The following is a 51606-nucleotide window of genomic DNA, read 5'->3' as shown; positions in this document are numbered from 1 at the left end:
TTAAATCAAGTTTGAAGGTTGAAATCAGCTCAGAATAAGGAATGGGACACTCAAAACAAAAATTTAAAATCTGTACAAGCACTAAATAGAATTGGTTAGATGAAGGAATACAAATGAGGCATTATCAATTATAATACAAACATATTTGAAACGCATACAATTTTCAGGTCCAATGTTTCCAGAAGCAAGATGAGTACCGTGTATCACTCTGACACAGCTAACTTTGCACGTAATGCTTACGGTTAGATTCATGCTTACACTTACATTTCAAGGGTCCCATAATGGACCTCCATTAGAACAATTAAAAATAGAATTAAAGGAAATAACTAACTGCTGTACATGAGTTTGTATTTATACAATAGAAACAAAAGTCCCAGAACCAGATGCAGACACACCCGGAGCCTACAAACTACGTCCCCCGAGCAAGGAGTAACAGTCACATGAGGAAATCAAATAACGGCAGGATTTGAATCGGTTCTGTTTTGGTTGTCCACCATTAGAAAAATTTTGTTTGTATAAATAACATATATCATAATCAGCAACAGTTTGTAAAGTTTTCCACGAATAAGGTTAAAAGAATATATAAGGTATGGATATGTTATTGACAGAGCAAGGAGGGGTGTATGCGATGATAGGCACAATATGAACATGTTGTACTTTTATCCCCAATAACACAGCTCCGGATGGGTTGGTGACCAGGGCGCTGGCATGATTACAATCCCTCAGGTTCGAATTGGCAGAGAACTCCGGCATTAATGACCTTTTCACAGGATGGATGGAGAATATGTTTGGGAGGTGGAAAGGCATGATCCAGTAAGTGCCCGTCGCGGGAATAATGGCAGAGACCGTGTTAATTGTCACCGGCTGCCGTTGAATTCCCTGCGCACGAGGGCTACTGCATCTGCTGATCACCACAGCAGTGAGCGCTACAGAAGCGCCAAGTGCCATTCAGGCTTACATGGGGATCAGATATGATTCGATGAAAGTGAACGATACATCACCTGAGGGGCCCGACCCTATCCAGCTGTAATATGTAGAATAGTCAACACCTATACTATTCTAGTAGAAGCACCTGTGTCTAAAATAATCAATATCCTGGATTTACTTGAATAACTAATTATTGAACCACCAAGACGGGTTGTGTTTGTTATTATATAGTATTGTTTGGTTGCGAGTGCAACCCGTTATTTCTGTATCGCTGCATTGATAATGGTACTGTTGATCTTCTTTGAGACGGTTGTTTACAGGCCACCTGTTGCTGACATGACGACAATGGAGAACCTGTTTGGAGGCTCCCATGATGTAAAAGTAACCTCTCTGTGAGCTTGACAAGGAGGGACAAGTCTTGGGTTCATGAATTACAGGCCCCGGCGGCGACAGAAGATACAATGGCTACGATAATAACAACGTCCGAAACCACCCACATGCAACAGCGCACCAATACACGAAGATCACCTGAACCACCCAAATCCATGCTAGCCTATCAATAATCTTGAATTTTTTAAATTTTATTATGACTACAAATTTTACTTTACTTTTGCACATGTTGAAAATGTTATGACCTTGTTGCACATAACCAAAAAGTATTAGCTTAGGATTTCTATGGATACTTTTGTTTGTGTGCTGTTTGACCATATGATTGTATGATAACCAGGATATATGTTCATTGTTGTATTGTTAATATGACTTGTATTACCTATGAGACCCATCAGGGCGAATGCCATTACAGTGTTATGGTAATCCGTGGTGGTTTTTACTCGGTAAAAACCGAGTTTTCCCACTCGGTTGGTGGTGTTGATGATTTATCCTACTTTGACTATGTTTCGGTGTTGTAAATGGTGTTTATGATTTAAAATGTTATTGTATGGTCATCTGAGATGACCAAGGAGGGATTGTTAAGTATTTTAAGAAGCTGCATTACCCTCACATAGCCACAAGGGGAGCAAGACCTTATTGAAGGCTGCTCCCTCCACAGAAGGCAGCACCTTTAGATAGCTGAAGAAGCCGAAGCCATTACGTCACCCAAGCCACGCCCACTACATAGGACACGCCCACTTGACGTCCCCTAGAAGTAGATCACGGTATTTTCCTCTCCACGCATTAGATACAATTCCCTCCCTTAAGCTTCATCAGTTTTACCATACCGAAAATACTTTATAACAAATAAAGTGAGTTAAAAGCAACCCGGGATTGGACAATCTTCAAGAATGCTGCAATATTGCGAATAAAACATTGCTAGATTCTAGTAGGCCTAAAAATTTATGTAACCATGGGCGGTCATAGCATAGCCTACACCAGGGGTTGTCGGCAACCCTAGGCACGCGTGCCACCACTGACACGGGGCAGCATAATCATTGGCACACTTAAAAAAAAAAAAATGGGATCAATTAATAGTTTTTAAACCTAAGAAAAATATTTAAAATATAGTTGCAAGTGGCCTGTATGCATCGCCTTCACATGGTTTTTCATAGCTGTACATGTCTTAAAGATATTGATGTGGATGGTTTCAACATTCTCATATATTCTTGTTTTTTACATTTCTCACGGTGCAAATATGTTTTTGAATGAGTTTCTGAAAATGGTGTTTTAAGATGGGACATATGTACCAGTAATTATAATTTGTAAGCCCATGTTGCAAATATAACAACCAAAAAAACATTTAAAATGTTGATGCATGATTGTTGGCTATATGGAAATAGTACAATCCCATGTCTTCTGGAAATGTTTTTGGTCGCTGTGTCATATTTCAGCTTAATTTCTTATATATTGTTGCTTAAGGCACACTCATTAACGCGAAAATGTCAAACTGGCCCTGCATGTTGAGAAGGTTGCTGACCCCTGGCCTACACTGATTTAAAAAAAGATATAGAAAAAAGAGGCAGGTGCGCTGTCACCCTCAGCAGCAGCAGCAGCATCAATGGCAGGTCCTACAGCTCCAGCCACAGCCCCAGCAGCGGACAGTGGACCTGTGGTTAGGAGCCAGTGGCGTGTGCAGCCCCCAGAAGAGGGCAGGGGTAGAAAGAGACGTAGGCCTGAGATGTCCTCTTTTGAGGCAGGGCATGCTGGCACTCATGGAGCTGTCATGCCAAATTTGTACCGGCTGCCAAATTTGTACCGGGCGCGTCATCCATACGTAATCCATTCCAAACCTGCCTGGCAACAGATGATCGCGTCGTCCGTTGCCTGGCAACGGACGATCGCGTCGAACGACGTGAAAGGTTCACGGACATTCGCGAACCTTCTATCTAGCGATCCGTTATCTGTATTGTGCTATTTCGTCCTTGACCTGCTTTAAACACTCAGTTTACTTGCTAAATTTGATTAAACAATTAAATACAATACAAATATAAAGTAAAAACAAGTGTTATCTAGCGATCCGTTTTCTGTATTATGTTATTTCGTCTTTGGCAACATGAGCGCGATTGTTTTTTGAAACCCACTTTAAACACTCAGTTTACTAGCTAAATTTGATTAAACAATTAAATATAATACAAATATAAAGTAAAAACAAGTCTTTTTACTTTATATTTGGACGACGCGATCATCTGTTGCCAGGCACGTTTGGAATGGATACGTATGGATGACGCGCCCGGTACAAATTTGGCAGCCGGTACAAATTTGTTTTTGTTTTTTTATAATACATTTATAGTACATTACAATTTGGAACTGGAATTATGTTATATTAATATTGGCATATTAATAACTATACAGTAAACTTGCAGAAAGACAATAGGGATTCTTGAAAGCTGGCTCGGGTCATCTGGCTGTGAAAAAACAAAAACAAATCATTATCAATCATTATTACATTTACTTTGAGCAAATGTACAATGTATACGCAGGTATAAGAAGGTGCAGGTGTAGTTGGAATATGCTTCTTTTCTGAAGAAAAATATGGGTAGCTCTTAAAAGAGCTGTTTGGTTTGAGGAGCCTTTGTGTTGCTAGGCTCTTGGCTGCCATGCCACTGCACCCTCCTCATTGAAGAACGCACAGTAGGCCTCCCGCATCTGGATGGTCAGTCTGGTGGCGTTGTTGGAGCCCATCCTGGGGGCATCACGCAGGGCTTCAGGATCAGTCGATGGCTCGATGTTCGGTTACACCCCGCGTCTTCTTCCCTGCAGCTTCTTCCTCTCGAGAAAGTTGTGCAGCACACAGGTGGCCCTCACACACACCTCAGCTACCTCAGGACTGGTGCCAATCACGCGCCGTTACATGCGCCACCTAGATGCCAAGATCCCGAAGGCACATTCCACTACCAGACGAGCTTGGCTGAGGCAGTAGTTAAACACTCGCTTCTCCAGAGTGTGATGTTGTCCAGGGAATGGTCGCAGCAGGTGGGTCATTAGTGGAAAAGCCTCATCCCCCACAAACACGTGAGGAAGTGGCCCCCGCTGCTCTGCGCCGGAGATGACACAGTCGAGAGGGAGGTCAAGGGTGCCATCACAAAAAGCTTCCCCAAACGCGGAGTTAGGGAGGGATCCGCTGTCACTCGTCCTGCCGTAGCCTCCAACATCCACAACCCGGACAGGTAGTCGCCGTCCACTACGGCGAGGAGGACCAGGGAGAAGGTGCCCTTGTAGTTGTGATACAAGGAGCCAGAGTTGCCTGGAGCTTGTATCACTCCATGCTTCCCATCAATCGCTCCGATGCAGTTGGGGAAGTTCCAGCGGCACTCAAACTGCTCGGCCATGGTGCTCCAGTCCGCCCTCGTGGGAACAGACATCTCCTCCTCCACCAAAGCTGTCCAGATGGCACTGGCTACATCCCGCACTATCCTACGCACTGACGAAGTGCCCACACGATAGCTGAAGCCAATCATATGAAATGAATCCCCAGTGGCCAGATACCTAACAAAGAAAGCAGTAAAGAATATACTTCAAATATACTTTAAAATATACAGGGCATGACAGCATATTTATATGTATTATTCATACACGGTTGCATGCATACCTTGTTCATGGAAAGGCTTTATGATGGAACACATTTATCTGAAACACTCTTCATTGATACATAAATAATCCCATGTGACATCCACAACTAATATGACTATAGATTGTTTACAGATAGCTCTACCACAAAACCTGACATTTAACAGGAACACTCTTCACACTACTATGGCTATAGATGGGTAGATGTCTTCCCTAATTAGGAAATTTTATGCAAACAACACCGTGGATGGAAATGCGCACCTTTTCTATAGCCTAGCAGTATGTGCACACCAATGAGCTGTATGGAAACGCTAGTTGTGTGATCATTAAAAAAAGTATCCTTACCGTAGGCAAATGGCGAGTCGCTCGGCAGGGCCAATTGCAGAACGAGACCTCGTGTCTGCCATGGTGATGAGAGGACCCACCTTGCCAACAGTGGTGGGTAGTAACGCATTACAAGTAACGCAAATGAGTAAAAAAGTAAATTTTTCGGGTGACGAGTACTTTTCACGTTCCTTTTTTAAGTCTGTAATTTTACTCTTACTCGAGTAAATATTTGATTTAGAATTCTACTCTTTACTCAATTACATTTTCCATTGTGCTTTCATTAAAATGAGTATTTTGATAAAAACATTATCTTCGTTGACTGTAATACAAGCGTACACGTTAGCGACGCGCTTTCCCTAGGTTGCAACGTGAGTCGACCGTTACGTTGGGACTGAGGACTAAAAACGCATGGATGTAGACGCGCAGGAAGATATTTTTGCCAGGGGGTGCGGAGTTACGGTCCACGTAGGCTATAGTTTATATAATTCTAAAGAAACTATGTTACACTGTATTCTGCAGACCACTCACAAACTTGTTCGTCATTGTCGTGTCTGGCTCTGTGAGTGTGCGTGCATGCTATGTGCGTAGGCTGGATAAATCTGACTGCCCAATCAGCCAACCAAGTCAGTCTCGTTTGTGTTTAATTGGTTGTGTTCCTACAAAGCTCTTGCCTTTTGTCACATGCACAGAGCTTAATGCAAATTTGTTTGAAATTAAATTACATTTTTTGTTGTACAACTTGTGAAGAAATGTTTTAGGAGTGCATCTCTTTCTCTCCCTCACTCACTCACGCATTCTAACCAGCCGCGTGCCGTCCATATAGGCAGGTGGGGCGGCGAACTCCCTGCAAAAGCATTCTCCCAAAAAAAATAGTTCCTCAGTAAATCATTGCTCCAAGTTTATTTTTAATAATGTGATTGTCACATTAACTATCTATAGTTTCTGTAGACTTTCCGACTATTTTTGGTCTGTTGATATCAAATTGATGGTGGCGATTCTAGTTGAGTTTAACGTGTCATGCAATGTGGGGCGGCGGAGCTCAACGACCGCGTCCCTCCTATGTTTCTCGCATAACCCTGCAGGCTGCAATAAGAATTGCAATCAGCGCTATAAGACGCCCATATGGTCGTAAAGTAGTCTGCCCCATGGTAATATTCTAGGACTGTTGTTGTTTAAAATCGAATTACTCCGCCTGTATCTTTCGGCATTGAAGACTATTTATTTATTTATTTATTTCAGCAGGTATTCAAATTGCATACCTGATTTCATACCTGATTTAAACAGCTGTTATTGAGAAATATCTGATTTCAAAAGTGTTGTTATTAAGAGATTTGCACACATTGTCGGGCCAAGTTCCAAATCGAAGGTCTGCTTGATTGATGACTTGTGTTTCTACTTTTCATGTATTTGCAATGCACTCGCTAAGCCTGTTGTTAAAATAAAATATGGAAGAAATAAACATCCCTCAAAAGCGTGCAGTAACATTAGGCTATTAGTTATTTTTAATTCTTACTCACAATTAGTTTAGTTAACATGTTTTAATGTAGCTCAAAATATATATGTAAAAAATATATATAAATTGAGGGTGTGGTCATACGCCAGTAGTTTCTGCCACACCGAAATGAAGGGGCACCGCACGCTACTGATTCTAACACGTTATGTATTTTTCACTGATCCAAGCACTCCAATACAAAAATGTAAAGTAACTTGTAATTTGAGTAACTTTAAAACAAAGTACTTTTTTACTCTTACTCAAGTAGGTTTTCAAATTGGAATATTTAGTTTTACTAAAGTAGATTTTGAAGGAGGTAATTTTGCTTTTACTTGAGTATAGATTTTCAGTACTCTACCCACCACTGCTTGCCAAGCAACCCGTCGAAGTGGTCCGGAGGCATCCGAAAATACTGCTGTAATAGGATAGCAGCCAGACGCAACTCCTGCACAGGTGCGTGATACTCCCCTCTCTGTTTGCGTGTCCGGAGAATGGGGTGAACCCACCAGCGCTGATGCACATGCTTTCCACGTCTGTGGACAAAAGCATCAGCAACTTGAAATAAAACCCTCCTTGCTACAACGGGATCCATCTTGCAATGATTGGCTGAGGGATGCCTCTGCAACGACTACTCCCCCATCCGTCAGCCACGCCTTCCAACGTCCTTTGACTGACGGTGCAGTGGGCACGAGGCGTAACTGTTGCTGGGCCCAGCACAGTGCCAGAATTAACAGAGATGGAGGAGAAGGCGCTCGCGATAATAGGTGAGATCTCCTGTGATGGGATCTCGAGGGGCATCGACCTAAGAAGAGGTGATGCTGGACGCTCTGAGGCTAGGCGATCCCCATCCCCAGCTGCGAGGACATCCCCAGCTTTGAGGATCTCACAGGACAGGCCGGCAGCTACCTCCTCCCCCGCCAGCAGCACCTCACAAGGCACACCGCCGCGTTCGAGACGGAGTCTGACATCCAGCGAGAAGCTGATCGCACTTGAGAAGGAGAAGTTGGTGGTGCTGAAGGACATAGAGGAAAAGAGGCGAATGATATTGCACGCCAGACGCACCAGGTGAAGAGAGCCAAGCTCGATTTGGCGATCCAGCAGCATGCGCTCGCTGACGCCAAGTTTCAGGGTCCCGCCATCTCTGTCCAAGTCTAGCTGGCACCTGAAGGTAAGCCTATTGTTGGTTTATACAATCTGATGTGTTGGATTTCTTCCCAGTGGGCAAACAGTCCCGTTGTCAGGATTCCCGCTTGGACTGTTGTTTTTGTTTCCCCCTCCCTGTTGGAGTTGGCTGAAACAAACAAAGTTTGTTTCAGCCATGTGGTTTTAGTTTTAGTCATGTGCCCGTGGTCACGCCCATGTCTTTTTGTGGGCTACTTTGGGCCTTTGTTATTTTCCCTCCATTTTCCCTGCAGAAGGGTCTGAAGAAAAGCAATACAGAGCCAATCACCAAGCTGGCAATACAGAGCCAATCACCAAGTGACGGCAAGCAGCCAATTGCGTACAGAGTCAGTTGAACTAGGCCCGATGATCCCGCCTCTTGTGCTGAAGAAAATGACAGCAGCCTCCCCAGACCAACATGCAATTGAGATAGAGCTTGGTCTGGCAATAGCCAGGCTACTGTTCACCGGTCTCTCATTTCGGGTCTGAAATTAGTTTGAGTAGGCTATTTAAACCCTTCTTTTTCAGTTAACTTTGTCAGATGGTCGCAGCGTGTAGGACGTTACCTGACTGCCAATTTTTTTTTTCCGGTTCTGAACCCTGCCTGTCTACGGACTCTGCCTGTACCTGTCTGCCTGCCTGCCTGTCTACGGACTCTGCCGGTACCTGTCTGCCTGCCTGCCTGTCTGGACTCTGCCTGTACCTGTCTGCCTGCCTGTCTATGGACTCTGCCTGTACCAACCTGTCTGCCTGCCTGCCTGTCCGGACTCTGCCTGTACCCGTCTGCCTGCCTGCCTGTCTACAAACTCTGCCTGTACCTTGACTCTGTTTTGCCTGCCGCACTGTTCTGTGAATTCATTTCAATCACTCTGTAAATTATTCTGATCTGCGCTTGATTCCCGTTCTGAGTCGTGACACCCGTCAGTGTTTGTGGGAGTGGAGGATGTAATCAAAAAACCTGCATATCAATTACGTTGTTTGTCATGTTTGGTCAGATCAGCTGATTGTTTTTCGGGAAAACCACTGTATTATATTTGTATAATTATAATGTATTGCAAATAAAATCTTCACACAGTGTTTCTATTTACAATTCGTAGTGTTGATCAGCAGAGAAATAGTCCGCCAAAGACGTTGACGTCATTTAGCAACCGGACACCCACCCCAAACCAATCAGAGTAATTGTAGGACCTACAGGCCTACATTTCGATTATAGTGGACTACACCACCTCTTCTATTCCACATAGAATTATATTCCGATCAGTAGGGATGGGAATTGATTGAAGTATTTCATGATTCCGATTCCGATTCTGCTTATCGATCCGATTCCTTATCGATTCTCTTATCGATTCTCATTGGGTGAAAAAATAAGTACAAATGTGTTTGTTTGTATTAAATCTCATGAATATCTGATCAGAAGTGCGTCAAGTATCAGGAAATTGTGTGTTTTCAAATCAATTGGTCTAGACAAAAAAATATACTTTTGGCTTTTTAAGCCCAAATGCCATCATTATGTGCCATAAAACTAAAAACACAGACTGAAAAGAGTCAAGTAAGAGCTTTTGCCTTTTGGAATGTTAACAGTGATAATTTGCATTCAACTTGTAACAAAATTCAACTGACATAAACAAAATGAAGTATTGATTAGACAGAGATTTATTAGATGGGCCTAACTAATAAACAGTTGGAACACACAAGACCGGAAACCATAGTAACGCCGGTAAACAAACCCCGAGAAGCCCATTCCCTATGAGAGCTCCCCACGCTACGGCCATCCGGAGGCGCACAGAGCTGTTGGCCGTGATATTATATATACAATTATATTATATTATATACTATTATATATAGAGCTCCGGGAGTCGCAAACTGCAACAATCACTTTCTCCTCCATGCTGCAGTTCACCCCGGACTGCACTGCACGGAGTTTGACGGTTGAACTGATTGGCTGTTACGTTACACATGTCACTCAGTTGTCACGCTGTTGAACGCTGATTGGCTGTCATCACGACAAAAACTCGTCGCCGGTTTTCTCTCGCGAAAAATTTGCCCGATACGCGTCTCTACGTTCACTTTGTATGGGATCTTGTCGCCCCGTCGCGTTTGGTGTGAACGCAAAATGCGCTTCTTCCTCGGCGGCGCCGTGTTTGCTGCGTTCTGAACCAAAACAAAAGCAGCGTGTGTGTGACGTCATGACGCATTTGCCGCGACCGGAACCGATAAGCGGAATCGTTAAGCAGGCTTGCTAATGATTCCAAGGAATCGGTTGACTCGACACCGGTTCTGAACAAGAACCGGTTCTCGATTCCCATCCCTACCGATCAGACAATTGTATTCCGATTGAAGCGTATATATGATCCTTTTCTATTCCGATTGAGCTATTCTTCCACTACTAATAGGATCAGATGTGTCCATGTAAACGCGGCTAGTGTTGTGTTTCACCAATGGTTTTAAGTCATTCATGAAGAAAATAATTGCTGGAAACACCCAAGCACAAAATGAAATGTGCATGCATTTGAAGTTAGTTCAAGTTGAATAGGGTAAGCTTTAGCCTATTCAAAAGTAGCCTAGGTATATTAGAATGTCATTTAATCAGCCCATTCAGGCCTAGTCAATGTCAAGGCATGCACAATTCTGCAAGCAATTTGTGAAATTTGCAAATTGATAAACAATTGTCAATTTGCAAATTTTGTCTCTTTGCTCTGAGTGGCAAAGATTTCATAAATGGATGCCAGAGACGGTTGTGAACTGTGGCAAAACTGGCAGCAATATATGGCAAGCCATCCCCGCCAGAAAACGGCATCATTTAGACGCGTATCACCTTCATTTCGCCGTAAAAAACGCCATAAAATGTAGAAAAACGGCGCATTTTACGCCATCATGCGCAAAAAAGCGCCGCTTTTTACAACGCAATTAAGCCTTTCAAGAGCGCACGTAAAAAGCGCCGTTTTGAACATCAAACCGCGTGTAAAATACGCCTTGCTTGTGCACATCACAACGGCGTAAAATACGGCGTCTCTCTAGTATTCTAATAATCTCCGCCCTTCTTTTCTCTCAGCCAATGCATTTGAAGTGTTTGCGCCCAATCTCTGAACAAGACAAGCAGACCAAATCAGTTCAGCACAGATCTCCTCTCATTTGGCGTTAGTTGTACATTACGTTTTGATACGTTTTTAAGGTTCGGCTGGGCTCGCATCTGGACAACGGCATCATGTGCGTCTTCCTTTCTCGTTGCTCCAGTCGAGCAGCGAGTTTCTGTTCACAGCGGTGTAGCCAGGTACAGGTGGGGTGTCAGGGATTCTTCTCAAGTATTCCCCTAGAGCCACCTTGAAAGCCTCCAGCGAAGTGACGGTGTTGATGGACTTTGGGAGCAAGTTCCACAAACGGGAAGCATTCATTTTGAACGAGTTTTCATAGTCCGTTCTGACCGAGATCTGGGCCTTGTTGTTTAATGGGGGCGGAGTTGTTCTGATCCCCAGTCGGCTGTGCTTGTGAAACACCATTTTGATGTTGTTTGGTGCTAACCCATTCAACATTTTCCAGACGTGGATGATACAATATCGTTCCCGTCTTCGCTGCAGGGATAGGAGCTTGAGCTTCCTTAGGCGGTCCCAATAGTCGAGGTCTTGGCAACCTGCGATCTTCCTTGTGAAGTTTCTCTGGATGTTCTCCAACGCTTTGATGTCTTGTACTTTGGAGGGGCTCCAAACTGGGCAGCAGTACTCTAGCTTACTCCGTACCATTGCTTTATACAGAGTCATCATGATGAAGGGTGAGCGATCTCTGAATACACTGAGTACCCACGAAGCCATCTTCCTTCCACTCTGGACAGTTTGTTCAATGTGGGGAGACCACGAGCGATCACTTGACAGGAGAACGCCGAGGTCCCGGACTGATTTAGCTGGCTCTATGATGTGCCCTTCAGTTGTGGTATACTCCTTACAGCCTGATGTAAAGGGCAGTTGCCGTAGAAGCGATGAGGTGTTCAGGACATAGTTGAGAACCTCAAACTTCTTTTCATGGAGCAGCATGTTGTTGGCTTGCGACCATTGTATAACTAGCTACAGATCTTCTTGAAGCTGTGACACGCTCTGCATACCACTGATTGCTTTTACTAGCTTTGTGTCATCTACAAAGCTGAGCCCTTTGCTGTGTTTTAGCACTTCGATGAGATTGTTTATGTAAAGAATAAAGAGGATCGGTCCAATCACTGTTCCCTGCGGAACTCCACTGATGACGATGCAGAACGTAGACTTCTTCCCCTCTACCACGACGATCTGTATGCGAAGTCTGAGGAATTCCTTTATCCAGTTGTATACTTTCCCCTTGATGCCGTATTTACGTAGTTTGGCTAGTGAGATGTTGTGATCTACTTTATCAAACGCTTTGGCATAGTCGAGGTAGATGGTATCGACTTCTTGTCCGTTGTTGAGACACTCTAAGACGTTGTCGACGTGGCTGATAAGCTGGGTGAGGCAGCTCCTCTGTTTCCTGAAGCCGTGCTGACTCTCGCTGAGGAGTTTGCTGCCTTCCAGGTGAGACACCATGTGGTTTCGAATAACTCTCTCAAGCGTCTTGATAAGATGTGAGGTTATCGAGACTGGACGGTAGTTGGCGGGGTCCGTCTTGTTACCCTTCTTGAAGATAGGAGTGATGTATTGGGTCTTCAGTGAGGGTGGTATGGTTGCACTTTGCAGTGATTCCGTCCACATCAGCTTGAGGGGGGTTGCCAACTGCTCCTTGCAGCTAACTAGAATCCTTGCAGGGATGTCACCATCGGGAGTCGCGGAGTAAGGATCAAGCTCCTCGAGGGCGCTGATGAGATCTTCTTCAGTGAATTTGAAGTCATCCAGTTCCACGTCTTCCTCAAGCTCAGGTTGGACGTTAGCCAAGCATTCAGTAATGTTCACTGCATCCGGATTACTGAACACTTTGACGTACTGGTCTTGCAGCAGCTCTGCCTTCTGCTGTGGGTCATTGGTGATGGCTCCGTCTGCACTGCGTAGGGGTGCGACTGTTGACTTGGTTTTTCGAAAACCGCTTAGCGTAGCTGTAGAAGTAGCGTGGGTTTGACTTCACAGTTCCAACAGCTTTTGCTTCTTGTGCATCCAGGTCGCTAATGATGGCTTCACTGATGTCGAAGGCAAAGAGGTTCACTTCTTCGATGAGCTTGGGCAGTCTCTGTGAGGTGGGGTTTTCCTGCCTCAAGGTACTGATCTGGGCGTTTAGTTTCCTCCGTCTGCACTTCAGGGTGTACTTCTCTCTGGTTGACTTGCTGCGGCGTGTGCCAGGAGGTCTCACTTTTGAAGGGGCGTGGTGAAGTGTAACTTGAAGGACTGTCAGTCTAAACAGTTCAAGAAAGAGGCTGCCTTCCGTGTCATTCTCACACAGCTGGTAGAGTTCTTCCCAGTCGATGGATGATAACTCTTCGTTCATGCCGTTGAAGTCCGTTTCGTGACAATTAACAGCACGGAAAGAGAACTTGTCCGTTTCATGGTGGATGTTGGACGGCTGCGTGTCTTCTGCCAGGAGGTTGCATCCCAGGACTACCTCCACTAACATGTGGTCTGATAGGGGGGTCGTGGTGATGTTTATTTCTACCACATAGTCCGGCTTGTTTGTGATGACAAGGTCGAGGATGTTGGGTGACCTTGTCGGTTCTCTGACGATCTGGCTAAGAAAGTTTGAGTCGATGAATCTCATTAACATTTCTTCTGATTCGTCCAATGTTGTAGAGCCATGCTCCCAGTCGATCTTAGGGAAATTAAAATCGCCGGTGATGTACATATCAGGAACTCTGCTGTTGTGGCTAAGTTCGTCGATCTTCTCTTGCATTGCAGCGATGAGTTCTTTGAATTTAGTTGCAGGGGAGTCAGGTGGGCGATATACTGCAGCGATTATGGTGTGCTTTGACTCAATATAGCACATTATGAGGTTGTTGTATTTATCCTCATAGTTGTGGGTATCGGTCACAACTAGCCTGGTGTGTACGTAGAGGAGGCATCCTCCACCAGTCCTGTTTGGTCTATCAGACCTGTAGGCATGATAGTCATCGATGGAAACTTGTACAATGTAGCTCTGCAATGTAGCTCTTTAACCATGACTCGGTGATTGCTACAAAGGGAGGAGGGCAGCCACTTCCACTCATGACGTTGTGTTCGATGAATGGTATCTTCCATCGGTTGGCGCTGGTGGCTGCCGGCGAGACACTCTGCCCGTTTAATAGGAAGAGGCTTGATACAGCCGGTGGGGCATCATGTGTGACATCATGTGGTGGGGCATCATCGGAGGGAGTTGTTGGGTGTTGAAGGGGTGCATCGGGGCTGGTGGTTGCTGGGGCAGCTGGTTGTTGTGTACCAGGTCTCGAACCATCTGGGGGAGATTGGCTCGCAGCTCTGACATCTGGTCTTCCATGCGGGTGAATATCCCGTCTTTCAGGTTCTCTATCATTCGCAATAAAAAAGACTCTGAGTCTTTTGCTGCGTTGTTGTTTTTTGGGGTTTGACGGGCGTCGACTGTTGGTGGGTATGGGGTGTAGTTGGATGTGAGGCTGTTGATGTGAGGCTGGATGTGAGGCTGTTGTAGCGTCATATAGATATATATATTAGTAAATGCAGTTCCAACGTTGTGATCACCGTGGCCCAATCGATAGAGACGCTTGTTCTGTAGGCAAGAGGTTGTCGGATCGATTCCATTTATTGTCAGATTTGTGCTTTTGTCAGATGGTCACGCTTTTATGATCGCAATGCTTTTTAGTCCGCAAGCCAGACCTCCTGTGTTATAAGTTCCAAATTCAGTGCCTTTTTAGATCATCCAGCAGCAAGATCATCTCGGTGTCTTGTTAATTATATTTAAATTATTAGTTATCGTTACATCCTCTCTTGTTCAATCGATACACAGTGGAAAGGAGTGAGAGGGAGCCATAGAGAGAGACACTGATGAACTGGGGAGCCAAGTAGCCTGATAGGCTTAAGAGGCCCATCAGCCCATCATTCTTTCGAACCTTCGTAAAAAATGTCAGTTTTTCCCAAAACTCCTCTTTACATGAACGCGTGTGCACTACTCTAACAACGTTCAGAGGCTACTGACACGGTGCTTAAATGGGCTCTGTAGGAGGGGTAGACACAGGAATGTTGTTGGATTCAACTATTTGTGCATGGCAGCAAAAAAATATCTCATCAAGGCCAACAGCAGAGTAGCCTACGAAAATAATAGACTAATATGAATGCTACAAATATTAAAACCCGATTAATTAGGCCTACGCACCGTGCGTACATTTTTCACGGCATTTTCCCCCAGACAGACAGACAGACACTTTATTTACCCCAAACTAACTTTCATAATCCAGCAGGTTACACAATACAATTAACTCTTACACAAATACAGACAGCCTATACAGTTGGCTAATACAGCGCCCACCTCAGCAAAAGGTAAAATGTAAAAAGAAGATGTAAGCTACATTTAAAATACAGATGCTGTAGCCTACATACAAATACAGATTGCACATGAAATATGAAAAAATAGGATACTATGTATAAATATGCAAAACTAGGATATAACTAAAGGCTATAATGAGAATACTTTGTTACAGCTGTGCTATCCTCCTAAATTAAATTAGTTATATGGGAAGATTTTTGTCTATAGAATGATCCTGTCACTTTACTGCCACACATTGTGTGTGTCAGTAAAGTGATGAAGTAGGAGAATCCGTGCATGGTTCGTTCTTTGAATATTCAGATTTAAAACAAGATCAGAAAAAACAATTAAGAGGATTGTTTATTGTTTTTTCTGATTTGGTTTTGAAACTGAAAAAGGGCAAAAGGAATAAACAAATAAACGGCATTTGATTTTTTGTTTGTGTGTTTTGTGTGTTGGTTTTTAAAACCCGAAACAGAAAAACAAATAGGGCCTACAAAAATAGATACATTTATAGTTATAGGCTACACCAGAAGGCAGAACGCAGCGAAGAAAAAAGAGCCAACCACCTAAACCAGTAATAGACTGTCTAGTTATATTTAGCCTTAGTTATGGCCGCACTTGAACCTTATGGTGATTTTATTCGTGAACTATTTGACACTGGAAAGACACACGACGCGATCAGTACCGCTCTAAAGCAATCTGGTGGCCCGAAGTGCTCCGTTATGAAGGTGAGGAGGTTCTGTGTGGAGCACAACCTTCGAAGAAGAAATCTAGTTTCCGATTTAGTTTCAGATCGTCCACTCGCAGACTAATGCCGCTTTTCCACCGCACATGTAGCTCGACTCGACTCGACTCGACTCGACACGACTCAACACGGCAGCAGCACGGGTCGTTTTCCACCGCAAATAGTACCTCCTGGACGTGGGCGGGGTCGGCTGCGCGAAAGGGCCGTGACGTATTTTTGTACGCGACGCAAACAACACCTACGCAACCCACACATGGAGAGAACCCACATAACAACAATGGAGGACATCGATAACATTACTATTATTATCTGGCCTGTTGAAGAAGTGGAATATGTTGGCTGCGGCGCTGCTATGGCTGTTACCAGCATGGTTGCCATGTCGCTCTCGTGACTTCGTCACACTCTCTGGCCAATCAGTGGCCGGCCGTCTGCCGACGTCACCTTTTAGCATCGGCTCAGCCGCTTGGAACCTAGAGCGAGGCGGTACTAGAAAAAGCAGCCACTTCAGGTACCAGATACCATGTTTTTGCGATGGAAACGCAAAAAATGCGAGCTGAGTCGAGTCGAGTCGAGTCGTGTCGAGCTGGTACCATGCAGTGGAAAAGCGGCATAAGTCGCATGCTCCCATGGGAAACAATAAAGCTGGCCATTGTAGAATGCGAGAGACTCTATGGAATGTTTGAAACGTCTTTATATGTATATATTTTTTTTTAAACAACCTCTTGCCTACAGAGCAAGCGTCTATCGATTGGGCCACGGCCACGGTGACCACACTGTTGGAACTGGATTTACTAATATATATCTATATGACGCTACAACAAACAACAAGTGAGAGGAGAACTCCTCAAAGCAGATCTGTGCTAAACTGATTTGGTCTGCTTGTCTTGTTCAGCGATTGGGCGCAAGCATTTCAAATGCATTGGCTGAGACAAAAGAAGGGCGGAGATTATTAGCATACTAGAGGGACGCCGTGTTTTACGCCGTTGTGATGTGCACAAATGCGGCGTATTTTACGCGCGGTTTGATGTACAAAACGGCGCTTTTTACGCGCGCTCTTGAAAGGCTTAATTGCGGCGTAAAAAGCGGCGCTTTTTTGCGCATGACGGCGTAAAATGCGCAGTTTTTCTACATTTTACAGCGTTTTTTACGGCGTAATGAAGGTGATACGCGTCTAAATGATGCCGTTTTCTGGCGGGGTTGGCTTGCCATAGCAATACAACGCATCCTCGTGCTGAATCAACGACGTTGCCGGCCTTGAAGCCGGCGAATAATTTCATCAGGCAAAACTTTAGTCCCATGTCTTGACAGACACGGCAATATTGCAACAATTTCGCCTACCATGGCAACAAATACGGCAAGTGCTTGATCTGATTGGGCCTACGCTGGCAAGACCAACGCATCAGAACTTCTCACTGACACCTGAAGTCCAGCTGCTGGCAGCGCTGCGTTCTTCCGCAGCAGGGAGCTTCATAGACGTTGTCGGGGATGGCCTTGGACTAAGTAAGGCTTCTGAGTGGAGATCTGTCCATACGGTCACAAAAGGCCTTTTGCCCCACGCCAGAGATTTTATCAGAAAACCTGCCCCTCGCCAGGAGGTCCAGGGGAGCACCAGGGCTTCCATGAGATCGCCGGAATTCCGATCTGGATCCTAGGCCTGGTGGACGGGACACTGGTCCCGATATCCAATCCATCCGTGCTCGACCAGGCCTTCATCGCCAGGAAAGGTTACGCGGCCATCGATGCGCAGGTGGTGGTGGACCTCAGGGGGCTCGACCTGGTGGCGTAGTGGCCTTGCAGCGCCTGTGATAGCTTTGTCTGGGCCCATTCCGCGGTGGGTGAGGAGGTGGACAGGTGGATTTGGGCCGAGTGTGTTCCTAGGGGACAGTGGCTACCCCCTTTGAACCTAGGAGGGGGTATTAAATCAATATCCACTCCTAGGGGAGTGGATTTTAAACCGGGAAACGTTTGGACGCCTGTTATTAAAACGATTCAAAGTGACGAAAGGTGATAGGGGGCCGTATCTCAAACGCCGTTTGAAAGAAATATATGCTATTGATTTCCAAGCGTGGATTTTATTTTTGATGTGTTTTTTTTTGTTGATATTTTGAAGTGGGGATGGTGTTACCAGCCCAACCTGACGGACGTAAAACAGGCTGAAAATGAATTTAAGATAGTGTGATATTCATTCACACATTCATACTAGCAGGCCAAATGTGTCCTTGATGACTAGGGAGGCGTCCGACTCTTTCAATCATGTATGAATTCTGGAGATAACAGCCGGCCAGGTGTAAGGGTAACCCAGAAGGCCACAAAACCACAAAAAAAGTGTAAATCCCACACATAGCCACAAGAGGTCAGCACCGAGCCACAAACCAGGTTGTGGTGCCCTAACATAGCCGCAAGGGACCTGCACCGAGTACATATCCAGGTATCCAAGAGGCGGGAGCGCAGCACCATGCTTAGCCAATCAGAGCATGGTGGTGCCCCCCCCCCTCCCATGTGGGCAGAGCCGTGCTCTACTGTGCTGAAGATGACCCCTCGTTGTACTGCCCCCGTAAAACATCATCACAGAGTAACTCCCTAACCTCCTACCTCCTTAACCCCTCACTGAGTGGACATTATGAACCCTAACCCTCTTACCGACCTCTTACCGACCTCTTATCGACCTCTTACCGACCCCTTACCGACCTCTTACCGACCTCTTTATTGTAACCGACAATTATTGCAAATTGTAAGTTACACCTTAGTGTATGTGGGAGATTGATTGCAAGAGACTGGACAAGATTTACATTTATACTTTGACTGTTTGTTCTGTAATTTGTTGACAGACCATGTCATTGCTAGAAATGTGAACATAGGACAATCTCCTTAGGGTAAACTGTGCATGCATTGCGGTAGGAATTACAGTGCAGTCCTCATACACCTCCTGACGCTCCTGTCTGTTGGGTCACAAATTCTCATTCTCACGCAGCCTCACGCCTCTTCCTCTTCTTCTTCTCTCTGGCTGTTCACCCTGTCAAATTCCTTGTCCTTCCATTGTCAGACAATGTAACATTGTGTTGTGCTCCAGCTTTATATATACTTGCCAGTTTATGGTTCATGAGATGCACCTTTGAGCTATTTCCGTAAACTGGTTGATCGTTGGTTGATCTAACACTGCAGACATTTAACTTCTTTAGAGAAAGTCAAGATTCACCTGGTAGTAATTTACCAATTCAAGACAGATTTAGAAAAAAAAAGTCCAACAGAAATGTATAGAAATTTGCTTGACATATTATGACAACTTGTTCAACAATTTTGCATGTAAAGACTTAAGCAATGAACTAATAGGCCTACCTAAATGTTGCAGAGGTGAGACTATACAATAGAAACCCATTACAATACATTTTGATCAACATGACATTGATAATGTAGGAAAGAGCAGAGAATTGTACATAAACATTTGCATGAATGTACCAAAGCATTTGCAACTTGTTCAAAGAAATGAGAAACTGCTTTTTTGAGGTGCACAAGTGACACAATGAGGTGAAGATTGAACAGGTAGTTTAGAGAATTTCAATTCTGATCTGAGAAATGTACCAAAGCGACTGAGAAAAACTGTAATAATGTAGAATAGAACAAACAGTAATGACCGAACGAGACTAGGGTACAGTTCTCTCTATCAGCCACAGCGGGGCACTCCTCGCCCTCACAATATACAGACCTGAGCGTAACGTGGCTCATATTAGGTGGAGCTTCAAACGCTCGGTTAAATTTTTTATTTTTTTTTTCAATTTGGAACCTGCGCACCCTAAAACAAAGAAAAGATTAATAAATTAACAAATAGTGTGTGTGTGTGTGTGTGTGTGTGTGTGTGTGTGTGTGTGTGTGTGTGTGTGTGTGTGTGTGTGTGTGTGTGTGTGTGTGTCTCTATTATCTGGATGTGGAATTTACCCTTACTAGTTCCTTGATTTTGGATGACCTGGATAGAAAAGTAAGCCCCACACACACACACACACACACACACACACACACACACACACACACACACACACACACACACACACACACACACACACACACACACTGGTCTGGATCTAGACCACATCCAGACCAGACTCCAGGGGTCCACGTCCCTTTAGCGGTACTCTGGACTAGGACTGCAGACGGGACTCTTTCATTGTTTTTTTCCCCCTGATTAAGTTCGGAAAGCCATAGGATAGAAACCAAAAGGAAGAGAAACACTGTTGAGAACGAGTGCGTGTGCGTGTGTCCAGACTCCTCTCCGCTGTTCTGTCCGCGCGCCTCTTATCTCTACCGATGGTACCGATGGTACCGATGGCGAACTGCGTCTTCCGCGCGCCGGCACGTTTCCGTTCCGATCGTTTCTCCGCAACCGGCTTCGTCTCGTGCGCTAAGTCGCGCCATGGCGACGCGAACGGACACACGGACCACGGGAAGACGCGCGCGGTGACATTTGAGGCGCGCGGGGCGGACAGGTAACACGCGTCATGTAACGGCGACACGTCATCACAGCGCGAGGAGGAGCGGCAGTCTGAGCCGTGGTAACGGTGGACTGTTTTTGGCGCGTGGACCCAGACCACGGACTCTAATTGAAGGGGTCTCTCTGGGTGGGGGCGGCGGGTGGTGCCGGCGGAGGTGGAGGTGGTGGAGTTGAGACATGGCGGCGGCGATCGCCAGCGGGCTGATCCGACAGAAGCGGCAGGCGCGCGAGCAGAACGCGCACCGCCCTGCGCCCAACCGGCGGCGGAAGAGTCCGGCCGCCAGGAAGAGCGGCGCGCTGTGCGGCGGGAGCGGCGGGGGCGGCGGCAGCGGCAGCCTGGCGGAAATCTTCTCCAAGGTGCGCATCTTCGGGCGGAAGAAGCGGCGGCTGCGGAGACAAGGTGTGTGTTGGGCGCGCGGCGCCGCGGCGGGCGAAAGGCGCGCGTTATCGCGTAGACAAGCGCATGCACGCGCACACACGCACACACAAAGGCGAACGCAGGTAGGCACACACTTTTTGGTGTTGGACGTGCACACGCGTCAACAACACATAATTGTGTGTGTGTGTGCGTCTGTTAATGTATGTGTGTGTGTGTCTGTTTATGTATGTGTGTGTGTGTGTGTCTGTTTATGTATGTGTGTGCGTGCGTGTGTAATTGTGTGTGTGTCTACTCTATCTTCTTCTCCCCATCTCGCCTCCTCCCTCCCCTCAATATGCCTCTCAACACCTCCTCTCCTACCTGATCCTCATCCTGCTCTCTCTCTCTCTCTCTCTCTCTCTCTCTCTCTCTCTCTCTCTCTCTCTCTCTCTCTCTCTCTCTCTCTCTCTGTCTCTGTCTCTGTCTCTGTCTGATTCTCTCTCTCTCTCTCTCATATCCACTCTCACCTCTCGTTCCATCTCCTCTCTTCTGGCCCGCCAAGGTCTGGAGGAACAACAGACACGCACACACACATACACACACACACACACACACACACACACACACACCACACAGACAGACAGAGAGACACACACATACACACAGTGCGTCTTGTCTATCTGTGTGTGTGTGTGGGGGGGGGGGGAGGGGGGGAACACCCTTCCCAGCCACATGACTTCCTAACACCCGTTAGGAAGTCATGTGGCTGTCGCCATGGCAACGATGGGAAAGGGGGATTCTCCCTGGTAACAGATGGGAGACTACCGGGAATGCCACTGGATAATCCGGGACAAACCGGGTCCACCGGGTAGACCACCGGTGATCAGAGACGATGAATGGATCATTATGGGACGGAGGGTGACCTCTGACGCAGGCTGACCTATGAGGCTTCGCCCAGGAGGTCTCGCGGGTCGGCTGGTAACCTGCGGGCGCCGGTTCGATCCCCGGCTCCTCCTAGCCGAGTGTGGAGGTGTCCCTGAGCGAGACGCCTCACCCTGACTGCTCCTGACGAGCTGTCTGTCGCCCTGAGGGGGCGACTCCGCCGTCGGTGTGTGAATGGGTGAATGGGTGAATTAACTGTTTTGAGTCGCTTAAGATAAATGTGTCTGCTAAAAGCCCTGAAAGAGGTCAAGGTAGGGTGAGGCTGACCCTGACAAGTTAGGGTCAGGGTCACAAAGATTCAAGTTAGGGTTAGGGTCACAAAGATTCTATGAGGTAGAAGTGGGGTGACCTATCTGAAATCTTATGACACACACAACCAGGCATTGATACACACAACCAGGCATTGATACACACAACCAGGCATTGATACACACAACCAGGCATCGATACACACAACCAGGCATTGATACACACAACCAGGCATTGAGCTGAAGCCTAATTAGTTAAGTTTCGTTCGTCTCGTTCTAACTGTCGCCGCAGGAGGATCCGTGTGTGTGTGTGCGTGTGTGTCTTTGTGGTATACCGTGGGGGGACAGCTCTGTCTGGACATGTTTCAGCTCAGGTCAGACGTCACCTCGGTTCATCGCGGTCCGCTGGGACGAGATCTGGAGGAGAACGGCAGAACGCATGTCCCAGCTCAGAGGAGGAGGAGGAGGAGGAGAGAGAGGAGAGGGAGGAGGAGGAGAGAGGAGGAGGAGGAGGAGGGGAGAGGAGGAGGAGAGAGGAGGAGGAGGAGGAGGGGAGAGGAGGAGGAGAGAGGAGGGGAGAGGAGGAGGAGAGAGGAGGGGGAGGAGGAGGAGAGAGAGGAGGAGGAGGAGGAGGAGGAGGAGGAGAGACACTAAGGAGGAGGAGGAGAATAACTATGCAACTTTTTTTGCTTAATTGACCTTAATATAACAGGTTAAGAGTCATTGTGATGGTTCTTTTACACTTTATGGGTCGATTGGTCGCTGTTTCGACTCCTCCTAGCGCATCTTGGTGGAAAAAGGGATCATGCAAGTTCCTGCCGGCGACCCGCCGCCCACTCTCGCGGGAGTCTCTGCACCGAATTGCTTTACGGCACTACAGACCCACAAACACGGAACCGTTACATTCATCATGGATCAGCCGACTAAAAAGAGACAGAGAAACCCAATGTCGGAGAAACAGAAGAAGAGAAAAGGGAGACTGACCGACAGAGAGGCCAGACACGAGTAAACGTTGGGCGACCTTCTCAGGAATAGCGTGAACTGAAAGAAAGAAAAGACTGCAAATCGGATGCCGACCTGCCATGGCCGTGTTGCTCTTGAAACTGTAAGTACCCTTGGGTGAACTTTGTCCCCTTAGTATTGTTGCTTGTTGATGTTGATAGTCTCTGTAAAAATGTCTTTGCTCAACCGTTTTGTTGGGAGCCCTGTATGTTTCTAGCTTGCTTGCTTGCTGGGGTGTTCGCGTACTCGCTACCAAACACGTTTGTTTTCTATGGAGCCAGTTTCCTGCCATAATTCAAACCTGAAAAAAAAAGTTTCAAAGGCTTGTAAGTCTGGGTTTGAAAACTCAACACCTTGTAAAAAAGGTTTTGCAACACTGAAAAAAGAGATTATAACCTGAAAAAAATTCAAACAAAAATTCTAACATCTGCAAACATGATTTTGTGTTCTATTTTATCTTCTTCATCATTTTCACCAACACATTTTCAAAGTTCAAACAATATCACCAGCGCATTTGCAGTTTCAAATCTGGCACTGTTTTAACAGTGTATTTCATTTTTTCCCGGTTTTGAAACCTTGTAAATGGGATTCTGCAAACAGGTGTTCATACATTGAGAAATACGTTTTGAAAGGTTGTATATTTAGTTTTAAAAACATGTAAAGGTGTACGTTTACGCCATTGCAACGTATTTTTTCAGAACTGACTTTTCAGCATTGACTTTTCAGAGATTTGACCACACAGGCGCAAGCTTTGAGTCACGTGAATATTGGCAGTGTTCTGTCGCGCATATGTTTTGAAACTTCTGACAGTCAAGTCTGAAGAAAAAAAAAACTTTCCTGGGGGCGGGACCATTTAGCTTTAAACCTATTGGTTGCTCTCGGCTGACGTACATTCCAATCACATTCTTGTCATCGGCAGAGCACTGTCAATCACGCACAGCCCGGTGAACGGCACGTGTACATCCTTCGTCCCTCCCTTATCCCCATGCGGGTGTTGGCGGATGGGGGAGTCTGGGCGGTGGACTGCGACGGCATGATAGTTGTCTGACCCCTTGGAATGTACTGACGTACATTCCAATCACATTCTTTTCATCGGCAGAGCACTGTCAATCACGCACAGCCCGGTGAACCGCACATGTGATTGGAATGTACGTCAGCCGAGAGCAACCAATAGGTTTAGAGCTAAATGGTCCCGCCCCCAGGAACGTTTTTTTTTCTCTTCAGATTTGACTGTCAGGAGTTTCAAAACGAGTGCGCGACCGAAAACTGCCAATATTCACGTGACTCAAAGCTTGCGCCTGTGTGGTCAAATCTCTGAAAAGTCAGTGCTGAAGTCAGTTCTGAAAAAATACGTATATTCAACCTTTCAAAACTTATTTCTCAATGTATGAACACCTGTTTGCAGAATCCCATTTACAAGGTTTCAAAACCGGGAAAAAATGAAATACACTGTTAAAACAGTGCCAGATTTGAAACTGCAAATGCGCTGGTGATATTGTTTGAACTTTGAAAATGTGTTGGTGAAAATGATGAAGAAGATAAAATAGAACACAAAATCATGTTTGCAGATGTTAGAATTTTTGTTTGAATTTTTTTCAGGTTATAATCTCTTTTTTCAGTGTTGCAAAACCTTTTTTACAAGGTGTTGAGTTTTCAAACCCAGACTTACAAGCCTTTGAAACTTTTTTTTGGTTGTTTTGCTGTTCGTCTGTCTCGTCCCCCAGATACAGGCTAAATCCCCGAATCCAGGTTCTTGTTTATTTAGATCACTAGACTGCTATTTAAATGCCTCTGATTATTCTAAGAGTGTATATCCTACATCATGTGATATGTCCGGCTGGCCATATAATGCCGTACCCTGCACGAGAGCTGCTAGTTAGAACATATTCGTCGGTAGCAGAACTGTTAAGGCCTAAGCACACCGGCTTCGGCGCGTCAAAAAGTCTGCCCCCATTATTCTGGATGTACTAGCCCACACCGGCGCCGAATAAACGCGCGGCAGTGTTCCGTGCTGCGCCGCCCAACTAGTCTTCGAGCCAATGTTCTATTCCCTAGCGTCGCCGCCCCTGAAAAAGCGCTTTTTAAAAGCTGGTTTGTACATCCCGGGTCCCGTAGGCACCTCCATATCTACTCCTCACCACTGGATGTTGCCCTCTTTCGTTTGTGAGAAACAATTACGAAAATGGACGATGAGAGACTAGTCGTCGAGGTGGAAAAATATGTCGAATTGTATTACCAAAGTTCCCGTCATTACAAAGACAACTCCAAAAAGGACATTGCCTGGCGAGCCAAAGCTCTGGAGATTGGCTCTTCAGGTGGAAATCAACAATGGTGGACTAAGTACCCAAACCATTAACCATAATGGGAAATAGACGAAATCAAGTCACATATAATCACACCATGTAGAAACCAGATTACTTGTAATATATATTTTTTTATTTAAGGCAAGGCAACTTCATTTATATAGCATTTTTCATGCATGAAGCAGACTCAAAGTGCTTCACATAGAAACGTTCTCATACAATAAAATCAATAAGTAAAAGAAAACACAGGCAAAGCTCAAAAATGCATTGTCATGTATTAACTGTCTCTCTGGTATCAGATCATGCATTAACTGTCTCTCTGGATTTAAGGAAAAATAACATTAAGTGTCTCGAGCCCTCAAATAAAATACACTGGCTACTGAATCCAGCACAGCAATAACATCACTGTATTTATCCAGAGGGATAAAAAAAAAGTATATATATATATATATATATATATATATATATATATATATATATATGCAAAAAAGTATACCAGAGAGGGATAATAACTAGATTATAGGTCATCATGACTAGGCTACTCCATACGGTTCTGCCATTGTACACTTCCTAGTGGCAAATTGAAATATTGGCCAGGATCTGCACGGAGCTCCTGGACCAGATTGTGGCATACCCCCTGTTCTTGTCTCCGTTCATTGATGGGGTGCACCCAAACCCTTAGTCTTCTCCTTACCCGCCTACGGCGCAGCAGAAGAAGGGCAACCACCCTCTGTCTGGCAACAATTGTTCTGTTGAAATAAAAATAACTCAATAAAATGTAAAATAGCTTGTGTTCAATTAAAATGGATAACTACTGGCTGCATACATGTAAATGTCTGGCTATGTTAAGGCTATTGTTACGGGCCCACATCAAACGTGTGAGCAGTTAACATAATAACGAAAAATGACAGATTTTTGGGAAAGAATAGTGTTCTGTTTATTTCCCAAAAGAGCCAAAACTTGCTTAACAGAAAAAATGCGAGACGGTTGCCACTAAAACAGAAGAAAAAACGCAACCACTCCTAGATCAAAGATCAACAAAGATCACAATTAATACAGACCAGTTTAACAAACGACTTCTAATTCAACCAAAACAAAAGCGTGCGACCGGCCAGCGTCTGCCATGTCGAGGCTGAGAGAGAGAGCGAGCCATCTTGAAGTAGGCAGGCTTTTATACTTGGGAGGGCCGGCCTTTCATCAATCAGTGCTTCCGAAGGTAACGCCCAGTCTCCTCCTACTATGGGACATGGAGGCAGAGCAGCACAACCAAGCATAATACACAATATTATGTTCACCCGTAACAGCTATATAGATGGATAGATAGAAAGCTACTTTATTGGTCCCAATGGGGACCAATAAAGCCATCCAGTAGCTCAATACAATAAATACACACAATAACAATTGGGAAAACAAAAGGTGACTGCACTATATACTAAAAAGGCTTAATAGAAGGTCCTGCAGTTATTGAGATTGTTGACGCAGTAGATGAATAATTGCAAAATATAAAATAAATAACAAATTACAGTAAATAAAACGATAAAGTGCCCTACAAACTAAGTTGGTAGATCTGCTGCTTGAAAACATACTTTCATTGCGCAGATTATACATTTTTCAAATTATTCAGCCAAAAAGATGGAAAATAAATGAACTAGAATACAATAGGCTACTCACCCATTGCGTTTCGTCTCTTTGTTGCGGTTGATTGACAGGTGACTTCCTGATTTTATACTGCAGCGCGACCGTCGCGCCGCTTCCAGTTGGTGCTAGGGGCGGCTTTTGACGTGCATGAAATGCGCGCCGCTGCGCTTCGGCGCCGGTGTGTTTAGGCCTTCACGATACGTGAACCTCCATTATAGCTTTAGCCATGTTATACCTTTGGTGTAGTTCCCCGCTTGTAAACATGTTTGTATCGTAACAGTTCTGCTTTGTAATTTGTCTTAGTTACTAGTGTTGGCAAACAGCATTGTTATGAGGCATGAGGCTTGATGACCCAAGACGGCTCGGCCTGTCTGCGCCGGTGCAGCCACCACCCACACCCGAACTTGTGCGGGTACAAGTGTCACGAGGAAATCCAGAGAACCCTCAAGAAGATGTTACACAATAGCTATAAGGCAAAAAACAAACCATGAAGAACTGTCACTTGCATTTCTTTCAATATCCAAAATAAATATTTTTCTTACCAAAGTGTGTATTATTGAACAAATGAAAGAAAGGTGGTGCAAACATCTGATATTTAAAAAAAATGGAAACATTTTAAAACAATATACAATAATATTCATTTACAATGTTTATTTGCAAGCATTTACACGTAAACATAAATGTGTCCCTAATCTTCCAGACAAAGCATCTGCCTAGGACTACTCTCCTGCTGGGACTGGAGACAGCATACCGTCTCGATCTCCGAATCCATTTCCCTGTAATTCCGTACACAAGTGACATACTTGAGCAGGGCCCCGTTTCCCGATAACGATGGATCCACGCTCGTACGATCATTCTCACGATGGATCTTGCGATCCATCGTCAATTTCTTTGGAGCGTTTCCCGAAACTCCTCTTAACGTGAACGCGCATTCGCTGCACTCACGACGTCGTAGGATTGTAACTGTCTACTGACACGGTGCTGAAATGGGCTCCGTAGGAGGGGGAGACGCAGGAATGTCGCAGGAAAATTGTGTTAAAAAGGGTTAAAATATATCCCCATCAAGGACAACAGCAGAGTAGCCTACGAAAAAAATAGACTGCAATTATATGAATGCTAAAGACATTAAAACACAATTGATTAGGCTTAAACCGACATATATCAGTCCTAATCTTGAATGCACTGTGCGTTTCACGGCATTTTCCCCCCTTAAATAATTCCTCTTCACACCTGTGAATAACCCGGGAGACGTCCATGATGAGGAATGCAACGAAGCCCACCGTCTGGCCCGGTGCATCGTTGAGCGCACGATCGGGATCGCTTTAGATGCAAGTCAGTCACAAGTCAGGCGGAGGGCTCCAGTTTTCTCCGGCCAAGTCATGCGCCGTGATATGTGTGACGGCTATGTTGCACAACATTGCAGCTAAGGCTGGGGTGGCATTGCTTGAACCGGAGGACGTTGAGGACGATGACGATGAGGAAGATCGGTGTGAGGACGGCCTCCCTGATAACTACGCGGCTGGTTTTCATGCGCGTCGGATAGTGATTGAGACTTTTTTTTAACCCCCTCCACCCTCCCTCATGTCACTAAACATTCCCGTCAACGTGACCAATCCCCACCATTTCCCAGCCTTTTGCCTGCTCCGTTGCTTGTTTTCTTATTTTTTTTAATTTCTTTAATTTCGTTATTTTTATTTTTTTTAATTTGTTTAATTTTAATTTATTTGTTACATTATTTTATGCTACGTTTTATGAGTAGCCTATGTCAGTCTGCACAAATCCCCCCACTTTCTCTCACACATTTTGAGTGCCCTGCCTGCGCAAACATTTTCTGGACTGTCCCGTTTTATTTTGGCCATTTGAACATCTTTATTAATAAATTAATTAATAATCTTTATTAATTACCAAACTAAGAACATAAAGGCGCAATGCGTTTTAATAAAACGCATCCAATAGACGGAATGTCCGATGGTGTCGCCACTGAGGCTATAGCTGACGATGCTCTTAGCGTCCTACGAGTACCTACGAGCACCCCTGGAGTACTCGTTAGCTACGAGCGTTTTCAAGACGTTCGTTCCCCACGATGCTTTCGGGAAACGCGGTGAAAACTCTACGATGCCCTTTCGACGCACTTCACGATCCACTTAGGCTAACGACGCTTTCGGGAAACGGGGCCCAGATACATAAATGTATGATTGCTGCGCAAATTGTTCATGCTATCGTTATGTATTATGTTGGCCAACACTCTTACACTGATCGTTCTGTTCAACAACCAAAGATAAAACAATTCTAATCTAAGATATAACATCTCCCCGTCAACAATAAAAAAGGATGGGTTTATTGTAACACATACGCCCTTTCAAAATGTATAACCTTGTCTACTCTTTATGAACATCTACCTCCACGCTCCACGCATTCGCCGGCTTCTTTGAAAATAAATGCACATGGCTAGCGTAGAAGTGGATGGGGAAGGTTCGTCAACGAGTTTTCACGACAGTGTTGTAAAATATCTCCCCGAAGCTGTAGCTCAATGCGAGCGCAAACCAAGCATAGTTCCCCTTTAATGGCTCCGCAATAAGAAGTGAAAAGTCACAATGTCATTTCTGACTTGTGGTTTTCTGGGAGGACGCATCGACAAAACATAAGAATAAATGTCCTTACTCAAAAGAAAGAAAGAAAAATATTTTCTATATATTAAGGCAATGAAAAGTTTGAAGGCAACATTTCTGTGTTTAACGTTGTGGCATTAAATTACATAGTTAATAAATACACAATTATGTTCAAACCAATGCAGCGAATACCCATAATTAAGATAAGATATATTTATTTGTCATTGCACAGAAGTACAACGAAATTCAGTGCACTCACGTACTGGTCTCATTTAAAAAAAATAAAGGTAACTATACCGTTAACTTAGTGCCATTGTATCCCTAGAAATAGTATGCCTTAAAATAGTAGTGCAAATATGTAAAGTGCTGAGCATTGCATTAGGTGTGGATGTCACTGGTTAATACTGTCAGAACTAGTGGATTTATTTTCAGGTCAGTGTTGAGTATGGTGACTGCTTTGGGTTAGAAACTGTTCATGAATCTTGTGGTGCATGTTCTGATGGACCTGTAACGTTTCCCTGAGGGCAGCAGTTCAAACAGATAATTGGCAAGGTGGTATGAGTCTTTCAGAATGTTATATGTCTTCTGCAAGCATCTGGAAAAAGAGATATTACACACACTGTGCATGGATAAAATGTCACTCCCTCCTCTCTCCCCCCCCCCCCCCCCCCCCCCCCCCCCAAAAGAGCCCCATCTGAAGGGCATCGTGACCCGTCTGTTCTGCAGAACCGGGTTCTACCTCCAGGTCGGACCGGACGGAACGCTGGACGGAACCACGGACGACAGCAGCAATGCCTGTAGGACACAGACACACACACACAGACAGACAGACAGACAGACAGACAGACAGACAGACAGACAGACAGACAGACAGACAGACAGACAGACATGCACACAGACAGACAGACACACACTTTAGAGGAAATACGTGTGTGTCCATGTGGGTTTGTGTGTGCGTATTTGTAAGTAAGTAATATGTTTGGTCATTAGGAATAACGCCTTGAGATGCACGCATCAATAACAACATATTAAGAACATATTTCTTCACACACAAACACAAGCACACATATTTCCATAATGAATGCTTAACATTAATCTTGCATACAATTTTTATAGGGAAGAGGTCAATACATGAGTACGTGTGTGTGTAGCTCTGTTTGACCTGGTCTCTGTGTCTGTCTGTGTGTGTCTCTTTTCGTGTAACTCTGTTTAACATGGTCCCTGAGTGGGTCTGTTTCTGTCTTTGTGTGTATTTCTTTGTTTAGCTCTGTTTAACCTGTTCTCTGTGAGAGTGTGTGTGTGTGTGTATGTGAGTGTGTGTGTAGCTCTGTTTAACCTGGTCTGTGTGTGTGTGTGTGTGTGTGTGTGTGTGTGTGTGTGTGTGTGTGTGTGTGTGTGTGTGTGTGTGTGTGTGTGTGTGTCTCTTTGTGTTGCTCTGTTTAACCCAGTCCCTGTGTGTTGGAGCCATAACTGACATATGGCAATAATGGAATGGAAATAATAATAATTTATATAACTTGTATATATCCAAGCTATATATATATAGCTTGGACCCAGCGTCATGTTAGCCAATCGAATATCGGTCTCCAATCTCAAGGACCTTCTCCTTACGCAGTATAACCACGACTTCTGCGGAAAAAGGAGTATGACGAAAAGGAAGAAACATTGGATGAGGATAAAAGGTTCATCACGATGGCATGTAATTCTTTTGTTCTCAAGAATAGACACTACCAGCTGCCTTTACCTTTTCACAACAAAGGTGCAGTGGCCCAACAACGCACTCTAAATCTCCTCAGGAAATTTAAGAGCGATGCAGGATATGCCATTGAGGATAAAAGGTTCATGACTGATGTGCTGGAAAAGGGTTATGCAGAAAAGGTCCCAATGGAACAGTTTCATCGTAAGGATGGACAGGTATGGCACATACCTCACCATGATGGTTACCATCAACAGAAGGGAAAACTAAGAATTGTGTTAGATTGTGCTGCATCTTTTAAAGACACCTCTCTAAACCAGGAACTCCTCCAAGGACCCCAGAGAAGTAACTCAGACAATCAGGAACAACTTCTATGTCGACGACTGCCTCATGTCTACAGCCACAGTGGAAGAAGCTATCAAGCTTATCAGTGACCTCAGAGAGGCATGTGCCCAAGGGGGCTTCTCATTGACCAAATGGGTCAGTAATAGCCGTGAAGTGCTGGCGAGTATTCCAGAACATCACAGAGCCAAGCAATTTAAGGAACTAGACTTAGACAAGGAGAAATTGCCCATCGAAAGGGCACTTGACTCTTGATTTACAGTTGCCCTATAAGGACTGCAGAGCTCCATCACTTCAGTGATGCAAGTGAAATAGGTTACGGCACTGTCAGCTATCTCAGGGCCACCAACACAGCAGGAAGGTTCTACGTTGTATTTGTTCTGGGAAAATCAAGAGTGAGTCCTCTCAGACAGATCACAATACCCAGGCTGGAGCTTACTGCAGCAACACTTGCCGTGAAAGTGGATTGGATGCTGAAAAGGGAGCTACAACAGGAACTCAAGGACTCTGTTTTCTGGACAGTTAGCACATTGGTATTGGGATATATCCACAACAAAACAAGAAGATACCAGGCCTTTGTTGCCTCCAGAGTTTCATTGATCTGTGAACCATCCTAAGACAAACAATGGAGATATGTTAACTCTAAGGACAACCCAGCCGACGACGCTTCACGTGGGTTAAACATAGAGTCATTCTTGAAGTCGGTAAGATGGCTGAAGGGTCCTCAGTTTCTAGAGAAGGAGGAAACAGAATGGCCTGAAATCCCAGAGAGACTAGGACAAATCCCTCTAGATGATCCTGAGGTCAAAAGGGAGGTCTCTGCAAACATTGTTAGTGTGGACACTAATCCAACCAGCATGTTGATTGAGTGTTACTCATCATGGAATAGATTGAAACAAGGGATTGCATGGATGTTTAGGATACGGGCACTTCTCCTTCTACTACAGGAAAGGAAGAGAGCAGCTAGTGGAAACCTGAGCCCAGAGTGGACAAAATGAAAGTCCTGATGGAGCATCGTAAGATAGAACCTGGGGCACAGGAGCTGTCTGTGGAAGTCATCACAGAAACTGAAGAATCTATCATTCGCTTTGAAAAAAAATGCTACCTCTCTCAGGAGTTTGCTCACTTGAAGAAAGGTATACAAGTGAAGGCAAGTAGCTCAATTTGTAAACTAAATCCAATTCTGGATGAGGGTATGTTGAGAGTGGGAGGGCGAATAAGCAGGTTGGCAATGCCGATAGAGATGAAGAATCCGATTATCCTTCAAAAAGGTTCTCACGTATCCATACTAGTCTTACGCAACATTAATCAGAGAGTTGGGCATTCTGGAAGAAGTCATATGCTCTCCACACTGAATCAAAGATATTGGTTGCCTAGTGCCAACTCCTTCCTTGCAAGCAGCAGCTGCAGAGCAGAAAATGGCCGACCTTCCGGAAGATCGTGTATCGCCGGATCTCCCACCCTTTACGCATGTTGGGATTGAATATTTTGGACCCATAAATGTAAAGCGGGGCCGGGCACATGTGAAACGCTGGGGAGTGATCTTCACTTGCCTGGTGAGCCGGGCTGTGCAGTTGGAAGTAGCAGGCTATTCGGATCGTGCATTAATGCGTTCCACAGGTTTATATGTCGCAGAGGACCAGTCACCAGCATACGCACAGACAATGGGACCAATTTTGTTGGAGCGCGGAAAGAGCTGCAGAAATCTCTTAAAGATCCCATGCCATGCTATTTATGGATGCTTTAATATAGGTATTAGTGGGCCACAAACACAGTACTCAAAGACGTCCCCGAAATTCAGCCGTGGTGCAGAGTTACAGCCACTCCGAACCTGTCGCACATTGAGCTTCCCCCAAACGCGCTGTTTCGGTGGGCGTGTCAAGGCAGGTCAAGGAGGGGGGTGGGGGTGTGGCCCTGAGCAGCTTGTAGCCACAGTACAATGCGCTCTGGTTACGGTGGGCGTGTCAAGGCAGGTCAAGGAGGGGGGTGGGGGTGTGGCCCTGAGCAGCTTGTAGCCACAGTACCATGCGCTCTGTTTACGGTGGATGTATCGCAATGGCTCGTAGAAACCCATATTATACATAGATATCTATATAATATAATATAATATATAATGTATATTATCACCTGGCCCTGAGCAGCCCACGGTACCATGCGCTCTGTTTACGGTGGATGTATCGCAATGGCTCTTAGAAACCCATATTATACATAGATATCTATATCATATAATCTATAATATATATTATCACCTGGCCCTGAGCAGCTTGTAGCCACGGTACCATGCGCTCTGTTTACGGTGGATGTATCGCAATGGCTCTTAGAAACCCATTTCTAAGAGCCATTGTTCATGAAGGTGCTTCATGAACAGCATGTCACAGTTCATGAACTTCGATGTCGTTCTGCCATTGCATTCAAAATTCTGTAACTAGCCTGTTACTACGAACTAAGCAACTACCATACACGTATTAGCATTTAGCACTAGCTCAATCACGACTCCTTCAGAATTCTTGTGGGTGGTTACGAACCAACCAAGTGGGCAGGGCCATGAATAATAGTTTGACAACGCTACGTCACAGTAGCCGCGTTTACATGGACACATCTGTTCCGCATAGATTTCTATGCGGAACAGAAAATGATCATGTATACGCCTCATTCGGAATACAATTATCTGTTCGGCATAGATTCTATGCCGAATAGAAGAGGTGGTGTAGTCCGTTTTAATCGCCATGTATACACTTATTCCGAATAGATTGGGGTTTAACTTAGAGCAGCCGCAGTAGTTCGCAATTGGTCCACTGAGCTCCGTCGGTACTTTTAAGCACACCGAACTTCACCGCTGTCAAGGAAAGTGGATTTATTGCCTGATTCACGTCTTTGTTATCACTCCGTAAAAGTAGTCCGGTAAGCGTGTCCGGTTGCTAAGCGACGGGACATGGGTGTTTATTAATGACGTGTTTGCGTATCGTAGTGTCCGCGTGCGTCCGAGATAACTGTAAATGAGTAGGCTACTACTTGTACTTTTGCAGGCTGAACGTTAAAATACTTCTTAACTTAAGGTACGGCCACACCAACCGCGTTGCTCGCGTTAGGGGCGTTGAAAATCTGCATTTTTGCATAGGGAACCATTGGTCTAGGCGCGGTACACGCGTTGAAGCGTTGAAGCGTTGAAGCGTTGCGTTGGGGGCGTTAGGCGCGGCAGTTGCACGTAATTACGCACGTAAACGCAGTAACGCGCCCAACGCACCAACGCCCGGAGTTCAGAAAATTGAACTTTCAACGCTCCAACGCGTGACGCTTAGCCGCGGTAGCCAATCAGCGTGGAGCTTGACCCGACGTCACTGGCAGAGAGTAGTGAGCTTGCACAGAAGCATACGGCCGACATCTTTCTTTTTTCTTCTGGGTGGAAATAGTAACATAGTTACGCCATTAAATGCGTTTATGGAAACATTTCTAGCGAGAAATGTGCATTTTACTTTCATAATGTTCGCTCGGTGAATGTGAAGGATGTTTGGTTTGATAGTTATGACGAAGAGGGAACGCTCCGTTCACTTGCATGGACATGGACTAATCTAGCTGCGTTGGCCCGTTGACGCGTTGGAAGCGTTGAACCACCACACACTGGTCAAGCGTCAGGTTAGGCGCGGTACTCGCGTTGTCCAACGCGAGTAACGCGGTTGGTGTGGCCGCACCATTAGAGAGATGGCAGCTGCTGTAGTTCGCAATTGGACCTTCGAGGATTCCTGGTCACTAAATTCCCGTAAGACCACTCTCTCCCACCAGTCTTGGCTGCGGACTCGCATCCTAATTCCTCATGTTTGCGGCGGAGCTTAGGGTTAATATATAATAATACGTTTCTGCACTGTCCTCCTCCTGCTTAATTGAAGCAGCAGGCAGAGAAAAGCTCTCTCCTGCTGTGCTTTCGTTAAAATCAAATTTAAAATCCCCGATAGTGATAAGACATCCATTATGTCGCCGCCGGTCCAGAGTTGTGTCAGGTGTGCGCGAGAGACATAATGGACACTTTTGTTACTGCCATGTATACAGTACATTCGGAACACATTTTAGGAACAGATCTATGCCGCATAGAAATCTATGCGGATCAGATGTGCCATGTAAACGCGGCTACTGTCACCTTATCCAGATTGGCTCATTTCTTCTGCCTTTTTCCTTTCATTGCCTATTGCATTCAGCAGACAAACTGCATAGATTTCAAACTTACCACAGCTCACAAACTTATTCAGACCTATGTTATTTAACAAACAGGAAAAATGTGATTTTAATGGCATGGGCTCTTTAAGGAAATGGATCACCACAGGATTCAAAATGCACTGCTGAAAGATGGAGTAAAATGGACTTTCAAACCCCCATTTGGAACCCACTTCGGTGGAGTTTGAAAAAGGCTGATTAAGCTGGTGAAGAAGATTCTGCTTCCTGTCAGGTACAGGTGTTGGATGATGAGACTCTGCAGACTGCTTTGTGTGAGGTTGAGTCTATCATGAACGACAGACCACTTACAACAGTGTCCAGTGATCCAAACGATTTGGAACCCCTAACCCCAAACCACCTCCTTCAACTAAAGGCCAAACCAGTTATGCCACCGGGACTGGGACTATCTAAAAAGGAAGATATGTATTCTCGGCGGAGATGGAAACATGCACAGTACCTTGCTGACCGCTTCTGGAAGAGATGGGTAAGTGAGTATCTCCCTATCATGCAGCAGCGAAGTAAATGGCACAATCCTAAGCGGAACCTTCAACCTGATGATCTGGTCATCATAGTCGACGACACAGCACCAAGGAGCTCTTGGCTCATGGGCCGTGTGGTGAAGGCACTGCCTGGGCCAGGAGGGCTCGTTCGGAGTGTCTTGGTGAAAACCAAGAGTAGCATCCTGCAGCGACCCATTGACAAGCTCTGCCTGCTCCTGGAGGCAGGTGATTGAGTGTGATGGAGTCGTGATTGTGAACAGAAACACACACCTGCACACATACCCCCTGAACCTTGAGTTTCTCATTTCCCATACTTGCACGCACACATTTCATTGACTTTTGAACCCCTTTGCCCATGAATACATGCATGGATTTTCAAGGATACATTTTTCCAAAAGGATTACATTTTTGTTCCATGGATTACTTTTATCTTCCCAAGGATTGGATTATAATGAACTATGGATTACGAGAAATTATGATCCATGGACTCTGATGTGCTATGAAGTGTATGCTGTGTTGGTCAATTCATGAAATAGTTTGCTATGGCTCCTTATTTAATTGATTAATTGTCTTGCTACCGCGTCAACAATTAGGGGCCGGTGTGTTGGAGCCATAACGGAAATATGGCAATGATGGAATGGAAATAATAATTTATATAACGATGGTTAAATTGAGTTTGTATTCTGTCTGGCTCCCCCGTAGGTCAGTTCTATTATTGCATTCATTCAGATGATGAAGGGATTTAATTCACCTGCGGGAATGTGACACAAACGAGAGTGAGACGGGGAAGCGGGACAGTTTTTTGTCCGCAAATGTTTGTTGAAAAGTATAGTTATCGAGACTAATCATTTTAGTTTGAAGCTTTATTTAATAAAGCATTTTGTTTGAAGCTTTATTTAATAATGTTACGGCTCAAGACGGGGTGAACCCAAACGCACGGCACAAATGACGACAGGACGAGGTTGGTTGCAATTAAACAGTTTATTGCTACACAGAGCAGAGAAGAATGTTCGTGCCGATCCGGAGTTGGTGGGTCGGGTAGATTGCCGGACAGATAGTCACCCTCGATGGTTCGGAGGAACAGGTATTCCGGCAGGAGAGGGGAGTCGAGTGGTGGACGTGACAACGACGACTGAGGAGGGAAACAACAGGATCAGGAGTAGCGACTCGAACGAGAATAACTAGAAAGGGCTAGAGAGGTCGGAGGATAACTTAACCAGGTAAGTATAGCTGACGATCTGGCGACGAATGGTTGAATGACTGGGGAAGATATACAGGTGCGCGTGATTGGTGATGACGGTCAGGTGCGGGTGATCACCGTGGCTGGGTTGGGGAGTTCAGCAGGCCACGCCCCCGTACATGAAACAGAACACGACAGAGACAGACAAGACTAACAGAGAAAACTAGTGGCAGCTAGGATCCGGTGGGAGAGACCGTGACAAATAAAGCATTTTTGTTTAAACTTCGAATCAGATTGCTTTACTTTGGTTTTGGATTGCGCGTCGTCTACCCTGCTCCTATAGTGGCTTCTAATCTTGGCAAAAAAGCCATTATACTGGTCCTTAATTAACCACTGCATTGACTGAGCTTGAAAGTCTGACGCTTATACCAGACATACTAAATCAAAAGAAATCCAGGTCCAGTGCAGTTTAAAGTTGAAAATTCCAATCGGTTGAATTAGACTAAATAAAAATACAAAACTCAAAAGTTCTTGCCGATAATTCAAAATAAGGATTGCAAAGATAATCAAGGGTTCAGTTCTATTCTCTGGCAGAAGGTCAAAGACTGTGGCCGTTTCTCAATTCCTAGCACGCGTACTACGACGCACGCGTAACCTGCAAGTCTGTACTTCAAGCACATACTTGCGAGCATGCGAGTACGTACCTGCGATTGGAACAGCAGCGGACTCGATGACGTCACCACCTCTGCTCGTCCGCTAACTGTGCTACGGCCTCATTTAGGCATATACTACTGAACAATATAAACAAATGATATAAAACAAAATCCCAGCCTCTTTCATTTTCAAATAGTATGTAAATATTATGAATGAATAAAAATTGAAAAGATATGCGTGTCCTGTCATGTGTATAAGCTATACACACACGACTTTATATATATTTATATATTATCTTATATTATTATTATTATTATTATTATTATATTATATAATTAAGCAATAGATCACGCCAGGCTGTGGTATGTGCTCATTATACCACTGTTAAGGGGCGTTGTCCAGCCCCGACGCGCAGCGGAGGGCCGGCGACCCCCTTCTAGTGATATGCAAACTTTCACAAAATGATCGGGCGTCATAGCAGTTATGTATACCACTGTTAAGGGGCGTTGTCCAGCCCCGACGCGCAGCGGAGGGCCGGCGACCCCCTTCTAGTGATATGCAAACTTTCACAAAATGATCGGGCGTCATAGCAGTTATGTATACGCTCATTATACAACAGTTGGGAACCAATCAGATCGCTGGATTTAGGTCCCCCCTTGTATAAATATATATATAAGTTAAGAGTAACTTAAACTACAGTTGTGCGTCTTCTCCATATTGTCCGCCATCGTACTGCTGCGAGTGCGAAATGCATCCTGGGATTTATAGCGATTGCAAGCACACACGAGCCACCTCCGATGCATGCTTGGTGAAACGGCGAGATCGAGCACGCATCAAGAACACTTCCGGGTTTTACGACAGTACTCGCTTGATGCGTGCTTCGAATTGGAACAGTGCTCGGGCAACGACTGATGACGTTTCACGAGTCCAAGAGCACACGAGCACGCACAAGTACGCGAATTGAGAAACGGCCTGTGTCTTCCTGCTCAAGCCCCTCCCCCCAGGTAGTGTCGCCCTTATATAGATGTCAAGGTCACCCGCATGGTCCAGCCACTAGAGGGAGATAACTCAGAGAAACACAAAAATACGAAATGAAAGAAACTTTTCTCCTTCTTCATTCTGGCTCCTACATTATGTATTCTATCAAATTTGGTAGCCAGCAGTTGGGTTAGTGGTCTAGCATTAGCCACTAGTATGTGCGACCCGAGTTCACGTCCTGAGTGAGTCATTGAATTCTTGGCGTTGTCTTATTTTTGTAATTCCCTTTATATCAGAGAAATTAGACCTAACAATTTACTTTTTATATAATAAATATGACTTACAATATCCCTTGAATACAAATCTAACTTGCAATAGCCCATGGTAAAGTTAATGATATTAATGTTACCGATAGTGAAGCCTTTGTCATTATGGCAAAGACACTGCTTCATGGGAAATTGTCAGCCACATAAATTCCATTCAGGTGAGTTTCCCGGCAGGCAGCCGAGACCACCTCTGTTGAGATAAAAACTGTGGTTCGTCAATTTAGTATATTCAAAGAAATGAAAATAAAAGGCATGAAAAGTTGTTTGATTTCTCCAGTAATCTTTCCTAAATTAATAAATGGCTGGGGATTGAACCCCGGACGACACATTACCTCGAGACTATCTCCCTGATGACAGATATTAATCAATATAAAATGTATATATATTACGCTTAATACTACTTATGCAATCAAAAGATCATCGATTTTTTTGCCAGGCAGCCTCCCTGTTTTTATTAATGGTTATGTAGAATATTGGTGTATTTTAGAGTCTCTCTTTTGTTCACATTTCTAGTCTAGGAACAGGCAAGAGCCTCTCATACGATACAAGGTGTTATCTCCAACATTCTGCCATTGTTATGTCTCAACAAGGTTGAACCGACCTGGTCCTCCGGGACATAGCCAGGGCCAGATACCTTATCAAGGCAGAGAGTGCGTCTGTCTACGTGTTATTCATGTATCCCCTTTTTGTATAATACTCGCCCCAACCCTTTGGTTCGACGAGAAGAGGGTTCGACAGCCAAGGAACAAGTCATCAAACGGCTCCTCAATGGGTCCACTATAGATTATTCAACCTAAGTCTGTATCTCGCTGTATTACATCCTGGAATAAACCATCTATTCAACCCTCTGATCCAACCTGTCAAGTTGCTTTGATTTCGACTTCAAGAATTACTACTACGACTGAAAATACACAACGCAGAGTCTGTCCGAACAGTTTAGAAATAAGCTGAAATCTAACAGTTACGGTGTTCCCTTTTTGAGTTATTATATGCTTGATCTCATCATAGACCTCCACAAGCAGCTTCTGTCCGCCGCTGGGAAAGTTCCCGCTCGGACATTTGATCCATGATTCGACATTCACGGTTCTGGGCTGGTTACATATCTCGTGATCACGCTTATTCCACGATAACGTAAGCCTGGCTTGAACTAACCTGAGCTGAACTGGGTTGATGGAATGCCTTTAGCCTCAAGTGGAAGTTGGCATTAGTTCTAACCGGGCTTAATCAACTAAGGGCCGCTTTTATTAGTGACTTTGTGTTTGTGTGTGTGTGTCTGTTTTTGTGTGTGCGTGTGTGTGTGTGTGTGTAGCTCTGTTTAACCTGGTCGCTGTGTGTGTGTGTGTGTGTGTGTGTGTGTGTGTGTGTGTGTGTGTGTGTGTGTGTGTGTGTGTGTGTGTGTGTGTGTGTGTGTGAGAGAGTGTGTGTGCGTGTGTGTTTGTGTGTGTGTGTGTGTGTGTGTGCGCGTGTGTTTGTGTGTGTGTAGCTCTGTTTAACCAGGTCCCTGTGTGTGTGTGTGTGTGTGTGTGTGTGTGTGTGTCTGTGTGTGTGTGTGTAGCTCTGTTTAACCAGGTCCCTGTGTGTGTGTGTGTGTGTGTTTGTGTGTGTGTAGCTCTGTTTAACCTGGTCCCTGTGTGTGTGTGTGTGTGTGTGTGTGCGTGTGTGTGGTGTATGTGTGAGTGTGTGTGTGTGTGTAGCTCTGTTTAACCAGGTCCCTGTGTGTGTGTGTGTGTGTGTGTGTGTGTGTGTGTGTGTGTGTGTGTGTGTGTGTGTGTGTGTGTGTGTGTATAGCTCTGTTTAACCTGGTCCCTGTGTGTGCGTGTATGTGTATGTGTGTGTGTGTGTGTTTGTGTGTGTGTAGCTCTGTTTAACCTGGTCCCTGTGTGTGTGTGTGTGTGTGTGTGTGTGTGTGCGTGTGCGTGGTGTATGTAGCTCTGTTTAACCAGGTCCCTGTGTGTGTGTGTGTGTGTGTGTGTGTGTGTGTGTGTGTGTGTGTGTGTGTAGCTCTGTTTAACCTGGTCCCAGTGGGTCTCAGAGTCGTCGCCATCCAGTCGGTGAAGACCGGACTTTACATCGCCATGAACGGACAGGGACACCTCTACTGCTCTGTGAGACACACACACACACACACACACACACACACACACACACACACACACACACACACACACACACACAGAAACATACGAACAGAGACACACACAGACAAACACAAAACAGAGGCATACACACAGACACACACACACAAACAACCACACACAGAGACATGTACACACACAGAAACAAACACACACACAGAAACAGACACCAGGACACACACACACACACACACACACACACACACACACACACACACACACACACACACACACACACACACACACACACACACACACACACACACAGAGACACACACACACAAACACACACACACACACAGAGACACACACACACAAACACACACATAGAAAGACACACACACACAGGGACACACACACACACAGAGACACACACAGACATACACACAGAATGTCAGAATTTAATAATTCAGCTTTTCACTTGCCTTAAGATTCATAACATCTAATGGCCCTCACAGACCAACCAGATTATCGGTCGTCGGACAGTTTGGCTCGGTGACCTGATTCGGTTCACGGTGTTCTGTGCGATCGGCCGTCGTCAAAACCGTCGGTGATCTTTTCCGCTAATTGCACATGGTGAATCGGCCATGACGACTGCCTTATCTGCCGACGATCAGCTGTGGAATGGTGTGTTGGGGTCATTAAGATGGCCACACAGCCTTTAAAAGTGACTCGTTTGTTGTATTGTTAAAGAATGAATGATGGGGTGTTCATGTCCTCAGCACATGCTGTGTGCTACATAAATGTGCATGTGTGTATGTGTGTGTCGGTGCGTACATGTTTGTGTGTGCGATGGTACTAGCATGTGTTTTATGATCAAAAGTGTTAAACTGTCAGTGTCCAGTTCTGACTGACAGAACAGACCACGTGGTCGGGAGACCGCAGAGCGATGTGTGATCAGCTGTAAGACACGCCCCCTGCCCCATCCTCCGCCGCCTCTACCCACAATCCCTTTGGGTATTGAGTGAGGGGATAATCACTGGCGTAGAGACAAACACTCCCATACACTCATACCCATACACACAGAGAAAGCACACACTTTTACGCACACACGTTGTGGTGTCAATTCCGAGCTAAGGTTCTTAAGGCGATGAATAACGTAAAGCGTCTCGATATGTCGGTAAAAAAAGATTGGATCGATTCGATCTTATCCAGTAACAAAAAACGAATCCAAGGCAGTTGTAAATAAGGTAAATAATGTTATATCAACAGTAGTGGTCAAAACAGAGTGTTTAATCACTCTACCCTCATCCATCGACCAACCCAAACATTTGGCCAACCCCTTTACTTTATGACCTTTGACCTGTGATGACAGCCATGATGTTTACAAACGTGAAATATTATACAAAATTCAACTAAGATAATAATAAAAATCATTTCATCATACCAAAACTTCTCATACTCTGCTAAAAGTAAGAAGCAAAATGGCTGTAACACACGTTCACGCACACACGTTAAGGCATGCACTTTAACACGCGCACACATTAACACACACACTTTAACACACAGGAGGAAGGAGGAAATAGGAGGAAATCATAGATATACAGTGCTAGGAACACGCACGCACGCACGCACACACAGTGGTGGAACACAGACAGAAAAAAACACAGACACAGACAGTGCTAGAAAGTCCTCAACAGTGTAGTGGGAGGACAGCTGGTCTGAGTGACAGGCCTGAGTGACAGGCCTGTGTGTGTGTGTGTGTGTGTGTGTGTGTGTGTGTGTGTGTGTGTGTGTGTGTGTGTGTGTGTGTGTGTGTGTGTGTGTGTGTGTGTGTGCGTGCGTGCGTGCGTGCGTGCGTGCGTGCGTGCGTGCGTGCGTGCGTGCGTGCGTGCGTGCGTGCGTGCGTGCGTGCGTGCGTGCGTGCGTGCGTGCGTGCGTGCGTGCGTGCGTGCGTGCGTGCGTGCGTGCGTGCGTGCGTGCGTGCGTGCGTGTGCTGCCTCCCTCCCCAGTGCGGCGTTGGTTACCATGGTGACGCCACTTCCCCATCACTTCACACCTCAATGCGTTGCTATGAGAGAGTGAGAGCTGAACTGAATGACAATGAGAGAGAGAGAGAGAGAGAGAGAGAGAGGGAGAGGGAGAGGGAGAGAGAGAGAGAGAGAGAGAGAGAGAGAGAGAGAGAGAGAGAGAACTGATCCTCCTCTTCTTCCCCGGTCTAGACTCTGATGTCACTGTCTCATCATTTAAACATTGATCAAATCTCTTCATTTATATTAAGTATTGTAACTTGTTTTCACACACAAATACAATAATCTGTCAGATGCCCCCTCCCCCCCTCCTCCCCCCCCCAGGAGCTCTACACACCCGAGGCGCGCTTCAAGGAGGCGGTGTTCGAGAGCTACTACGTGGTGTACAGCTCGCTGCTGTACCGCCAGCAGGAGTCGGGGCGGGCCTGGTTCCTGGGTCTCGACAAGGAGGGCGGAGCCATGAAGGGCAACCGCGTCAAGAGGACCAAGGCCGCCGCCCACTTCCTGCCCAAGCCCATCGAAGGTGGGCGGCTGCAGCTAGCGGCTAAGGCTGGCCAGCTACAAATAGCATGCCAGTAACACATGAGTCTTCTACAGGGCTAGGAGACCCGTTGCTAAAGCTAGCGAGCTAGTAACACATGATCTGTCTGTCTGTCTGTCTGTCTGTCTGTCTGTCTGTCTGTCTGTCTGTCTCTAGTGGCTCTGTACCATGAGCCCTCGCTACACGACGTTGGAGCCATCGCCAAGAGCGTCCAAGGGGCCAAAGGCGGCCCCGCCCCCGGCCCTGCCCATGGCCCCGCCCTTGGCCCCGCCCCTGGCCCCGCCCCCGGCCCCGCCTCCAAAAGCACAGCCAGTGATCCGCTGGTGACGAACGAGGGGAAACCAGTCAGCAGGCCCAGCAAGGAGCGAACATGACCCTGACCCCACCCCCCTGCTTACCCTCATCGGGAGTGGGTGGGGGGGAGGGGTGGGGTGGTAGAGGGTGGGAGTGGAGTGTTAGAGGGTGGGGTAGAGGGTGGGGTTGAGGGTGGGGTCGGGTGGTGCAGGGCGAGGAGGTGGATGAGCCTGAAACTGATGCGCTGTGAGCCATGAAGACATCCCAGGTGGGAGGTCAGAGGTCACATGAGGTCAGGGGTCACGGCGGGAGGGTTAGGGGTCATGGTGGGAGGTCAGAGGTCACATTCCAAAGGACTGAACTCAAAATATGGATATTGATGTCGATCATAGTAGTAGGATCACCGCGGCCTTGTTGGTTAATTACCTCCTCACTCTCCTCAAGTTGACCTTTTGTAAACGTCAACGATAGGAAATGCAAGAATTATTAAAATGACTCATATTTATGTTCATTAGAGCCTTATAGATCATCAAGGACAAAAAAAAGGGTCACACTCACACACACACACGCACACACACACACACACACACACACGCACACTCACCCCTATGCCCTCTCACTGTGACTACAGAAGGAGATCCTGCTCCTCGAGTCGTTCTGGTTTCATCTCTTTAGTTTGGAGCGGGTTGAGGTGAGGGGTTCACCTCAGACCAGATGGTCCTCCTCCAGGGTGGGGGATTCACCTCAGACCAGAAGGTCCTCCTCCAGGGTGGGGGTTCAGAGGACCTCAGAGTAGCACACACGAGGAGAGCACAACTGATAAGTACACACTGCCAGCGTGATGAGGAGATATCTGTGATGCGCACACGGACTGATGGACGGACTGATGGACAGACTGAGGGCCGGACTGATGGACTGACTGATGGACTGACTGACAGACGGACTGACGGACGGACTGTTGGACGGACTGAGGGCCGGACTGATGGACGGACTGACGGACAGACTGATGGACTGACTGACGGACGGACTGATGGACGGACTGTTGGACGGACTGAGGGCCGGACTGATGGACGGACTGACGGACAGACTGATGGACTGACTGATGAACTGACTGACGGACGGACAGATGGACGGACTGAGGGCCGATGGAGGGAATCATCGGAGGACAGTAGAATGAACAGTTGAAGCTACTTCAGTTGGAGACTTCGACGTAGCACTGAAGAAATAGAACATAGATGGTTTTATAACGTCTGTCTCTCTGTCTGTCTGTAAAACTGCCTTTTCCAATGTTACGCAAATGTGGATGTGATGTTAACATCTGTGTGTCGGGTTTGATATGGTACTATGGTTGTATATAGTGTGTGTGTGAGTGTGTGTCTGATGAAATATTAAATACAAACTGTTACGGACGTCTGGATAAAACCGGTTCCTGTTAGTTTATTTCTGGAATCTCCGACTGTAGCAACGTATCGTTCATCAAACGTGTCAAGATAATCAATAAACGACTATCAATAACCGATAAGCGATGACGAATAATCAATAACCGAGTTAGGGATAATGCTCAACGAGGTGTCCATTATCAGGAACTAATGGACTTTGCGGAGGTGCCATCCATTTATTCCAGTTACTGGACACCTCGAAGGGCATTATCCCGCTTATACCATGGTCACTTGGTCACAAAGAAAATTAATTAAGACCATTCATTTATATTTTCATGCGTTTTACAATCCAAATATAAAGTTTTTCCCAAGCCATAACTTTGTTTCCCTGGTAACGCCTGAGGGTTTGGCCAATACCTGGAACAACCATTACCCTCCCGTAAGGTTCTTATGCAACGGAAACATTGTTCACTCCTCCAGTAAATAGGACAGACCTTAGCTACGACTTAGCCAGAGTCCCCAAATCAACGTTACGTTTCGTTACTGTCGGCCACAGATAGCCTACAAAGAATCAGTAAGAAGGACTGAAGAACTACACTCAGTGTTGTAAATAAAATATTCTGATATTTTTTCATTGGGATTTAATTTATTTCTAATGTCGAGGCCAGCTGATGCCAATGCCGGCAGAGGTTTGTAAGAATATATATATTGCAACATTCTATTAACAGGACCTTTTTCATGAGGCTTGCAACATTTAACCATAATTCATGCCATTTTTCATGCTGACTGGATGTAGGCCTATCGTGGTTTTTCATGTTGTAGTCATGGCTGTCAAACAATTTTTAAATAATTAAAAGGTTTTTATTTCAAAGAAACATGTCAACATTTAACAATTAATAATCTGGAAATCACACAGGCCTAAATAGAAAAAAGAACGTAATTAAAGGGGGCTTAATTAACTTAAAACTGGGCCCTATGTGTTACAGCCTAGCCTTTTTTATTTAAAATTAAATTTGACGTTTCCATTTATGGTGAACTTTGATAGCGTTAAAGGTAAGTCCGGCATACCGGCCTTTGAAGGAGGGTGTTTGACAGCATGGGACTGCCCATGATGGGCACTGCTTGTCGGGACCCACAAGACGTGGCTCCATTCTCGTCTCTCCCGCACTGACAGAGCGCAGTAAGCTCGCAGGCTGCTCTCGCGTCGATGGCCTGTCACCGACATTATCTGACGGCTCTCCCGGCGTCTGAGAGCCGACCTACAGTGGTGCATCAGAGGCTGTGGTTGGTGTGGATCTGCGAAAGACCCACCTGAAAGGTAGAATGATAAGGATATTTATTATATTTTGGATGGAGGGGAACTATTTAGTAATACAAAAATATAGCCTAGTCACCTCTTCGCTGATCTTTTTCCACATGTTCCCGGCTGTGCCACACGTCGGAGGCCAGGGCGCGCTTCGGGGGGCGGTAGAAAGATTTGGCATCTGATCTCATTTTGAAATATATTTTTTTGAACTTGCCAACGGACAGCGAATCCTTGGGCCCGGTCAAACACAAACCCTCTTAGGTTTTCCTTTTCTTGGTCGTTCGGGTCTTTGAGATTCTTGGTTTGTGGATTCTGCGGCAGGCTGACATATTCGATCCAATCCTCGTCTCTCTGAGCCAAACATAGTTGGACGTCGAACCAGACTTTTCTGACCAGGCCTGACCTTCGACTGATCCAACGTAACTAACCGGCGTTGGCGTGGGTTTGTTTTTGGTTTTTCCACTTACTTACAAACACAGATAGCATAAACTCAGCAAAAAGTGCGACAGACGACCCTGTGGAAATGCCTCTAAGCATGAAGTGTGACTTATGATAATAAGTTTGAGGTCTGATTCAGAGACACGGGGCTTCTCCTGTACTGTTTAAGTACGGCTTTAAACACTGCGTTGCTGGTCCTGAATGAATGAATGAATGAATGAATGAATGAATTAATGATTTATTTCAAATATGCAACAACAAAACAACAATAATAATGCATCAACAGGAGTCAGCCCTAGTGACTCCTGCACTGATAATGCCGCCAAGCACTCTACATAAAAAAATGCTACAACATATTTGAAAAGGGGTGGGAAGAAGTAAAAACTTGTTCAATCCCACCCCACTTCTTTAAACAATATGAACAGGTCAGAAATCATTATCAAAACTCAAACTCAAAACTACCTGTTTCCTTCAGACTCATTTCTCATTTTCATGATAACAAATCTATGTATCAACACTTGCGTATCTGTACACCATACAGATACACATAGAAACACATCAGCGTACAACACTTGCATTTCTGTACTCCATACCAATACACATACACCCGTACACACGAACACTTGCATATCTGTACACCATACCAGTACACATAGATGCACACAACGTACCAATATATTTCCTGTAAATCCATACATATACAATCCTTCACATACCCATGTTTCCTACTCACTGACACACAAAAAATGTCAGCCACTCCAACTGCCAGCACCACAGCAACTGTGGAGCAGAAGGCCGAGCCACCACAGCACGCGACACCACCCTTAAGACCAATAGCTCACTGCTGATCACACAGTTAACTAGTCATGTTAACAAGTAATGAGACGTCAAAGCCCTCCTTCATTACTATAACTCTGGAAAACCATCTCTTTGTATCTTCTTTTAAACTGTTTCATGCTTGGACATTGCTTGATCTCCATATTCAAACTGTTCCACAGCTTTACCCCACAAACTGAAATGCAAAAGCCTTTTCTGGTTGTTCGGATGCTGAACCTGTCAAAATTTAGTTTCCCCCTCAAATTATAACTAAGCTGTCTTTCATTAAATAATTTTTGAATATTATTTGGGAGTTTGTTGTTTTTTGCTTTGTACATTACCTGAGCAGTTTGAAACTTCACCATGTCAGTGAATTTAATAATTTTTGACTGTAGAAATAATGAATGAGTATTGTCCAAATATCCAACCTTATGAATGACACGAATCGCTTTCTTCTGCAGGATAGTTACTGGTCCTAATGAGGTATTGTAGTTGTTCCCCCAGACCTCGACACAGTACATTAGATAAGGCGAAACGAGTGCACAGTAAAGAGTGTGGAGTGATTTATGATCCAAAGCCTGCTTTGCTTTGTTTATTACTGCAATGCTTTTTGACAATTTGGTTTGAACAAGTTTTATGTGTGATTTCCAACTGATTAGAGCATCGATCATAACTCCAAGAAATGTAATTTCGTGTACTCTTTCAATTTCCACCCCATCTATTTCCATTTTTACCTGCACATCTCTTTTACCATATCCAAATAGCATAATTTTAGTTTTGGCCAGGTTTAGGGATAATTTGTTGTAATCAAACCAGTTTTTTAGTTTGATCATTTCCTCAGTAAGATCCTTCAGAAGCTCAGCGAGATCGTCTCCTGAGCAGAAGATGTTTGTATCATCCGCAAACAGGACTAATTTCAGTAGCTTGGACACTTTGCATATATCATTAATGTACAGTATAAACAACTTTGGACCCAGTACTGACCCTTGAGGTACGCCGCAAACAATGTCCAAGCATGAAGAGCAGTAATCACCCAACTTCACAAACTGTTTTCTCCCGTTAAGATAACTTTTAATCCAATCTAGAACTACTCCTCTTACTCCGTATTTTTCCAGTTTGCAAATTAAAATGTCATGGTTGATTGTGTCGAATGCTTTTTTTAAATCGATAAACACTCCAATTGCCTGTTGTTTCTTGTCTATAGCCGTTCTGATTTCCTCTATTGATTCTATTATTGCTGATGATGTTGATCTATTTGATCTAAATCCATATTGACTGTCAGAAAGTAGTTGATGCTTTTCTAAAAAAGCTTCTAACCTGGAGTTGAAGAGTTTTTCTAGAATCTTGGAGAATTGTGGAAGTAAAGAGACAGGTCTGTAATTTGTGAAGTTGTGTTTGCTCCCAGCTTTGTATAATGGTATAACCTTAGCAGTCTTCATTCCATCCGGAAATATCCCGGTTTGAAATGATAAATTGAATATATGAGTCAGCGGTTTTATAATTGCCGGTATTACCAGTTTGACTAGAGCCATATCCATGTCTTGAAAATCAGTGGATCTTTTGTTTTTGCAGTTGTTTACAATGTCCAAAATTTCAGCATCGTCCACTGCCTTTAAGAACATAGAACTGGGATTTCTATCTACCAGTTTCTCCAACATTTCACCAGTTGTCCCTGGATCCGGAATTTTTTCTGCCAAATCCGGCCCCACATTGACAAAGAATTTATTAAAACTGTTAGCTACTTCTTCCATGTTATAGTTATTTTTGTCCTTATCAATAAAGAACTGCGGATACTTGTCAAAAGCAGAGTTCTTTCTTATAATACTGTTTAAAAGATTCCATATTCCTTTGATATTGTTTTTATTATCCTCCAGAATTTTTTTATAATACTCTTTTTTATTTGCCCTTATAATATGAGTTAGCTTATTTTTATATTTTTTATATTTGTTATCTGCTTCTACTGTTTTCAGTCTTATAAATTCTCTATAGAGTGTGTTTTTCTTTTTGCAGGCATTCTGTAATCCTTTTGTGATCCAGGGACAGCTGGTGTAATTCTTTTTGCAATTCCACTCCTTTACAGGCCAATTTTTATCATACAGTGTCTTAACAATCCTTAACAATGAATGTGTCGTAAGCACTATTTGAATCACCCTTTTCATATACCACCTCCCATTGCAGCTCCCCCAAGTCGTTATTTAACAGTTTGATGGATTCCTCCGTCCTTGTGCGTTTGTACTGTTTTGGCCTATCTGCCCTGGTTATCTTGTAATAACCATTATACACCACAAAAACTGGTCGATGGTCAGTGATGTCCTTGATTAATAAACCACTCTCTGATTTATTTTCAATGTCATTTGTGAAAATGTTGTCAATTAGGGTGGCAGAATAGGAGGTGATTCTACTGGGCCTGGTGATTTTGGGAAACAGGCTCACACTGTACATTGTATTAATAAAAGTATCAATGGCTGAGTAGTTACTTGGATTTAGGAGGTCAATATTAAAATCACCGCAAACAAAAACAACTTTGTTGCAAAACTTTGAGAACATAGAGTCAATCCAGTTAGTGAAGATTTCAATACTTGTCCCTGGGGTTCTGTAAATACAGCTTATTATGATGTTTTTTGATTTTTCCATACAAATTTCTATTTTTATGCATTCCAGTACATTGTCCATTGTTACTGTCATTTCATCAACTATGTGAAATTGTAAATCATTGATCACGAAAATCCCCACCCCTCCCCCTCCTTTATTTTGTCTGTTGATGTTAACCAAGTCATAGCCCTCTAGAGTATAGTTGGTCTCCTCCCCCTCATTGATCCAGGATTCAGATATATCAATTACGTGAAAAGGAATGGCAAATGTATGTAAATAGTCCTTGATTGCATGGACATTTTTGCTCAAATGCCTGCTGTTAAAGTGAATTATTGTCAGTTTTCCAGTACAGTCAATTTTTGCATTGAACTGCTCACTAGTGTAATAATGACAGTTCTCATTGAGGTTGAAGAAAAAGTTATTGTCCGGGTCTATATCTTGATCAATATCCTGTGTTTGGTGATCTGTGTATTCAGAAGGTTTCAGCTGAACATGCTCGTAATCAGTAATCAAGTCAGATAAACGGGTAATGTCATCCTGGGATTGGTGTGAATTGACAGTGCGCGTGTTGGAATGTAGAGTGTCAGTGTCTGGTGTGGTGGACAC

At 44.9% G+C, this 51606-nt stretch overlaps 1 protein-coding gene across 2 annotated transcripts; it reads left to right on the top strand.

Moving 5' to 3' along the window:
* The first annotated feature begins 20724 nt into the window (after positions 1–20724).
* Positions 20725–44549, top strand: LOC130385517 (fibroblast growth factor 14-like). Of its 2 annotated transcripts, none has more exons than XM_056594037.1 (6): positions 20725–20947; positions 30334–30444; positions 41531–41634; positions 43959–44157; positions 44332–44373; positions 44443–44549. In XM_056594037.1, exons 1-6 carry the CDS (start codon positions 20725–20727, stop codon positions 44547–44549), a joined length of 786 nt encoding a protein of 261 aa, XP_056450012.1. The 2 variants fall into 2 exon arrangements, with proteins under 2 accessions (XP_056450012.1, XP_056450013.1); XM_056594038.1 differs by having other exon boundaries at positions 44332–44385; positions 44461–44549.
* The last annotated feature ends 7057 nt before the right edge of the window (positions 44550–51606 follow it).

This window comes from Gadus chalcogrammus, chromosome 7 (genome assembly GCF_026213295.1).
Source record: "Gadus chalcogrammus isolate NIFS_2021 chromosome 7, NIFS_Gcha_1.0, whole genome shotgun sequence".
In the NCBI taxonomy this organism is placed as follows: Eukaryota; Metazoa; Chordata; class Actinopteri; order Gadiformes; family Gadidae; genus Gadus; species Gadus chalcogrammus.
This window is presented reverse-complemented; position numbering and strand designations above follow the sequence as displayed.

What these genes read in the sequence shown, in the direction of transcription:
- LOC130385517 (XM_056594037.1), top strand. Translation starts at nt 20,725, where the DNA reads ATGGCGGCGGCGATCGCCAGCGGGCTGATCCGACAGAAGCGGCAGGCG. An exon ending in GCGGCGGCTGCGGAGACAAG is followed by an intron (nt 20,948 to 30,333) that starts GTGTGTGTTGGG and finishes CCCCCCCAAAAG; the next exon opens with AGCCCCATCTGAAGGGCATC. An exon ending in GCTACACGACGTTGGAGCCA is followed by an intron (nt 44,374 to 44,442) that starts TCGCCAAGAGCG and finishes CCGCCCTTGGCC; the next exon opens with CCGCCCCTGGCCCCGCCCCC.